This window comes from Stegostoma tigrinum, chromosome 21 (genome assembly GCF_030684315.1).
Source record: "Stegostoma tigrinum isolate sSteTig4 chromosome 21, sSteTig4.hap1, whole genome shotgun sequence".
In the NCBI taxonomy this organism is placed as follows: Eukaryota; Metazoa; Chordata; class Chondrichthyes; order Orectolobiformes; family Stegostomatidae; genus Stegostoma; species Stegostoma tigrinum.
Window position 1 is genome coordinate 49,170,746 of NC_081374.1, and position 72,089 is coordinate 49,242,834.

At 44.4% G+C, this 72,089-nt stretch overlaps 1 protein-coding gene across 1 annotated transcript; it reads right to left on the bottom strand.

Annotated features, from left to right (window-relative positions):
- Nucleotides 1-12,820: 12,820 nt before the first annotated feature.
- Nucleotides 12,821-32,454, bottom strand: LOC125462710 (probable G-protein coupled receptor 139). Its single transcript, XM_048552960.2, has 2 exons — nucleotides 32,203-32,454; nucleotides 12,821-13,722 (listed from the first exon to the last, which is right to left on the bottom strand). The coding sequence occupies exons 1-2, from the start codon at nucleotides 32,372-32,374 to the stop codon at nucleotides 12,821-12,823; spliced, it is 1,074 nt and encodes a 357-aa protein (XP_048408917.2). The 5' UTR covers nucleotides 32,375-32,454.
- Nucleotides 32,455-72,089: the final 39,635 nt, after the last annotated feature.

Consider the following 72,089-nt stretch of genomic DNA (forward strand, 5'->3'; position numbering starts at 1 on the left):
TTAACATACTTACAATGGGATAGGGGCGATTGAAAATTTAATGGTTTCCCTGATTCCACTGTGGTTATGGGAATGACTTAGATCCAAGTCAGAAGTTCAATTCTCTTATCTATTTTTATGGAAAAAACAGACCAGAACCAGCCTCCTCAAAGTATAGAATGGAGATTGCATAAACCTTAACTTTTACATTTTTCAAAAGGCAAGGATAAGGCGTGGTGTTCCAGGTATGATTCTATTTGTCCACCACTAATCTTTCATCAAAACAGCCACTTCATTCTTCGAGCTGTTAAAGTACAACAAAATGAAGACTTAACATCACTTTATCCTGTTGAAATATTTAATAAGAGAATGTATCACTTATCCACTGATCACCGCCTAAAGAACATCATCTTGTCAGCATCCCAAACACACACTCTTGGCAAAGGCCACCAACACAATCATTATTCTCACAGACTGTCTGTCTCCAGTCTCGGTAAAAGACTCACTGAAAGAAACAATCTGCCCCATTTGATTTCTCAGAGGAAGCATCTCTGTCTGAGCCCTCATGCTCGAAACACAGAACTCAAGTTTTAAGCTCCAGCAGCCAACAAAAGCAATCAACTTACAGGAAACAAAACCAAACCGCCTCACCGTACTCACTCATGATTCTCACCAGGGAGAGCTCAAAGCTCTTTACCCACTGCCCATACGAAGGAGACATATCGACACCACCGTGACAACACCCCTGTACAAGAGACACAGCTCATCCCTTAAAGGCACAGTATCATCACACTATTCCAAGCTGTCAAGATGCTAGTGTTGGCTGATGAGGAACCATTAAGAAGAATAAGTCACGATTTGTGGATTATAGAAAAAGAAAGCAAGATATGATCTTTTTCAAATGTGGAACGTTCTTAAAAATATGCACAATATTGATTCTAAGAATTTTGCTTTCCATTAGTAGGAAAATCTTGGTCTTCGGTTTGACATGTTGAGGGGCCTGCAAATATGGTGCTGAGGAGATGATGGCTTTTTCACTCTGTATGTTGTTAGTATTTGGGATTTGTGGATAATGAGCAATTCCAGTTAATTTCGTTGCAGTATTTTTGGAAGGGTCCTATTTTGTTCATAACACTGATATGAAATAAAATCTGCATAGCAGGTAGGGGCACAGCGAATTAATTTTTTTGAGACACAGTCATTTTTGTAACAGAGAAGCCATGGGTTCGGTTATTGGAAGAGGAGAATCCCAAAACAACTCAATGAGGTAACAATGAAATAAATAGTATTCATTGCAGATGATATAAGTTTTACGATAACTCAAGGTGATGACACTAGTGAGAACTTGCCTCTGTTCTTCAGTTTAGTATGACCACAAGATGTTTTCGAACAGTTGAATGATATTCATGCATTTGTTGGGTAACTAAACTTCAAGTCCGTATTTCCGTTCAGTTTTAGTGCATGTAAGGGGGATGAGTTCAAAATGCCAGCAATCTGGACACGTGAGATTCCAACTTTGACCTACATGATTGAGATTAAGTCGCATGCTGTTCAAAAGTGTCACAAGTGTTGTCCCAGCTAATAATGTTTGTTGTGGAACAGTACAGTGTTTTCCACATGTGGCCCAAACAGGGTGAGCTTGAACAATGATATAGATGCAGGCCTAATGTACATAACTGGAGATTGAAATGGTGCACCATGCACCAGGTACAGCGAAACAACATCAGCCACAATGATATTGTATCTGAAATGTAAGGAGAAACCACAAAACACTTAAATACAGCAGATGCTGTAAATGCATTTGATACTGAACTACGTAAGCTGCCGTTAAAAACAAGTCACTAAAGTTCTCCTCAAACATTTCTATTGAAAGACCTACCAAACAGGATTTGAGAGCTTGTCAAATGGGATTGCAGAGGAAATTGTGCAGCAGCCAGAACCATGAAGCAGAAGGCACTGACTCCAATGATGGTTTCTCCAACATTGTACGATATCTCTTTGGCGGGGATTGATCGGAAAGACCTGATTTCTCGAATTATTTTCCAGCTTCAGATACTAAACTGAAGGAGACAGACTGAGTTTTGTGCACAGTATCTGGAATGAGAATGGGACATCCCTGACAGACATCCTGTCAATTGGAACAATGATGTAATGAAGGACAAGTCAATGGTGAATATCTACTGACATGGGATAATTTTAGTGAGTGTAATCTTGATTTCATTTGTTTAATTTCATTTATTACTGTCATGTGGGCTGAGGCAGAGTGGAAAGTGTTGTCTGACTTGAGGTAAAGATAGATCGTGGGATACAAATGCATCAGGGTAACAGAACAGAATGCGGGAGGCAGTGTTTTGGCAGCAGAGAAGGTGCAGAGAGAGAACAACATAAACATTTAAGAGGTACATTCAAATGTCTGATAACAGCATGCAAGAAACTGTTTTTTAATCTGTTCCGACATGTATTCAAATTTTGTATCTTCTGCCTGATGGAAGTGGGTGGAAGAGACGATAACCAGGTTGGGAAGGATCTTTATGTTGGTTGCTTTCCCAATGCAGCGGGAAGGAAAGATAAAGTAAATGGACGGGAGGTTGGTTTCCATGATGGATTGGTCTGTGTTCACAACTCCCTGTAGTTTCTTTGGAACAGCAGATACCATATCAAAGTGATGCAACCAGAAAGGATGCTTTCTTTCGTGTATCTATACACATCTGCCAGAGTCTTAGACAGGCCAAATTTCTGAAGCATCCAGAGGAGGTAGAGGCATTGTTGTGCTCTCTTGACCATCGTGTCGATGTGGGTGAATCAGGACAGATTGTTGGTGATTGTCAGTCTCAGGAACTTGACAGTCTCAACCATCTCCACCTCAGCACCATTAATTCAGACAGGGACATGCTTCCTAAAGTTAACGACCAGCTCCTTCATTTTGCTGATGCTGATGGAGAGCTGTGTTTACACTGTGCTGCTATGCATTATATCTTCTTCCTGTGCTCCGTCTCATTGTTGTTTGAGATCCGACTTCAATTGGTGGTGTCATCAGCCAACTTGCAAATAGAGTTGGTGCAGTGTTTGGCCGCACAGTCCATCTGTATGAGGGAATAGGAGAGGTCTGAGTATGAAACCTTGTGGGGCACTTTTGCTGAGGATTATCTTGGCGGGTGTGTTGTCACTCACCCTTGCTGACTGTGGTCTGTTGGTCAAGAAGTGGAGAATGCATTCACGGGGGGTTGAGGAGGTGGGAGCAGTGGCCTAGGTCCCAGAGGTTGGAAACGAGTTTGTTTGGAATTGTGTTGTTGAAGGCGGAGCTTTTGCCAATCAGTAGGAGACTGACATAGCTATCCTTTTTGTCCAGATGTCCCAGAGAGGAGTGTAGAGCCTGGAAGATGGCATCTGTCATGGACCTGTTGCACTGCTAGATGAATTGCAAAGGATCAAGGTAATCCAGGAGGTTGGAGTTTACTTGAGCCATGACCAACCTGTCCGAGCACTTCATAATTATGGAGATCAGAGCCACCGAGCGGCAGTCGTTGAAGCACGGTGCATGATTTTCCTTTGACTTGGAAGGCCCTAACTGCAACAGTCGTAGGCTCGCCAACTTTAAGGGCTTTTAAATGTCATTGGGCCCAGCTCGTCCCCTTCTCCCACTGCACCCTAAAACCAGCCCAGCTTGTCCCCGCCTCCCTAACGTGTTCTTCCTCTCACCTATCCCTTCCTCCCACCTCAAGCCGCACCTCCATTTCCTACCTACTAACCTCATCCTGCCTCCGTCTTCCCTGGACTAACCTATCCTCTCCCTACCTCCCCACCTATACTCTCCACTCCATATATCTTCTTTTCTCTCCATCTTCGGTCTGCCTCCCCCTCTCTCCCTATTAATTTTAGAACCCTCTTCCCATTCCCCTCTCCGTTGAAGGGTCTAGGCCTGAAACGTCAGTTTTTGTGCTCCTGAGATGCTGCTTGGCCTGCTGTGTTCATCCAGCTTCACACTTTGTTATCTTGGATTCTCCAGCATCTGCAGTCCCCATTATCTCTGAAAAGTGGTATAACCTGTCTCTCACCCTCAATCTGTTGGGCAGGAGTGGTTTAAATGAAATGCCCTCCCGAGTCCCACTCTCTAACCAGCAAGTAACAAAGTCTATCAAAGGAAGAAAGAACTTCAACAAGGAATGAGCAGAATTAAAAGGGAGAATGAAAAGTTAGCCCGAAACGTCAGCTTTTGTGCTCCTGAGATGCTACTTGGCCTGCTGTGTTCATCCAGCTGCATACTTTATTTGCTTGGATTCTCCAGCATCTGCACTTCCCAGTATCACTGATATCAATGAAAAGTGAGGAAACAGGATTGAAGAGAATCCTTAGGCTTTTTGCACATGGTTATAAACAAGAAGGTGGCCAGAGAAACGGCTGGCTCATTCAACGACAAAGAGGCAAATCCAAGTGTGGAGCCGGAAGAGGTAGGTGAGTTCCTAGCCCCTGACTACTTTGTATCAGTATTCACCAAAGGGAAAGAATTAATGGAGGATGGCCTCAGGGAAAAGAGTGTCGAGTCTCCAAACAAAGTTGTTCTTAAAAACGAAGAGGTGCTGTCCATCTTAAAAAATATTGAAGTAGATAAGCCCCTGGGTCCTGACGGAATCTATCACAGAATATTGAGAGAGGCAACAGAACAAATTGCTGGAGCATTGACACACAGCTTTGTATCCTGTTTGGACACAGCTGTGGTCCAAGGGGCCTGGAGAATAGATAATGTTGTCCCATTGCTTAAGAAGGATAGCAGGGATAATCCTGGAAATTATAGACCTGTCAGTCACACATTGGTGGAAAAGAAATTATTGAAACCGATTCTCAGGGACAAGACCAATTTCATGCAGAAGCAAATGGAGTTATTAGCTATAGGCAGTATGGTATTATTGCGGGGGAGGTTGTGCCTCACTGACTTGATCAAGTTTTTTGAGGAGGTGATGAAGATCATTGACAAGGGAAAAGTGATTGGGTGTTGTTAGAACATAGAACAGTACAGCACAGAACAGGCCCTTCAGCCCACAATGTTGTGCCGACCATTGATCCTCATGTATGCACCCTCAAATTTCTGTGACCATATACATGTCCAGCAGTCTCTTAAATGACCCCAATGACCTTGCTTCCACAACTGCTGCTGGCAACGCATTCCATGCTCTCACAACTCTCTGCGTAAAGAACCTGCCTCTGACATCCCCTCGATACTTTCCACCAACCAGCTTAAAACTATGACCCCTCGTGCTAGCCATTTCAGCCCTGGGAAATAGTCTCTGGCTATCAACTCTATCTATGCCTCTCATTATCGTTGAAACGGATTTTAGTAAAGCCTTTGACAAGATCCCTCATGGCAGACATATACATTCAGTGAAGCCTCATGGTACCAAAGGAGAGTTGGCAAGCAGGATGCAAAACTGGCTTAGTCATAGGAGACAGAGGGTAGAGGTGGAAAGATGCTTTTTGGAATGGAGATTTGTGACTCGTGGTGTTTCACAGCGATTAGTGCTGGGACCTGTACTGTTCATTGTCTACATCAATGATTTGGAGGCAAATGCGGGCTGGTCGAATTTGCAAGTTTGCAGATGCGACAAAGATTTGTGGAGCTAAGGATCATGAGGAAGATTGTCAAAGGACACAGCAGGATATAGATCAGTTGGAGACACAGGCAGAAAAAAGACAGATGGAGTTTATCCCCGACAAATATGATGTGATGCATTTTGGAATGTTCAGTAGTTGTGGAAATAATACAATGAATGACAGAACTCTTTGGAATATTGATTTGCAGTGGGATCTGGGGGTACAAGTCCACAGATCATTGAAGGTGGCACCGCAAATAGAGAAGGTAGTAAAAGAGGCCTATGGCATGCTTACCTACATTGGAAGGGACATTGAGTATAAGGACTGGGAAATTATGCTGCAGTTTTGTAGAATTTCAGTTAAGCCGCACTTGGAATATTGCAGGCAATTCTCATCATCACACGACCAGAAGAGTGTGGATTCTTTGGAGAGTGTACAGGAAAGGTTTCCCAGAATGTTGCCTGGCATGGGGGATTTTACCTTTGAAGAAATATTGGACACGACTTGATTTGTTTTCAATGGAACTCAGGAGGTTGAGGGGTGACTGGTAGCAGTTTACAAGTTTGTGAATGGCATAGAGTGGAAAGTATGAGGGATTTTCCCAGGGTGGAGAGATCATTTACCGGGGGAACAGGTTCAAGGTGCAAGGGAGGATTTTTAAAAGAAATGTGCGAGCCAAGTTTTTCACACGAACGGTGGTACGTGCCTCGAACATGTTGTCAGACAAGTTGAAGTAAGCAAATACATCAGTAGCATTCAAGAAGCACCTGGATAAATACATGAGCAGGAAAGGAATAGAGGGATACGGATCCTGTAGGTGAAGGCAATTTTAATATGGAAGAGCAAAATGTGGTATGGCAGGCTTGGAGGGCCGAAGGGCCTGTCTCTGTGCTGTAATGTTCCTTGTTCCTTGGTGTTGGTCCAGTGGCCCTCAAAGGCATTGCTCCCTGGGCCATCAAAATGGTCGGTAGGGATAGAGTCCATTTAACTCTTTCTCCAATCATTCCCTTGCTCAGAGTACCATGAAGCATTGTATTGATCCTCTCTCCCAGGCCCGAGCTCTGTGGCTGGTAGGGGATATAATAGTTTGTATTATCCCCAAGAGTTTTCACGCCTCCCTCCAGCACTTCCCTGTGAAGTGGGTCCCTTGGTCTGAGTCCAGCTGTAGGGGAAGCCCCTGCCCCCACCCGCCCCAACCTGGGGATTATTTCAGCTGCCAGTGCTTTTGCCACCGAGGTTGGAGTAGAGCCCTTTGTGGGGAAAGCTTCTACCCGTCGGGTAAACTGGTCAAACATGAGCAGACAGAATGTCTTATTCTGACTTTGTGGGTGTTGTCCTATAAAGTCCATTTGGGTGTGTTCCCATGGTCACCGTGGACAGGGCTGATGTGTCATTTTAATTTTAATGCATTTCTGCCATAATGTCGTATGCCTTTTCGCATTCCTTTCCTCAACCAGCAATTAGAGATTAGCTTGATCACTTCATCCCTCCCTGGTCCATGGTAAACATTGCATAGAGTCTGTTGGCAGAATGTGGGAGGTACCACCTTCCCTTCCTTCCTCCTCATATCATCTGCTCCGAATGCTGTCCTGTTCTTTGCCTGTTCTGATCTTTTTTCTAAACTGGCTGCTGCTTGTAACCGAACACTGTCCCATTCATCATCTTTGGTTTCTTGCTTCTTCACAGCTGCTACCGTTATCACTTCCTGTTTTAACTTTGCTTTTGCTGTGCTGCCTGTATAGTTGTCCCCTCTCTGCTCTGCTGTGTGCATCCTTGTGCGTGCCTTAATTTTAATGAATGCAGTCTTTTTTGGTTTATTCACGACAGCCGCTAGGCCCTTGACTTTGGGTTTTATGCTGAATTACACTACCACTCAAGGTAACATAACCTTGTCTTCCTCATGCCATCAGGTAGTCGTGGACGACACCAAAGGTATACCTTCTGTTTGAGTAGATGTTCACCCTTTGTGCTTTCCCACCAGCAGCTTGGCAATACATGCATTTCCCATCTGGCCCCTCTAACGGCTTCTCCTTAACACGTCACTGTCTCTCTTCTTCCTGCTCCATGGGTGGCTCCTTCCTGATTCATCGAGCTTGCTGTGTTCTCGCTGTTGTCTTTAACCACTACCAGGTGCAAGTCTCCTGGCAACAGTGGAGCTTCCCATTTTGCACACCGAGTGTCTATAACACGTCTCAGTTTGCCAGCTTCGAATAGCTGGGCTAAACTGTTTGTGGAATGTAATATCACCCTCCCCAGCTGTTTCATGGGGGAGGATCTCGTTAGTGCCCAGGTAGCATATTGGATAGCTCGATCACAATTGATTCTTGACCCATTATGAACGGACCCATTTTGCCCAAGTAGAATCCCACAGGCATGAGCATGTCTCCATGTCCCTGTAACACTCCTGCAGACTGATTGCCTTTGCTTTCACTGCAAAAGAGGTGAGAGTGCTTTTTCAAATCAGGGTGTCCTCGTGCTGGAGCAGAAGCCAGTGTCGGTTTGATTTGAACAAAGGCAATCCCTTGTTCAGGTCCCCACACAATTCTTTCTGAGCTCGATCGCTCCCCCTTTCATAAGGCCTTTCAGGGTTCTGGCTGGTTGACTGTAATTTTCTAGAAACACCCTGCAATAGTTTGTTAAATCAAAGATCCGTCTTATCCTTTTAACACGAACGTTTTTCTTCATTTCCAATCATCCCACCTCACTGAGGTGACCAGAATATTTCTTACAGTTTCATTACATTAAAGTATTTGTATAATTTGTCTATTCCAGATTCAGGTTTGTTAATTTGAGTGTGTATTTTTATATCCTGCAGTTTTTTTATCCATAAATCACCTCTTCCAGTCGCAGTAAAATAACTTCACACATTTCCCCAAAATTTCTCCAGCATTCTTCATGTGTATCCATCTTGAGGATACTTCTTCAAATTGCTTCGTTAATTTGCCAGTTTTGTGAACGATTTTATCACAGAGTGAAACTACTTCCACATGTAAGCATCCCACTTAGCTGTAGTTTTGTGATTTGAAACAATCAAGGCCTAATGATCATCAGGCTCTACCTTCAGATTATGTTTCCCAGCCCTTTTCACTAATACTACTTTTGTTGCTTTAAGGTCAGTTTCTGAATGGATGATGTGTCAAGGTCTTATCATTTAAACTGTGTTTTTGTGCTGCTCCAAGCCTATTGGTCAGATGTCGTATTGGGCTACATCTGAGGTCCGCTCTCCAGTACATTGACAACTTGACAAATCATCGCGGATGTTTGATGTTTCTTTGCATATTTATCCAAATTCAAACTTGCTTTATTCCCTCAAAGTTGCAAACAATTTTTATGTTTTGGAATTCGCAATGACCAAGTAGTTTCAATGCTTCCACAATACTTCCCGAACACAGAGTTGTGTTATTGAGGAATGGCTTGATGGGTTGAGTTTGCCTGTGCTGCGCAGTTTAATGTTTGCAAAGAGGTTCAGCATTCAGTATCTCCAACTTCTTAAAAAAAACTCCATCCATTCCAAGTGAAGCAGAATGGGTTAATTAATAATTATCCACCACAGTTTCAGAAAAGGCTGTACTCATTTGGATATGTCCCAGTTTTGCTTATCTTGAAGGACTGTCTGACTTCTGATGTTCATTGTATTCAATTGTTATCTGTTACACCTCTCACATTTTCCCACTGTTCTAATTATATATAAAAATACAAAAGACAGCTGATTCATCAGAACTGCTGTAATTTGAGAATATTAACATCGATTGTAAAGTTAGTTGTATGTCAAGATTTATAAATATCCGTACTGTTTGCACTCTTTGGTAGAATGAGTTGTGAGCACTTTTGTTTCTTTCAGGGTACACCACACATTCCTTTAGTGGTAAAGAAAAGCTTCCTGACACTAATTAATTTCCACATCTATATTTAAATCTTTTCCCATAAATGCTCCTAGTGAACTTTGAATTTTGTTTTATATGTGTATTGAAATCTAACTCTCATTATCTGACAACCATTGAACTGAAACCTATTTCTTAATGTGGTGAATAGTTTCAAAGAAATAACTGAGTGTTGCAGAAGACCCTGGCCTGCTGTTTTCACAGCTGCATGATGAGCTCGGCTGACTGTCTTCTGGGATGATTCACACTCCTTGTCCAAAATAACTCGGTTCTGTCCTTGCAGGATTCTGAACAAATTGTCTCTAACAAATCTTCTTGCAGCTGTCATTTGTGCGAGGGTCCCTTTTGCCTCAGGATAACGCTTTCTCAAAGGTACCATTGTGTCTCACTTAAATGCTGGAGCAGGCTTATATGTCTGTACAACCACCTGTCAGCTATTTTGTGCAGGTCTCGAGGGACAGTTTAGCTGCCAGCCATCTTGAGTCTCTCAAAGATTGCCAATATTGACAAAAATCACAAGCTTTCAGAGAGCTGCTCCTTCATCAGGTGAAGTCATTGACAAAGGAGCAGTGCGAAAACAGCTGGTGATTTCACAACAGCCTGTTGAACTATCACCTGGTGCCAGGTGTCTTCTGTTTTTGTCTCCCCCAATCCAACACTGGTACCTCTATATCAGGGTTACCATCGATCACACCAAGCATCCCACAAGCCTCCCCATTCCAAAGGATCATAAACTGTCATTTCTGTCACGTACAGTGTGATGACAAAGCCAGATAAATATTCCCCCAGCCTTCCTTATCAGCATTCCACAATGAAATTCACCAAAGATCCTCAGATATCACTTTCTAAACCAATGGCCATTGCCATTTTGGAGGACAAGGGCAGCAGATCCAGGGGATCACCACCACCTGCCAAATTCCAGCCCAGCCACTCACCATTCTGTCGAGCAAACATATCACTCTTCCTTCACTCTCACTGGTTCTGAATCCTAGAAGTCCCTCCCTAAGGACACTGTGGATCAAAATACAGTATATGGATGGCAGCAGTTCAAAAAGGCAGCTCCTCATGATATTTTCAAGGGCAACATGGGACAGGCAATATTTGGTGGCTCAGCCAGAGATCCACCCATACCCATACCCCGTACCCATTGAATGAATTAACAAAGGGATGAGGGGTATTGTGCCAAGAGAAAACAGGGTAATGGGGGATATGAGACTGCCTGATGGGACAACAATGTTTGTTGGCAAGCAGAGAAGTAATGAGCATTGTGACATTCCAAAGAGATCAGGTATCATCTGGAGGTCATGCATAAAAATGATGGATTTGGAGTATGGCCAATGGGATGTGAGGGATAGCAGGCTGTGAGGATGAACAATGGGGGACTTAGCAACCACCCAATAAAATGGTAGTGAGGAAGGTGGTGGGAGGAGAGTAACGATAGACATGGTGACTGGCTCATGAGATGAGAGAGATGGTGGAGTGGGATGGTGGAGAATGATGATAGACATGGAGACTGGACAAGCTTACGTGAGTTAAGCATATGGTGTGGAGAGCGACGATGGAGCTAGTGACTGGTCAATGGAATGGGATTGTTGTTGGTGTTTGGATGAAAATAAATTTCAGTAAGAATAGAACAAGGTGCGGACTGAAGGGTGAAATCAAAAATGATGCGAATGTTCATGGTCCGTCCCATTCAGTGAACCCGAATCTCCAATTTATTTCTACAGCCTTCCCTCCAGATGGTTTGTTTACCCACTGCTCGTCTCCATTGCGTAGGATTAACACTTACCATTAAATTTCTATTTTCATCTCAATATAGTTTGATGAAATTTAGAACATATGAATTGCAGTGCACCATTTGATCTATCAATGCTGCACTGCCACCCTGTGTGGTCATGACAGATCATCTAACTCTGGCCCCTATTCCCAATTTCTCGCCCATATCCTTTGACCCCTTCAGCATGAAGAACTATCCCTGTCTCCTTCTTGAAATCAGTCACTGTTCCATCATCAAACAATTTGTGTGAATGCACCATTCTCGAAGAGAAAACATTTGTCCTCTGCTTAATGCTGAATGGACGACTCTGTGTCCTTAAACTTTCAACACCTCGTTCTGAGCTTATGTCCGAACTTTACTTCTTGTGATTTTCCTGGTGAGTCTTATTGGAATTTGTTGCTTTTCATTTGATCCCACATCATTGATCAAAACTTCAGCAAAAACATACCGAAACAATCCAGGCTCACTTTATCCATCAGTGCTGTGGTCCCAGGAATGAATCGACAAAATTTTTGTTGCAGTTTCCCGATAGCCAGCATGCTGTTCATCAGATAAAGTGATCAAGGCTGCACACAAATATGCATCTTCTGTGCTAACACTCGCAGTCCTGCTGCCTTTTGCTGTGGGAGCAGTCAAAACCTCTTACACTTGCACATCCTCACCACTTCTCCATCACCATAAAATAGATCACTTCTGTTCCAATTAAGAGTGTAATGAGAACTCAAAATGTTAACTGCTTCCCTCGACACACATGCTCCCAGGCCTGTTGAGTTTCTCACAGATTTTCTGCTTCTATTTCCGAACTCCAGCATTTTCAACATTTTGCTTTTATTTTGAAAGTCAATGATTTTTTTTTCTTATTATCAAGACAATCATGCTGTATTGAGACAGTAGGAACTGCAGACACTGGAGAATCTGAGATAACAAGGTGTCGAGCTGGATGAACATAGCAGGTGAAGCAGCATCAGAGGAGCAGGAAAGCTGTGGTCACGGGCCTGGGCCCTTTTTCAGAAATGGGGGAGGGGAAGGACGTTCTGAAATTAATAGGGAGAGAGGGGAAGGTGGAGAGAAGATGGATAGAGGAGAAGATAGTTGAAGAGGAGACAGACCAGTCTGAGAGGCGGGGATGGAGCCAGTAAAGGTGACTGTAGGTGGGGAGTTAGGGAGGAATTGGGTCAGTCGAGAGAGGACGGATAGAGCACGGGGGCGGGACAAGATTTGTAAGTAGGAGACAGGGTTGGGGCTTGGGGTGGGAGGAGGGGATAGGTGGGTGGAAGTACAGGCTGGAGAGGCAGGGTCGAGCTGGGCTGGTTTTGGGATACTGTAGGGGGAGGGAAGATTTTGAAGCTTGTGAAGCCCACATTGATACCATTGGGCTGCAGGGTTATCAAGTGACATATGAGCTGCTGTTCCTGCAATCTTTGGATGGTATCGTTGTGGCACTGTAGGAGGCCCAGGATGGACATGCCGTCTGAGGAATGGGAGGGAGAATACTATTCGTTGAGAAACAAAATCTATCTGCTGTCTGCTACCACAGCAGCAGACCATTTACTGATTGGAAATGCGAAACAAATTAACAGAATCCTGAAAAGACACATCAATAAATGTATTTAATTAACAGATAAATCTGAGTCAATGGATATGACAGCACATTCTTCAACTGCTCTCTGAATCTCGTCTGGGCCACAGCATAAATTGCAGTGTTTGTGCAGCAACTGAGGAGCTGCAGCATGAAGCCCAATTCCTGCACAAAATTATGAAGATACAGAGACTGATGCCCCAAAGCATACATCCGCCACCACACAGAATAAAACATAATCAATGACCAGAAGAGGATGAAATTGGCTGAGAGAAGGAACAGCATGATCATGGATTTCCTTCGGCGCTCCATCTCTTGGTCTCTGGGAGTCTCTGTGCTGCTGCGAGCCCAGAGTCTCCTGCGGGCTCTGCTGGTCACTAAAATGTGCCTGACAGTGAAAATATTGAGCAGAAATATCAGGACAAATGGAACACATGGATTTAGGATGTTATGGAGGAACTCGATTACACCATAGATTGCAAACCACTGACCAGCTGATGTGACCAAACAAAACCAAGGGGCATTATCTCGACGATAATAACCCCAAAACATGAAATACCAAAATATATTCTTAAAACAACTGATGGCAGTCACTGCTCCCAGAAACACAGCCACCGTTCTCTCCTTGCAGTATCTACTTTTCAGATGTGGGTAGCAAATGGCCACAAATCGATCAAAGGTGAAAGTGACAGTGAACCAGACAGAACAGTCAGTGGCTGCATAAATAAGGACAGCGTGGATATTACACACAGGGAGGGACATCAGGGAATAAACTGAATAAACGATCGGAATGTGTCTCAATATCAGGTCAAGTATAATGACTGATAGATCCGCGATGGCCATAGCCAGCAGGTAACGAGTGATACATTTAGACAGTCCACAGTTTCTGTAAAGCAGTATGAAAATAGTCATTACGGTACCTGTAAGGAAAGTAAAGGAAAATCATTATTCATCAGCCAACAGGAAAAGTTATCAATGTAATTAAAAACTTGCGGTGATTTTTAAATTCAATGATTTGTATCTGAATTAACAAAAGAAATGGTCTGAACTATTTCAAAGCATGAAATGCAAAACACACAGAGCAATTACTCCAGAAATAGTGGATACACAGATATGAGAGCAATGTATGAACGTAGCATACACTAGATCATTCTTCTTAGGGGCAGCGCTGTAACCTCACAGCACCAGAAGCCTGGGTTTGATTCTCTGCCACAGGCCATGCTAAATTGCTTGTAGCATTCAGGTGTGAGTGGATTATAGGGGGATTGGTCTGGGTGGAATGCTCCAAGGATTATTGTGGACCTCTTGGGCAAAAGGGCCTGTTTCCACACTGTCGGTATTCTAATATCACCAGAGACTGGGCACCTGTCACTTATTTACAGTTCCAAATGTGGAGCATGAAAGCATTGTGAGAGTAAAACATCATTCCCCATCACTAAAAGATAAATGGAAGTTGGAGATTTGTCTTTTGCATTGCGATAAAATTAATCACTGGTAAAACAGATTCATCGCGCGCGCGCGCGCGCGTGTGTGTGTGTGTGTGTGTGTGTGTGTGTGTGTGTGTGTGTGTGTGTGTGTGTGTGTGTGTGTGTGTGTGTGTGTGTGTGTGAGTGTGTGTCTGTGAGATTAGAAATGTTGTTTCTGCAGATAAGGATGAATGGTGGGGTCTTGCAAAAGAAGAACATTATAGTCACAAGATTTTGAGGCAGAAGTTTATCATTAACCAGAGATTAGGTTCTGCAAAGGCGGTAGTTAGCACGACCAGAAATATTGTTTCTGCGGACAAGGACGTGGTAGAGTTAAGGGTGCTGTCGCAGTGGCTTTTTTCTGCAAACCTGATGATTTGCACATACGGCATGTCTAGTGCTCTTTAGGATAGCCAAATAAGGATTGCCGTAAACAAGGGAATGGGGCCTTCGGCCGGCAGAAAAGGGAACAATAAACAAGGGCGGTCTGATAGGATGGGGAATGATAGGATAAGAGGAGACCAATGGGAGCTGGGAGGCGTGATTCCGCAACTTACAAACTGTATAAGAATGTTTAACATGCTTTGTAGTATTTGCCTGTCCAGCAGACACCCTTTCTTGCAAGATTGTACAGAATAAAATCGTTTTGTTTCCAAGGCTTTGTTTCAGGCTAAATTTGTGAGCAGGTACTGTTTCTCACGTGTGTGTGTGTGTGTGTGTGTGTGTGTGTGTGTGTGTGTGTGTGTGTGTGTGTGTGTGTGTGTGTGTGTGTGTGTGTGTGTGTGTGTGTGTCTGTGAGATTAGAAATGTTGTTTCTGCAGATAAGGATGAATGGTGGGGTCTTGCAAAAGAAGAACATTATAGTCACAAGATTTTGAGGCAGAAGTTTATCATTAACCAGAGATTAGGTTCTGCAAAGGCGGTAGTTAGCACGACCAGAAATATTGTTTCTGCGGACAAGGACGTGGTAGAGTTAAGGGTGCTGTCGCAGTGGCTTTTTTCTGCAAACCTGATGATTTGCACATACGGCATGTCTAGTGCTCTTTAGGATAGCCAAATAAGGATTGCCATAAACAAGGGAATGGGGCCTTCGGCCGGCAGAAAAGGGAACAATAAACAAGGGCGGTCTGATAGGATGGGGAATGATAGGATAAGAGGAGACCAATGGGATCTGGGAGGCGTGATTCCGCAACTTACAAACTGTATAAGAATGTTTAACATGCTTTGTAGTATTTGCCTGTCCAGCAGACACCCTTTCTTGCAAGATTGTACAGAATAAAATCGTTTTGTTTCCAAGGCTTTGTTTCAGGCTGAATTTGTGAGCAGGTACTGTTTCTCACGTGTGTGTGTGTGTGTGTGTGTGTGTGTGTGTGTGTGTGTGTGTGTGTGTGTGTGTGTGTGTGTGTGTGTGTGTGTGTGTGTGTGTGTGTGTATGTGTGTGTGTGTGTGTGTCTGTGAGATTAGAAATGTTGTTTCTGCAGATAAGGATGAATGGTGGGGTCTTGCAAAAGAAGAACATTATAGTCACAAGATTTTGAGGCAGAAGTTTATCATTAACCAGAGATTAGGTTCTGCAAAGGCGGTAGTTAGCACGACCAGAAATATTGTTTCTGCGGACAAGGACGTGGTAGAGTTAAGGGTGCTGTCGCAGTGGCTTTTTTCTGCAAACCTGATGATTTGCACATACGGCATGTCTAGTGCTCTTTAGGATAGCCAAATAAGGATTGCCGTAAACAAGGGAATGGGGCCTTCGGCCGGCAGAAAAGGGAACAATAAACAAGGGCGGTCTGATAGGATGGGGAATGATAGGATAAGAGGAGACCAATGGGAGCTGGGAGGCGTGATTCCGCAACTTACAATCTGTATAAGAATGTTTAACATGCTTTGTAGTATTTGCCTGTCCAGCAGACACCCTTTCTTGCAAGATTGTACAGAATAAAATCGTTTTGTTTCCAAGGCTTTGTTTCAGGCTGAATTTGTGAGCAGGTACTGTTTCTCACGTGTGTGTGTGTGTGTGTGTGTGTGTGTGTGTGTGTGTGTGTGTGTGTGTGTGTGTGTGTGTGTGTGTGTGTGTGTGTATGTGTGTGTGTGTGTGTGTCTGTGAGATTAGAAATGATGTTTCTGCAGATAAGGATGAATGGTGGGGTCTTGCAAAAGAAGAACATTATAGTCACAAGATTTTGAGGCAGAAGTTTATCATTAACCAGAGATTAGGTTCTGCAAAGGCGGTAGTTAGCACGACCAGAAATATTGTTTCTGCGGACAAGGACGTGGTAGAGTTAAGGGTGCTGTCGCAGTGGCTTTTTTCTGCAAACCTGATGATTTGCACATACGGCATGTCTAGTGCTCTTTAGGATAGCCAAATAAGGATTGCCGTAAACTAGGGAATGGGGCCTTCGGCCGGCAGAAAAGGGAACAATAAACAAGGGCGGTCAGATAGGATGGGGAATGATAGGATAAGAGGAGACCAATGGGAGCTGGGAGGCGTGATTCCGCAACTTACAAACTGTATAAGAATGTTTAACATGCTTTGTAGTATTTGCCTGTCCAGCAGACACCCTTTCTTGCAAGATTGTTCAGAATAAAATCGTTTTGTTTCCAAGGCTTTGTTTCAGGCTGAATTTGTGAGCAGGTACTGTTTCTCACGTGTGTGTGTGTGTGTGTGTGTGTGTGTGTGTGTGTGTGTGTGTGTGTGTGTGTGTGTGTGTGTGTGTGTGTGTGTGTGTGTGTGTCTGTGAGATTAGAAATGTTGTTTCTGCAGATAAGGATGAATGGTGGGGTCTTGCAAAAGAAGAACATTATAGTCACAAGATTTTGAGGCAGAAGTTTATCATTAACCAGAGATTAGGTTCTGCAAAGGCGGTAGTTAGCACGACCAGAAATATTGTTTCTGCGGACAAGGACGTGGTAGAGTTAAGGGTGCTGTCGCAGTGGCTTTTTTCTGCAAACCTGATGATTTGCACATACGGCATGTCTAGTGCTCTTTAGGATAGCCAAATAAGGATTGCCGTAAACAAGGGAATGGGGCCATCGGCCGGCAGAAAAGGGAACAATAAACAAGGGCGGTCTGATAGGATGGGGAATGATAGGATAAGAGGAGACCAATGGGAGCTGGGAGGCGTGATTCCGCAACTTACAAACTGTATAAGAATGTTTAACATGCTTTGTAGTATTTGCCTGTCCAGCAGACACCCTTTCTTGCAAGATTGTACAGAATAAAATCGTTTTGTTTCCAAGGCTTTGTTTCAGGCTGAATTTGTGAGCAGGTACTGTTTCTCACGTGTGTGTGTGTGTGTGTGTGTGTGTGTGTGTGTGTGTGTGTCTGTGAGATTAGAAATGTTGTTTCTGCAGATAAGGATGAATGGTGGGGTCTTGCAAAAGAAGAACATTATAGTCACAAGATTTTGAGGCAGAAGTTTATCATTAACCAGAGATTAGGTTCTGCAAAGGCGGTAGTTAGCACGACCAGAAATATTGTTTCTGCGGACAAGGACGTGGTAGAGTTAAGGGTGCTGTCGCTGTGGCTTTTTTCTGCAAACCTGATGATTTGCACATACGGCATGTCTAGTGCTCTTTAGGATAGCCAAATAAGGATTGCCGTAAACAAGGGAACGGGGCCTTCGGCCGGCAGAAAAGGGAACAATAAACAAGGGTGGTCTGATAGGATGGGGAATGATAGGATAAGAGGAGACCAATGGGAGCTGGGAGGCGTGTTTCCGCAACTTACAAACTGTATAAGAATGTTTAACATGCTTTGTAGTATTTGCCTGTCCAGCAGACACCCTTTCTTGCAAGATTGTACAGAATAAAATCGTTTTGTTTCCAAGGCTTTGTTTCAGGCTGAATTTGTGAGCAGGTACTGTTTCTCACGTGTGTGTGTGTGTGTGTGTGTGTGTGTGTGTGTGTGTGTGTGTGTGTGTGTGTGTGTGTGTGTGTGTCTGTGAGATTAGAAATGTTGTTGATGCAGATAAGGATGAATGGTGGGGTCTGGCAAAAGAAGAACATTATAGTCACAAGATTTTGAGGCAGAAGTTTATCATTAACCAGAGATTAGGTTCTGCAAAGGCGGTAGTTAGCACGACCAGAAATATTGTTTCTGCGGACAAGGACGTGGTAGAGTTAAGGGTGCTGTCGCAGTGGCTTTTTTCTGCAAACCTGATGATTTGCACATACGGCATGTCTAGTGCTCTTTAGGATAGCCAAATAAGGATTGCCGTAAACAAGGGAATGGGGCCTTCGGCCGGCAGAAAAGGGAACAATAAACAAGGGTGGTCTGATAGGATGGGGAATGATAGGATAAGAGGAGACCAATGGGAGCTGGGAGGCGTGATTCCGCAACTTACAAACTGTATAAGAATGTTTAACATGCTTTGTAGTATTTGCCTGTCCAGCAGACACCCTTTCTTGCAAGATTGTACAGAATAAAATCGTTTTGTTTCCAAGGCTTTGTTTCAGGCTGAATTTGTGAGCAGGTACTGTTTCTCACGTGTGTGTGTGTGTGTGTGTGTGTGTGTGTGTGTGTGTGTGTGTGTGTGTGTGTGTGTGTGTGTGTGTGTGTGTGTCTGTGAGATTAGAAATGTTGTTTCTGCAGATAAGGATGAATGGTGGGGTCTTGCAAAAGAAGAACATTATAGTCACAAGATTTTGAGGCAGAAGTTTATCATTAACCAGAGATTAGGTTCTGCAAAGGCGGTAGTTAGCACGACCAGAAATATTGTTTCTGCGGACAAGGACGTGGTGGAGTTAAGGGTGCTGTCGCAGTGGCTTTTTTCTGCAAACCTGATGATTTGCACATACGGCATGTCTAGTGCTCTTTAGGATAGCCAAATAAGGATTGCCGTAAACAAGGGAATGGGGCCTTCGGCCGGCGAAAAGGGAACAATAAACAAGGGCGGTCTGATAGGATGGGGAATGATAGGATAAGAGGAGACCAATGGGAGCTGGGAGGCGTGATTCCGCAACTTACAAACTGTATAAGAATGTTTAACATGCTTTGTAGTATTTGCCTGTCCAGCAGACACCCTTTCTGGCAAGATTGTACAGAATAAAATCGTTTTGTTTCCAAGGCTTTGTTTCAGGCTGAATTTGTGAGCAGGTACTGTTTCTCACGTGTGTGTGTGTGTGTGTGTGTGTGTGTGTGTGTGTGTGTGTGTGTGTGTGTGTGTGTGTGTGTGTGTGTATGTGTGTGTGTGTGTGTGTCTGTGAGATTAGAAATGTTGTTTCTGCAGATAAGGATGAATGGTGGGGTCTTGCAAAAGAAGAACATTATAGTCACAAGATTTTGAGGCAGAAGTTTATCATTAACCAGAGATTAGGTTCTGCAAAGGCGGTAGTTAGCACGACCAGAAATATTGTTTCTGCGGACAAGGACGTGGTAGAGTTAAGGGTGCTGTCGCAGTGGCTTTTTTCTGCAAACCTGATGATTTGCACATACGGCATGTCTAGTGCTCTTTAGGATAGCCAAATAACGATTGCCGTAAACTAGGGAATGGGGCCTTCGGCCGGCAGAAAAGGGAACAATAAACAAGGGCGGTCTGATAGGATGGGGAATGATAGGATAAGAGGAGACCAATGGGAGCTGGGAGGCGTGATTCCGCAACTTACAAACTGTATAAGAATGTTTAACATGCTTTGTAGTATTTGCCTGTCCAGCAGACACCCTTTCTTGCAAGATTGTACAGAATAAAATCGTTTTGTTTCCAAGGCTTTGTTTCAGGCTGAATTTGTGAGCAGGTACTGTTTCTCACGTGTGTGTGTGTGTGTGTGTGTGTGTGTGTGTGTGTGTGTGTGTGTGTGTGTGTGTGTGTGTGTGTGTGTGTGTGTGTATGTGTGTGTGTGTGTGTGTCTGTGAGATTAGAAATGTTTTTTCTGCAGATAAGGATGAATGGTGGGGTCTTGCAAAAGAAGAACATTATAGTCACAAGATTTTGAGGCAGAAGTTTATCATTAACCAGAGATTAGGTTCTGCAAAGGCGGTAGTTAGCACAACCAGAAATATTGTTTCTGCGGACAAGGACGTGGTAGAGTTAAGGGTGCTGTCGCAGTGGCTTTTTTCTGCAAACCTGATGATTTGCACATACGGCATGTCTAGTGCTCTTTGATAGCCAAATAAGGATTGCCGTAAACAAGGGAATGGGGCCATCGGCCGGCAGAAAAGGGAACAATAAACAAGGGCGGTCTGATAGGATGGGGAATGATAGGATAAGAGGAGACCAATGGGAGCTGGGAGGCGTGATTCCGCAACTTACAAACTGTATAAGAATGTTTAACATGCTTTGTAGTATTTGCCTGTCCAGCAGACACCCTTTCTTGCAAGATTGTACAGAATAAAATCGTTTTGTTTCCAAGGCTTTGTTTCAGGCTGAATTTGGGAGCAGGTACTGTTTCTCACGTGTGTGTTTGTGTGTGTGTGTGTGTGTGTGTGTGTGTGTGTGTGTGTGTGTGTGTGTGTGTGTGTGTGTGTGTCTGTGAGATTAGAAATGTTGTTTCTGCAGATAAGGATGAATGGTGGGGTCTTGCAAAAGAAGAACATTATAGTCACAAGATTTTGAGGCAGAAGTTTATCATTAACCAGAGATTAGGTTCTGCAAAGGCGGTAGTTAGCACGACCAGAAATATTGTTTCTGCGGACAAGGACGTGGTAGAGTTAAGGGTGCTGTCGCAGTGGCTTTTTTCTGCAAACCTGATGATTTGCACATACGGCATGTCTAGTGCTCTTTAGGATAGCCAAATAAGGATTGCCGTAAACAAGGGAATGGGGCCTTCGGCCGGCAGAAAAGGGAACAATAAACAAGGGCGGTCTGATAGGATGGGGAATGATAGGATAAGAGGAGACCAATGGGAGCTGGGAGGCGTGTTTCCGCAACTTACAAACTGTATAAGAATGTTTAACATGCTTTGTAGTATTTGCCTGTCCAGCAGACACCCTTTCTTGCAAGATTGTACAGAATAAAATCGTTTTGTTTCCAAGGCTTTGTTTCAGGCTGAATTTGTGAGCAGGTACTGTTTCTCACGTGTGTGTGTGTGTGTGTGTGTGTGTGTGTGTGTGTGTGTGTGTGTGTGTGTGTGTGTGTGTGTGTGTGTGTGTGTGTGTGTGTGTGTGTGTGTGTGTGAGATTAGAAATGTTGTTTCTGCAGATAAGGATGAATGGTGGGGTCTTGCAAAAGAAGAACATTATAGTCACAAGATTTTGAGGCAGAAGTTTATCATTAACCAGAGATTAGGTTCTGCAAAGGCGGTAGTTAGCACGACCAGAAATATTGTTTCTGCGGACAAGGACGTGGTAGAGTTAAGGGTGCTGTCGCAGTGGCTTTTTTCTGCAAACCTGATGATTTGCACATACGGCATGTCTAGTGCTCTTTAGGATAGCCAAATAAGGATTGCCGTAAACAAGGGAATGGGGCCTTCGGCCGGCAGAAAAGGGAACAATAAACAAGGGCGGTCTGATAGGATGGGTAATGATAGGATAAGAGGAGACCAGTGGGAGCTGGGAGGCGTGATTCCGCAACTTACAAACTGTATAAGAATGTTTAACATGCTTAGTAGTATTTGCCTGTCCAGCAGACACCCTTTCTTGCAAGATTGTACAGAATAAAATCGTTTTGTTTCCAAGGCTTTGTTTCAGGCTGAATTTGTGAGCAGGTACTGTTTCTCACGTGTGTGTGTGTGTGTGTGTGTGTGTGTGTGTGTGTGTGTGTGTGTGTGTGTGTGTGTGTGTGTGTGTGAGTGTGTGTGTGTGTGTGTGTGTGTGTGTGTGTGTGTGTGTGTGTGTCTGTGAGATTAGAAATGTTGTTTCTGCAGATAAGGATGAATGGTGGGGTCTTGCAAAAGAAGAACATTATAGTCACAAGATTTTGAGGCAGAAGTTTATCATTAACCAGAGATTAGGTTCTGCAAAGGCGGTAGTTAGCACGACCAGAAATATTGTTTCTGCGGACAAGGACGTGGTAGAGTTAAGGGTGCTGTCGCAGTGGCTTTTTTCTGCAAACCTGATGATTTGCACATACGGCATGTCTAGTGCTCTTTAGGATAGCCAAATAAGGATTGCCGTAAACAAGGGAATGGGGCTTTCGGCCGGCAGAAAAGGGAACAATAAACAAGGGCGGTCTGATAGGATGGGGAATGATAGGATAAGAGGAGACCAATGGGAGCTAGGAGGCGTGATTCCGCAACTTACAAACTGTATAAGAATGTTTAACATGCTTTGTAGTATTTGCCTGTCCAGCAGACACCCTTTCTTGCAAGATTGTACAGAATAAAATCGTTTTGTTTCCAAGGCTTTGTTTCAGGCTGAATTTGTGAGCAGGTACTGTGTCTCACGTGTGTGTGTGTGTGTGTGTGTGTGTGTGTGTGTGTGTGTGTGTGTGTGTGTGTGTGTGTGTGTGTGTGTGTGTGTGTGTGTCTGTGAGATTAGAAATGTTGTTGATGCAGATAAGGATGAATGGTGGGGTCTGGCAAAAGAAGAACATTATAGTCACAAGATTTTGAGGCAGAAGTTTATCATTAACCAGAGATTAGGTTCTGCAAAGGCGGTAGTTAGCACGACCAGAAATATTGTTTCTGCGGACAAGGACGTGGTAGAGTTAAGGGTGCTGTCGCAGTGGCTTTTTTCTGCAAACCTGATGATTTGCACATACGGCATGTCTAGTGCTCTTTAGGATAGCCAAATAAGGATTGCCGTAAACAAGGGAATGGGGCCTTCGGCCGGCGAAAAGGGAACAATAAACAAGGGCGGTCTGATAGGATGGGGAATGATAGGATAAGAGGAGACCAATGGGAGCTGGGAGGCGTGATTCCGCAACTTACAAACTGTATAAGAATGTTTAACATGCTTTGTAGTATTTGCCTGTCCAGCAGACACCCTTTCTGGCAAGATTGTACAGAATAAAATCGTTTTGTTTCCAAGGCTTTGTTTCAGGCTGAATTTGTGAGCAGGTACTGTTTCTCACGTGTGTGTGTGTGTGTGTGTGTGTGTGTGTGTGTGTGTGTGTGTGTGTGTGTGTGTGTGTGTGTGTGTGTATGTGTGTGTGTGTGTGTGTCTGTGAGATTAGAAATGTTGTTTCTGCAGATAAGGATGAATGGTGGGGTCTTGCAAAAGAAGAACATTATAGTCACAAGATTTTGAGGCAGAAGTTTATCATTAACCAGAGATTAGGTTCTGCAAAGGCGGTAGTTAGCACGACCAGAAATATTGTTTCTGCGGACAAGGACGTGGTAGAGTTAAGGGTGCTGTCGCAGTGGCTTTTTTCTGCAAACCTGATGATTTGCACATACGGCATGTCTAGTGCTCTTTAGGATAGCCAAATAAGGATTGCCGTAAACTAGGGAATGGGGCCTTCGGCCGGCAGAAAAGGGAACAATAAACAAGGGCGGTCTGATAGGATGGGGAATGATAGGATAAGAGGAGACCAATGGGAGCTGGGAGGCGTGATTCCGCAACTTACAAACTGTATAAGAATGTTTAACATGCTTAGTAGTATTTGCCTGTCCAGCAGACACCCTTTCTTGCAAGATTGTACAGAATAAAATCGTTTTGTTTCCAAGGCTTTGTTTCAGGCTGAATTTGTGAGCAGGTACTGTTTCTCACGTGTGTGTGTGTGTGTGTGTGTGTGTGTGTGTGTGTGTGTGTGTGTGTGTGTGTGTATGTGTGTGTGTGTGTGTGTCTGTGAGATTAGAAATGTTGTTTCTGCAGATAAGGATGAATGGTGGGGTCTTGCAAAAGAAGAACATTATAGTCACAAGATTTTGAGGCAGAAGTTTATCATTAACCAGAGATTAGGTTCTGCAAAGGCGGTAGTTAGCACGACCAGAAATATTGTTTCTGCGGACAAGGACGTGGTAGAGTTAAGGGTGCTGTCGCAGTGGCTTTTTTCTGCAAACCTGATGATTTGCACATACGGCATGTCTAGTGCTCTTTGATAGCCAAATAAGGATTGCCGTAAACAAGGGAATGGGGCCATCGGCCGGCAGAAAAGGGAACAATAAACAAGGGCGGTCTGATAGGATGGGGAATGATAGGATAAGAGGAGACCAATGGGAGCTGGGAGGCGTGATTCCGCAACTTACAAACTGTATAAGAATGTTTAACATGCTTTGTAGTATTTGCCTGTCCAGCAGACACCCTTTCTTGCAAGATTGTACAGAATAAAATCGTTTTGTTTCCAAGGCTTTGTTTCAGGCTGAATTTGGGAGCAGGTACTGTTTCTCACGTGTGTGTGTGTGTGTGTGTGTGTGTGTGTGTGTGTGTGTGTGTGTGTGTGTGTGTGTGTGTGTGTCTGTGAGATTAGAAATGTTGTTTCTGCAGATAAGGATGAATGGTGGGGTCTTGCAAAAGAAGAACATTATAGTCACAAGATTTTGAGGCAGAAGTTTATCATTAACCAGAGATTAGGTTCTGCAAAGGCGGTAGTTAGCACGACCAGAAATATTGTTTCTGCGGACAAGGACGTGGTAGAGTTAAGGGTGCTGTCGCAGTGGCTTTTTTCTGCAAACCTGATGATTTGCACATACGGCATGTCTAGTGCTCTTTAGGATAGCCAAATAAGGATTGCCGTAAACAAGGGAATGGGGCCTTCGGCCGGCAGAAAAGGGAACAATAAACAAGGGCGGTCTGATAGGATGGGGAATGATAGGATAAGAGGAGACCAATGGGAGCTGGGAGGCGTGTTTCCGCAACTTACAAACTGTATAAGAATGTTTAACATGCTTTGTAGTATTTGCCTGTCCAGCAGACACCCTTTCTTGCAAGATTGTACAGAATAAAATCGTTTTGTTTCCAAGGCTTTGTTTCAGGCTGAATTTGTGAGCAGGTACTGTTTCTCACGTGTGTGTGTGTGTGTGTGTGTGTGTGTGTGTGTGTGTGTGTGTGTGTGTGTGTGTGTGTGTGTGTGTGTGTGTGTGTCTGTGAGATTAGAAATGTTGTTGATGCAGATAAGGATGAATGGTGGGGTCTGGCAAAAGAAGAACATTATAGTCACAAGATTTTGAGGCAGAAGTTTATCATTAACCAGAGATTAGGTTCTGCAAAGGCGGTAGTTAGCACGACCAGAAATATTGTTTCTGCGGACAAGGACGTGGTAGAGTTAAGGGTGCTGTCGCAGTGGCTTTTTTCTGCAAACCTGATGATTTGCACATACGGCATGTCTAGTGCTCTTTAGGATAGCCAAATAAGGATTGCCGTAAACAAGGGAATGGGGCCTTCGGCCGGCAGAAAAGGGAACAATAAACAAGGGCGGTCTGATAGGATGGGGAATGATAGGATAAGAGGAGACCAATGGGAGCTGGGAGGCGTGATTCCGCAACTTACAATCTGTATAAGAATGTTTAACATGCTTTGTAGTATTTGCCTGTCCAGCAGACACCCTTTCTTGCAAGATTGTACAGAATAAAATCGTTTTGTTTCCAAGGCTTTGTTTCAGGCTGAATTTGTGAGCAGGTACTGTTTCTCACGTGTGTGTGTGTGTGTGTGTGTGTGTGTGTGTGTGTGTGTGTGTGTGTGTGTGTCTGTGAGATTAGAAATGTTGTTTCTGCAGATAAGGATGAATGGTGGGGTCTTGCAAAAGAAGAACATTATAGTCACAAGATTTTGAGGCAGAAGTTTATCATTAACCAGAGATTAGGTTCTGCAAAGGCGGTAGTTAGCACGACCAGAAATATTGTTTCTGCGGACAAGGACGTGGTAGAGTTAAGGGTGCTGTCGCAGTGGCTTTTTTCTGCAAACCTGATGATTTGCACATACGGCATGTCTAGTGCTCTTCAGGATAGCCAAATAAGGATTGCCATAAACAAGGGAATGGGGCCTTCGGCCGGCAGAAAAGGGAACAATAAACAAGGGCGGTCTGATAGGATGGGGAATGATAGGATAAGAGGAGACCAATGGGAGCTGGGAGGCGTGATTCCGCAACTTACAAACTGTATAAGAATGCTTAACATGCTTTGTAGTATTTGCCTGTCCAGCAGACACCCTTTCTTGCAAGATTGTACAGAATAAAATCGTTTTGTTTCCAAGGCTTTGTTTCAGGCTGAATTTGTGAGCAGGTACTGTTTCTCACGTGTGTGTGTGTGTGTGTGTGTGTGTGTGTGTGTGTGTGTGTGTGTGTGTGTGTGTGTGTGTGTGTGTGTGTGTGTGTATGTGTGTGTGTGTGTGTGTCTGTGAGATTAGAAATGTTGTTTCTGCAGATAAGGATGAATGGTGGGGTCTTGCAAAAGAAGAACATTATAGTCACAAGATTTTGAGGCAGAAGTTTATCATTAACCAGAGATTAGGTTCTGCAAAGGCGGTAGTTAGCACGACCAGAAATATTGTTTCTGCGGACAAGGACGTGGTAGAGTTAAGGGTGCTGTCGCAGTGGCTTTTTTCTGCAAACCTGATGATTTGCACATACGGCATGTCTAGTGCTCTTTGATAGCCAAATAAGGATTGCCGTAAACAAGGGAATGGGGCCATCGGCCGGCAGAAAAGGGAACAATAAACAAGGGCGGTCTGATAGGATGGGGAATGATAGGATAAGAGGAGACCAATGGGAGCTGGGAGGCGTGATTCCGCAACTTACAAACTGTATAAGAATGTTTAACATGCTTTGTAGTATTTGCCTGTCCAGCAGACACCCTTTCTTGCAAGATTGTACAGAATAAAATCGTTTTGTTTCCAAGGCTTTGTTTCAGGCTGAATTTGGGAGCAGGTACTGTTTCTCACGTGTGTGTGTGTGTGTGTGTGTGTGTGTGTGTGTGTGTGTGTGTGTGTGTGTGTGTGTGTGTCTGTGAGATTAGAAATGTTGTTTCTGCAGATAAGGATGAATGGTGGGGTCTTGCAAAAGAAGAACATTATAGTCACAAGATTTTGAGGCAGAAGTTTATCATTAACCAGAGATTAGGTTCTGCAAAGGCGGTAGTTAGCACGACCAGAAATATTGTTTCTGCGGACAAGGACGTGGTAGAGTTAAGGGTGCTGTCGCAGTGGCTTTTTTCTGCAAACCTGATGATTTGCACATACGGCATGTCTAGTGCTCTTTAGGATAGCCAAATAAGGATTGCCGTAAACAAGGGAATGGGGCCTTCGGCCGGCAGAAAAGGGAACAATAAACAAGGGCGGTCTGATAGGATGGGGAATGATAGGATAAGAGGAGACCAATGGGAGCTGGGAGGCGTGTTTCCGCAACTTACAAACTGTATAAGAATGTTTAACATGCTTTGTAGTATTTGCCTGTCCAGCAGACACCCTTTCTTGCAAGATTGTACAGAATAAAATCGTTTTGTTTCCAAGGCTTTGTTTCAGGCTGAATTTGTGAGCAGGTACTGTTTCTCACGTGTGTGTGTGTGTGTGTGTGTGTGTGTGTGTGTGTGTGTGTGTGTGTGTGTGTGTGTGTGTGTGTGTGTGTGTGTGTGTGTGTCTGTGAGATTAGAAATGTTGTTGATGCAGATAAGGATGAATGGTGGGGTCTGGCAAAAGAAGAACATTATAGTCACAAGATTTTGAGGCAGAAGTTTATCATTAACCAGAGATTAGGTTCTGCAAAGGCGGTAGTTAGCACGACCAGAAATATTGTTTCTGCGGACAAGGACGTGGTAGAGTTAAGGGTGCTGTCGCAGTGGCTTTTTTCTGCAAACCTGATGATTTGCACATACGGCATGTCTAGTGCTCTTTAGGATAGCCAAATAAGGATTGCCGTAAACAAGGGAATGGGGCCTTCGGCCGGCAGAAAAGGGAACAATAAACAAGGGCGGTCTGATAGGATGGGGAATGATAGGATAAGAGGAGACCAATGGGAGCTGGGAGGCGTGATTCCGCAACTTACAAACTGTATAAGAATGTTTAACATGCTTTGTAGTATTTGCCTGTCCAGCAGACACCCTTTCTTGCAAGATTGTACAGAATAAAATCGTTTTGTTTCCAAGGCTTTGTTTCAGGCTGAATTTGTGAGCAGGTACTGTTTCTCACGTGTGTGTGTGTGTGTGTGTGTGTGTGTGTGTGTGTGTGTGTGTGTGTGTGTGTCTGTGAGATTAGAAATGTTGTTTCTGCAGATAAGGATGAATGGTGGGGTCTTGCAAAAGAAGAACATTATAGTCACAAGATTTTGAGGCAGAAGTTTATCATTAACCAGAGATTAGGTTCTGCAAAGGCGGTAGTTAGCACGACCAGAAATATTGTTTCTGCGGACAAGGACGTGGTAGAGTTAAGGGTGCTGTCGCAGTGGCTTTTTTCTGCAAACCTGATGATTTGCACATACGGCATGTCTAGTGCTCTTCAGGATAGCCAAATAAGGATTGCCATAAACAAGGGAATGGGGCCTTCGGCCGGCAGAAAAGGGAACAATAAACAAGGGCGGTCTGATAGGATGGGGAATGATAGGATAAGAGGAGACCAATGGGAGCTGGGAGGCGTGATTCCGCAACTTACAAACTGTATAAGAATGCTTAACATGCTTTGTAGTATTTGCCTGTCCAGCAGACACCCTTTCTTGCAAGATTGTACAGAATAAAATCGTTTTGTTTCCAAGGCTTTGTTTCAGGCTGAATTTGTGAGCAGGTACTGTTTCTCACGTGTGTGTGTGTGTGTGTGTGTGTGTGTGTGTGTGTGTGTGTGTGTGTGTGTGTGTGTGTGTGTGTGTGTGTGTGTGTGTGTGTGTGTGTGTGTCTGTGAGATTAGAAATGTTGTTTCTGCAGATAAGGATGAATGGTGGGGTCTTGCAAAAGAAGAACATTATAGTCACAAGATTTTGAGGCAGAAGTTTATCATTAACCAGAGATTAGGTTCTGCAAAGGCGGTAGTTAGCACGACCAGAAATATTGTTTCTGCGGACAAGGACGTGGTAGAGTTAAGGGTGCTGTCGCAGTGGCTTTTTTCTGCAAACCTGATGATTTGCACATACGGCATGTCTAGTGCTCTTTAGGATAGCCAAATAAGGATTGCCGTAAACAAGGGAATGGGGCCTTCGGCCGGCAGAAAAGGGAACAATAAACAAGGGCGGTCTGATAGGATGGGTAATGATAGGATAAGAGGAGACCAGTGGGAGCTGGGAGGCGTGATTCCGCAACTTACAAACTGTATACGAATGTTTAACATGCTTTGTAGTATTTGCCTGTCCAGCAGACACCCTTTCTTGCAAGATTGTACAGAATAAAATCGTTTTGTTTCCAAGGCTTTGTTTCAGGCTGAATTTGTGAGCAGGTACTGTTTCTCACGTGTGTGTGTGTGTGTGTGTGTGTGTGTGTGTGTGTGTGTGTGTGTGTGTGTGTGTGTGTGTGTGTGTGTGAGATTAGAAATGTTGTTTCTGCAGATAAGGATGAATGGTGGGGTCTTGCAAAAGAAGAACATTATAGTCACAAGATTTTGAGGCAGAAGTTTATCATTAACCAGAGATTAGGTTCTGCAAAGGCGGTAGTTAGCACGACCAGAAATATTGTTTCTGCGGACAAGGACGTGGTAGAGTTAAGGGTGCTGTCGCAGTGGCTTTTTTCTGCAAACCTGATGATTTGCACATACGGCATGTCTAGTGCTCTTTAGGATAGCCAAATAAGGATTGCCGTAAACAAGGGAATGGGGCCTTCGGCCGGCAGAAAAGGGAACAATAAACAAGGGCGGTCTGATAGGATGGGGAATGATAGGATAAGAGGAGACCAATGGGAGCTGGGAGGCGTGATTCCGCAACTTACAAACTGTATAAGAATGTTTAACATGCTTTGTAGTATTTGCCTGTCCAGCAGACACCCTTTCTTGCAAGATTGTACAGAATAAAATCGTTTTGTTTCCAAGGCTTTGTTTCAGGCTGAATTTGTGAGCAGGTACTGTTTCTCACGTGTGTGTGTGTGTGTGTGTGTGTGTGTGTGTGTGTGTGTGTGTGTGTGTGTGTGTGTGTGTGTGTGTGCGTGCGTGCCTGTGTGTGTGTGTGTGTGTGTGTGTGTGTGTTTTTGTGTGTGTGTGTGTGTGTGAGAGAGAGAGAGAGAGAGAGAATTTGATGTGGAATACGTGGAGTTACATTTAAAATTGTTCACAGTTGAATAATGACATTCTAATGCAAAACAGAGGGCTGAGAGTTGAGGCTGACAGGGAATCTGGGAAGGATTCCGTGATGACCGGATTGACTGAGGTGCCGAGTGATGGTGGACTTGGGTCTGACTGGAAGCCAGGATTGACAATGGAGAAGGCAGTGACAGAAAGGCTGGTCTCACAGTGATTGAGAGATTGTATTCTGACAGCGATGGGAGTGCTGGTGGAGAATGGAGTTTTATCACAACTGGGAGTGATACGGGTTGACGGAGTTACAAAAGAGCAGGATGTGCCAGGGGAGCGAGGAAAAACAGCAGAGCGGAGAGTAACGAGGAAGTATGGGGTAGTTGGGAAAAGTGGAGCGAACGAGCAATGTGAAGTGCCAGATAAGTTTGGAGTCACAGGCAGTGTCCACTCTGAACAAAACCGGGAGTAACAGCTGTGCACAAGGTGCCCAGAGGGCCAGAAGTCAAAGAGGATTGTGGAGTGACAGAGGAGTTAGGAGTGACCACAGTAATGGGAGGGACAGAGGTGCTGCACTGATTGTTTTGTCAGGTTTGTAGAGTGGTGGAGAGCGAAGAGATGAAAGAATGTGGAACAAACGTGGATCCAGTGCCATTCTGGCGACAGAAGTAACATAGGAGCTGGCACTAACACATCTCTGGCAGTGATGTCAGAAGTGTGGAAAAACAAGACAGCGGGAGAGCCAAGAGAGTTGTGGACGGCAGAGCAGGGAGGAAGATCAGCAGAGTGGAGAGTGAACCAGGGGGCAGGAGAAATTGGGAGGCAGAAATGGTGAGGTAACTGATGGTGAATCTGGGCGTGAGCGAAGACTGGGGAATCTCATTAAAAAGGAAGACAATGCTGTAAATCGATCTCAAAGGTGAAGAGCTGTTGCTGACTGCTTTACGAGATTTTACGAAGGCTACATTAATAAGGTGAAAGGTGCTAACACTCTGACAGAAGACTGCACTGCACAGCATGTCCCCATAACCCCAAGGGCCATCCCGAAACTGCAATTAAAACAAAATTGTTATTTATCCAAAAGATGCACTTGATCCAGTTGTAATTTGTCATTTGTACAACATGTGATTTGTCCAACATGCAATTGACCCAAATCAGTAATTGGCCAAAAATTGATGTTGATCCTGCAGTATAATTGACCCAACACTGTAACATACTCAAAACTGTAACCCATCTAAAATTGTAATTGACCCAACTGAACTGTCAAACTCAGTAATTTTGCTCGAATTAATCTCAGTGCATTGTATGATGTGTTTAAAGCAGATCCAGCAGATAAGGTGGAACCACTGAACAACTCAAGGAGACTCAGTGGGAACAACACGAGCAGAGATAGTGACAGAATGAGCGGCCAACACAACAGTACAGTTCAACAAGGTATTTACAATCTGCGTCAACAGTTGTGAAGCTGGAAAAGAACAATATGCGACACAACTATCCTTGGCCTCCTCAGTGAGGCCAAATGGAAATTGGATGAACCAAACCTGCTATTTCACCTTGGCAGCCTAGAGCTCAGTGCCCTGAATATTGATTTCACCAGTTTCAAAATGCCTCCCTCTTTGGCCTTAGCCCATGTGAAGCCCTCGCCCTCCCCCTCGCCACCCTGAGCTTACCTAACCTGACAATCTTCCTGCTCACATCTCAGCTATAACCTTCTTACGGATCAATCATGATAACCCCCAACCTGAATCCATCTATCACCATCCCTTACCCCAGCGACACCCCCTCCCTGTATTTCCTTCTGGACTCCCGCCAACTCCGAGCGGAATGAAGGGTTTCAGCCTGAAATGTAGAATTTCCTGCTCCTCGGATGATGTCTGACCTGCTGTACTTTTGCCGCTTCATATCTACTGACTCTGACTTCCCACATTTTCAGTCCTTACATTCTCTAAGTTACTTACAATCAGCAATTGGATGGGGAGACTTACCAGGGACTCCAACAATAGCCAGGATGGGATAGTAAAAGTGCTGGATGACATCAATCAGATTGTCCATCCAAAATGCTGACACAGGCACCAAAGAAAGAATGTGAAGAGACCAGGATAAATCCCTGTCCATTGTTACAACATTCCAGCCTATTGTTCTCACATTCTGATCCATTGTGAGAACATTCCAATCTCTTGTTCTCAGATGTGGATCTGTCCCTACCTCTGGAGCTGCTGATCCCTGTTAGTGTCGGATGTGAGTCTCCCACTGACACTATGGAATAACACGATGAAAACAGTCCCTTATTAAGAGAAAAAGGAAACCCTCCAGTGACACAAGTGGGGTCCATGGAGACTGACATTAATCACAGTCACTGAACAAAGTGGGTTACAGGCAGGATTACTGCTCAGGTCTTTGTTTACTTCAAACAAACATGACAGCTCTTACTCTGAGAGGCGTAGGCTTTCACAGTGTACACCCAGACCAGTTGGCCTGTCTGCTGGCCAACAAAGAACTGACGACATCGATCACATTTTCCACATGTGGGCCGATCAACCTGTGTGGCAGTAAATCAATATTTAAATACTCCTTCATGTCATGAGGTTTATGGCTAAACCTGTCAGCCAAACAGTGAGTCCCACACTCCCAACAACCTCTGGGTAAAAACAATACTCACACAACTCTGAGATATTTGAAAGTACAGATGCTGGAGAATCTCTAATAACACGTTGTAGAGCGTTCCTAGACCCTTCTTCATTTCTGAAGATTTGTCTCGCCCGAAACGCCAGCTTTCCTGCTCCTCTGATGCTGCTTGGCCTGCTGTGTTCACCCCACTCTACACTCAAACAACTCTCCTGTTATTCCTTTCTCCCTGTTACTTTAAATTAGTTCTGCCCGTGATTGATCTCTCAATAAAGGGTAAAAGTTTCTTCCTGTGTAACAGATCAGTGTTTCAGAGATAGCAGGAACTGCAGATGCTGGAGAATTTGAGATAAGAATGTGTAGAGCTGGATTAACACAGCAGGCCGAGCGGTATCAGAGGAGCAGGAAAGCTGACGTTTCGGGTCTAGGCCGTTCTTCAGAAATAGGAGAGGGCAAGGGGATTCTGAAATAAATTGGGAGATAACGGGAGGCGGATAGAAGATGGACAGAGGAGAAGACAGGTGGAGAGGAGACAGACCGGTCAAAGAGGCGGGGATGGAGCGAGTCAAGGTGAGTGTAGGTGGGGAGGTTGGGAGGAGATAGGTCAGGGCCGGGAGAAGGGACAGGTCAAGGGGGCGGGATGAGGTTAGTAGGAGGAGATGGGGGTGGGGCTTGAGTTGGGAGGAGGGGAGAGGTGGAGGATGGGCAGGTTAGGGAGGTGGGGACGAGCTGGGCTGGTTTTGGGATGCGGTATGGGGAGGGGAGATTTTGAAGCTTATGAAGTCCACATTGATGCCACTGGGCTGCAAGGTTCCCAAGCAGAATATGAGTTGCTGTTTCTGCAGCCTTTGGGTGGCTTCATTCTGGCTCTGCAGGAGGCCCAGGATGAATGCGTCGTCTGAGGAATGGGAGGTGGAGTTGTTTCGTTGAAACCGAGCTCAGGCATTCCGCAAACCGGTCCCCAAGCAGCCACTTGGTTTCCCCGATGTAGAGGAGGCCACAACGGGAACAGCGAATGTGGTCTAACACATTGGCTGATGTGTAGATGAACCCTGGCCCTAAGCCCTACCTCTTCCTCCCTTACATTGATGACTGAATTGGCACTGCTTCATCCTTCCATGAGGAGGACACACAGTTCATCCACTTCACCAACACCTTCCACCCCCAACCTGAAGTTCATCTGGGCTATCTCTAATACCTCTCTCTCCTTCTTGGACCTCTCTGTCTCCATCTCAGGCAACCACCGAGAAACCAATATCAACTCCAAGCCCACTGGCTCCTTTAGTGACCTTGAATACACCTCCTCTCACCAACCTTCCTGCAAAACTATTCCCAATTCCTTCGCCTCTGCTGCACACGCTCCTAGGATGAAGCATTCCACTCGCGTACATCTCAATGTCCTCACTTTTCAAGGAGCGCAACTTCCACTGATCAGAGGTCGAGAATGCCTTCGATCATGTCTCTCGCATTTCCTGCAACTCATCCCTCACACCCCGTCCCCACAGCAACAACCAAAACAGAAACCCCCTCATCCTCATGTACCACTCCACCAAAATCCGGATTTAACGCCTCATCCTCTGGCCCTTCCGCCATCTGCAATCTGACCGCACCATCAAAGACATTTTTCCCTCCCCACCCTTACCTGCTTTCCGGAGGGACCACTCTCTCCAGGACTCCCTTGTCCAATTCACACTCCGCACCAGCCCCACCACACAAAGCACTTTTCCCCGAAACCGCAGGAAGTGCTACACCTGCCCATACACCTCCCCGCTCACCCTCATCCCCAGCCCAAAGACGACTTTCCACATCAAGCCAATGTTCACTTGCACTGCTGATGCGGTATACTGCATCCACAGTTCCCGTTGTGGCCTCCTCTACATCGAGGAAGCCAAGCAGAGGTTTGGGGACCGCTTTGCAGAACACCTATGCTCGGTTCGCACCAAACAACTGCACCTCCCACTCGCGAACCATTTCAGTCCCCGTCCCATTTCTCAGACGACTTGTCCATCCTGGGCTTCCTGCAGTGCCACAGCAATGCCACCCAAAGGCTGCAGGAACAGCAGCTCACATTCTGCTTGGGAACCCTGCAGCCCAATGGTATCAATGTGGACTTCACAAGCTTCAAAATCTCCCCTCCCCCAACTGCATCTCAAAACCAGCCCAGCTCATCCTCGCCTCCCTAACCTGTCCTCTCTCCCACCTATCCCCTCCTCCTACTCCAAGCCCCACCCCCATCTTCTACCGACTAATGCCATCCCGCCCCCTTGTCCTGTCCGTCCTCCCTGGACTGACCTATCTCCTCCTATCTCCCCACCGACACTCACCTCGACTGGCTCCATCTACACCTCTTTGATCCTCTTTGTCTCATCTCCACCTATCTTCTCCTCTATCCATCTTTGATCCGCCTCTCCCTCTCTCCCTTTTTTCAGGTTCTCCTTGTCTTCCCCCATTTCTGAAGAAGGGTCTAGGCCCAAAATGTCAGCCTTCCTGCTCCTCTGATGTTACTTGGCCTGTTGTGTTCATCCAGCACTGCACCTTGTTGTCTGATATATCAAGGCCTTGATATTTGAATGCATCTCAATCATGCCCCTGCTCAGTCTTCAGTGCTCCAATGGAACCCCAGTGATAGTGAAAGAATTGTTCAGGTTTCTGGACAAAACGCCTATCCCGACCATCCTTTCTGCATGTCTTGACATTTTCTGAGTGCAATATTTTGCTTTCAACTTCAGACAAGTGGCCACAAATCAATCAAAGGTAAAAGTGAAAATGAGCCAGACTGAAACACAACACTGTGCGTGAACAAAGTCAAAGCAATTCACAATACCGTGTCAGCGAACAATTCAGAAATAAATCCAGAATAAGTTACGATGCTTCAACTTTATTGAAGTTGAAAATTAAATGCTTGATACAGACCACAGCCATTCGCACAGGGTGACAGGTGACGATTTTAAGAGATCTCAATGGCATATATTCAGAATAATAATTAAAATCAAATTATCTGTCTGTGAAATCAAAGGGCTGGAGGAATTAATGATTGAATCTATCACCAAACCATTTTTTTTGGTGGTGGTGCTCCCATATTTCTGCTGCGCTTGTTCTTCCAGTTGAAAGTGGTTGTGCATTTGAAAGATGCTATCAGAATTTTTGCAAATACATCTTGTGCATAGTACAGACTGCAGCTCCCGAGTGTCCATAGTGGAGGGAGTCAATGCTTGTAAATGTCGTGCCAATCAAGTGGGCTGCTTTTTCCATGAAGGTGTCACGCTTCTTGAGTGCTTTGGGACTGCATTCATCCAGCCACATGGGGAGTATTACATCACACTCCCGACTCTTGCATTGTAGATCGTGGACAGGCTTTGGGAGTCAGGCTGTATTTTATTTGCCATGATATTCGCTGACACTGGCTTCTTGTAGCCACAACATTTATGTGGTGAGTCCAGTTCAGTTTCTAATAAATGATAACCCCAGCATGTTGACAGTGGAAGATTCAGTGATGATAACAGCGTTGAATGTCAAGGACTGGTGGTTAGATTGTCTCTTCTTGGTGATGGTCATAGCCTGGCATTTTCTGTGGCATGAATGTTACTTGCCACCTGTCAGCCCAAGTTTCTATATTGTTCAGATATTGTAGCATTTGGCAATGGACTGCTTCAGTGTCTGAGGAGTCACAAATCATGCTAAACATTGTGCAATCATCAGAGAAAATTCTCAATTCTGATCTCATGATGGAGTGAAGATCATTGATGAAACAGTTCATGTATTTTGGGCCTCAGACACTACCCTGGGGAACTCCTGCAGAGATATTCTGGAACTGAGATGACTGACCTCCAACAAACTTGATCATTTTCAGCTGTGTCAGTGATGACTCTTACCACCAGACAGTTTGCCCCGCAGAATCCCAATGATTTCAGTCTTGCCAGTCCTCCTTGATGCCAAACTCGGTCGAAAGCAGCTTTTATGTCAAGGGCTGTCACTTTCACCTCACCTCTGGGATTCAGCTCTCTTGTCCCTGTTTGAACTAAGGCCCGCAGCTCTGTGGCCCTGGCGGAATCCAAACTGGGTATCACTGAGTAGGTGCTGCTTGATCGCACTATTGATGCCACCTCCCATCACTTTACTGATGATCAAAGTAGACTGATGAGGTGGAAATTGGCCAGGTTGAACTGGTCCTGCTTTCCATGTAAACAACATACTTGGGCAATTTTCCAAATTGCCGGGTTGATCCCAGTGTTGTAAAGTGGACTGGAACAGCTTGGCTAGGGGACCACTAAGTTCTGGAGCACAGGTCTTCAGCACTATTTCCGGAATGTGTTCAGGCCCTGTAGCCTTTTCTGTATCCAGTACCTCCAGCCATTTCTTGATATCATGTGGAGTGAAACAAATTGGCTGAAGACTGGTATCTGTAATGCTGGGGGCCATTGGAGCAGGCCGAGGTGGATCATCATCCTTGTCTTTCACACTGATGTACTGCACTCTCCCATTATTGAGGATGGGGGCATTTGTGCCGCCTCCTCCTCCAGTCAGTTGTTTAATTGCCCACCATCATTCACACCTGGATGTAGGAGCAATGCAGAGCTCTGTTGGTTCTGGGATCACTCGGCTCACCCTATCACTGGCAGATTATGCTGTTTGTCCTGTTTTATGGCTTCACCAGGTCGACACCTCAACTTCAGGTATGCCTGGTACTGGTCTTAGCATGCCCTACTGCATTCACCATCTGCAGGTGGTGGATCGGTAAGGATCGGTCAAGTATGTCCTTTCCTCTTAATGGTTTCCTCATCACCTGCCTCAGATCCTGTCTGGCAGCTTTGTCCTTTCGGACCCAACCAGCTCCATCAATAGTCCTGCTGCCAAGCTATCCCTTCTGGTATATTTTGTCTCTTCCCATCCTCAGTGATTCCTCTACGTATTGTTCAACAGAGGGGAGTACCAATTCATAAGCTCACGGAGGACAGTATGCAGTAATCAGCAGGAGGCTTCCTTTCCTACGTTGAACCTAAAGTCATGAGACTTCATGGGGTCCAAATTCAGTGTCGAGGTCTCGTTCCCGATTGCATACCACTGTGCGTCCACCTCTGCTGTGTCTGTCCTGCCTGTGGGAGAGGACATATCCGGGGATGGTGATGGTGGTGACTGTGACATTGTCTGTGAGGTACGATTTCTTGAGTATGAATACGTCAGTCTGTTGCTTGACTAGGCTGAGAGACAACTCTCTCAATTTTGGCACTCACATCCAGATGTCAATCAGGAGGAGTTTGCAGGGCTGGTTTTGCCTTGGTGCCTATTTCGATGCCAGGTGATTCATCTGGTTTCATTTCTTTGAGGCGTTTTTGTGATTGGAACAACTGAATGTCTTTCTAGGCCATTTCCGGCAGCAATTGAGAGTCAGCAACATTGCTGTGGGTCTAAGTTACATGTAGGCCAGACGACAAGAGGATGGCAGATTTCCTGCCCTGAAGGACATGAGTGAACCAGATGGGTTTTTCCAACAATCGATGATGAATTCATTGTTATCAGTAGATTCTTAATTCCAATAGTTTTTAATTGAATTCAAATTCCACCATCTCCTGTGTGCGATATGAAACCGAGCCCCCGTGATATTGATTGAGTCTCTGGATCAATAATCAAGCGATTATACCATTCAGCCATCACCTTCTCTTCCCTCTTAAATTTTGCCCAAATTTCAAAAAAAACCAATGTTTTCCTTAACATTCCACAGAGCAGACAGGAAGTTATAAGACACATTTCCTAAACTCAGTCACTGGTCAGATTTCAGAGTCCATTATTCAGGATAAGATATGGAATACTTGGAAGTGCATGGTAAAATAGGGCAGAGTCAGTATGACTTCATGCAGGGAAGGTCACGCCTGGTTAATCTGTGAGAATGTTTTGAGAGGTAATGAGCAAGTTCGACAAAGGAGAGATAGTGGGTGTGATGCATTTGGTTGAAGAAAAGACCCTCGAAAAGGTGGCACACATGAGACTGCAAAATTCGGTAAGAACCCATGGTGTTAGGGCCAATGCACTGGTAAGGATAACGGTTTGGTTGCCTGGCATAGGGCAGGGAGTAAGGGTAAAAAAAATTTTTTTAGGGATGGCAGCTGGAAACTAATGGGGTTCTACAAGAATTACTGTTGAAACCACAACTGGTCACATGAGCATTTCATGATCTGGAAAAAGGAGCTTTTAGTATCTTTGCAATGTTTGGAAATGAGACAAAGATAAATGGATGGGCTTGTAGTTTGGACAAGTGGGGGGCTGTCAAATTTCTTGGAAGAGGGAAGGAAAGTGAGCAAATGAATGTCAACTTGTTCTTTTTATTTTGTTTCAGTTAATTTCATGGCGATTGTGATTCTGTCCTGGGAAAAGTGTGGCCTCCCATCTGTACCACTCCGTCCCTTGTAGGCATGGCTGTAACACATCAATTGATCATTATCACTGAGATCATACTGAGATGAATCAGTTATCATTTCGTACAAATAACGTTTATTCACATAACCCCTGTGTGGAGTCCTCTTTTTACAGTGAGTCATGCACCCCAACACTATTCAGGCATTTTCACTGTAACTTTCACTTTCGATCAAATTGAGATATTCATTGTCAGAGACTGATAAGGTCAGATCACATACAACAGTTGTGTTGCTGGGAATGACCAGTACAAAACTCAGTTTGAAAAATGTTGCCTTTAATTTGTGCAGGAGCTGGGGGAGATAATTGACTGCCTGTCATGGTTGGGTCCACAATGGTTCCATCAATGTAAGAACAGCATGGCGGGAATCACCCCACAGCGCTTCGTCATGATCTCCCATTCAACCAGGCACAGCTGCTCTCTGTGTTTAACCAACGTGCTTATTTCTCAAAACCTTAACGTGTTTACCACACAATATGTTTCTCAAATTTCAAAGTTCGAATTAACTTTTGTTGCCCCCGCCCCTTTTCTTAATTGAACATCGTGCTGTGGGAGAGATTTGTACATGTATTTATTCCATTTTGTGTTAATAATGACTTAATCTAATTCAATTCATGTGTATCACCTTAATTAGACCACATTGGAGCACTGTCCAACTCACCAGATATCACAACATAGGAAGGATGTGATTTCACTGGAGAAAAGGTAAAGGAGATTTACCAGGATGTTACCTACGATCAAGCATTTCAGGTACAAGGAGAGATTAGATAGGCTGGGATTATCGTTCAGAGAGTAAGATTGAGGGGGAACCTGACTGTGTTGTACAAATTGACGAGAGACATAGAGATGTAGATGTTGAGAAATGTTTCCCCTGACTGGAGGAATCAGTCAGCAGCGCTCACAGTCTTAAAATAATGTTTAAAGGAGATTAGAGCATTTTGTTTTATCACCCAGAGAGTGTTGTATTTCGAAAATGGTTTGCCATTAATGGTGACACATGCACAAACAAACAAAACATTTCCAAAGTATCTGCATGAGCATTTGAAATACTATGGCACACAAGACTTTGCACCAAATACCGGAAAATAAGTTCGATATAGATAGATGTCTGATGATTGGCATGAACAGGAAGAGCAGAAGAGTCTGTATCCCTGCTGTAAAAGCTCAATAACTGTTTGTGAGTAGTGACAAAAATCACTGAGTAACTTTACTCGGAATTCAGGATTATGTTATTTGATGGGAAAAGTAGAAGTGTTTTATTTTCTCTTTATAGTCTCGTGGATTCGTCCAAAACACGATAAGGCCTCAGTTAGATTACAACTCTGCTTGAAGTCAAAGGCTGAAGTCAACAACATCAAGTCATCATAGGCTTAACAGAACAGAGAGCTGGTCTCGCATTGGATCGAGACAACTGGTGATGGTTTGACCTGAGCGTTACCACACCTCAGGTGAGGGGACAGGTTGAGGAGAGCCCTTCATGGTCAGTATGCGTTGACACTGAGGAGATATTGCCATGTGCTGATTCGATTGGTTATTAAGTATTAAAGTTTGGAAATGGTTGGATAACATTGCCTTTGCATGAACTTTGAAGGAAAAGTAGAATCAACACAGTTGGATAGAGATAAGAATGTGTAACCTTTTTTACAGTAAAGCTGCTATCTGCTCCAATCGTGTAAAACCAGAGTTTTGTAACAAACTGTGGAGTTGTGTGCTAACGTTGTCGAGTACACCTCCCAAACGTGGATGAGTACAAACTTAAGGAAACACAAGTCTCCTTTGGTCTTGAGGGAAAATGAGCGAGAAATGATCGCTTTATATTCTAGTAAAGTATCTACTGACAGAAATTTAAGTCATCACAGGACATGCCGGGGAATGGATGACACCAAAATTGGTGCTCTTGTCGGCAGTGAAGGAAGTTATTGAAGATTGCAAAGGGATCTTGATCGATGGGCCAATGGGCTGAGGGCAGTCAGATGGATTTTAATATGTGTTTATGTGAGGTATTGCTCTTTGGGATGTGTACAGTTCATGGAGACCCTGTGTAGCCCACAGAATCCATACAGTGTGGAAACAGGACATTTGGACCAACAAATCCACACCAACCCTCCCTCCAGCTTCCCTGACCCTATTGCTGTAGCTCTGCACTTTCCATGGCTAAAGCACCTAAACGACATATCCACGAACACTGTGAATAATTTAACATGGCCTATCCACCTAAATTGCATGTTTTTGGCCTGTGGAATAAGCCTGACCACCCAGTCGGAACCAACACAGACATGGGGAGAACATGCAAACTCCTCACAGACAGTCACATAAGGGTGATTTAAGGTGAGAGGACAAAGATTTAAAAGGGAACTGAGGGGTAACTTCTTCACACAGAGGTTGGAATGAACTGTCAGAGAAAGGGGTAAATGTAGGCACAGGGGCAACCTTTAAAAGACATTTGAATAGGTGTGTGGATTGGAAATGTTTAATGGGATATGGTAGAAATGCAGGCAAGTGAGACTAAGACAGCAAGAACTGCAGATGCTGGAGTCAGAGGTAACAAAATGTGCAGCTGGAGGGACATGGCAGGCCAGGCAGCATGAGAGAAACAGGAAAACTGATGTTTCGGCTCAGGATCCTTCTTCAGAAGGGAAGTGGGACTAGTTCAGTTCACACCATGCAATCTATGTGTTTGCAGTCCATTTGCTGCAGACAGAACCATAATGCCCTCAGGAAGGGAATTACAGGATTTTGATCCAGCGACAGTGAAGGAACAGTGATATATTTCCGAGTCAGGATGGTGGGTGGCTTGGAGGAGGTGTTGTTCCCAACTATCCGCTGCCCTTGTCCTTCGAGATGGAAGTGGTCATGGGTTGGAAGGTGCTGTATGAGGATCTTGTACATAGTATACACTGCTGTTACTGCGCATCACTGTTGGAAGGAGTGATTGATTGTGGATGTGGTGTCAATCAAGTGGCCTGCTTTGTCCTGGAGAAGGTCATGGGGAGCTACCTTTTTGAATGGCTGCAATCCAAAATGATAAGTATTCAATGGATTTTTTTTCATGTTTCAGATGTCAAAAATTATGAGGATCAGAGGTAAGGGCAACAGGAAGAATATTTTCCCCTTGATAGAGGGACCAAAGAAGATTGAGACAGATATTTAAGGTCAGAATCAGGAGGTTTCAAGGGCATGTGAGTTTTCAAACATATGGCATTTAAAATGCCATCTCCTATGCCAAATTCCTTTGCCTCTGCTGCATCTGGTCCCGTGATGAGGCATTCCACTCCCAGACATCCCCCAGATTTTTCAAGGGCCACAACATCCCCCTGCTTAGTGGTTGAAAACGTCCTCAACTGCATCTCCTGCATTTCCGGCAACTCATCCCTCATACCCTGTCCCAGCCACAAAACCACAGGATCCCCCTCATCATCACGTACTACCCCTACAATCTCCGAATCCAACATAACATCGTCCAGCACTTCTGCCATCTGCAATCTGACACCACTCCAAAGACATTTTATTCCCCCCTCACCCTGCTCTGCTTTGCGGAGGGACCAGCCTCTCCGTGACTCCCTCGTTCGCTCCGTACTCCCACCAGACTCACCCCTCCCTGCCTACCAGAATTTTTCCCTTCAACCGCAGGAAGTTCTACACCTGCTGTTGCACCTCCCCCCTTCACCCCAACCCAGGTCCCAATAAGACCTTCCATGTCAAGCAGATGTTCACCTGCACACATGCTAATATGGTATACTGTGTCCACTGTTCCCGTTGTGGCCTCTTCTCCTTCGGGGAAACCAATTAGAGGGTTGAGGACTCATTTATGGAACACCTATGCTCGGTTCGCATGAAACAACTGCACCTCCCAGTCGTGAACCATTTCAACTCCCCGTCCCATTCCGCAGATGACTTGTCCATCCTAGGCCTCCTGCAGTGCCACAACGATGCCACTTGAAGGTTGCAGGAACAACAACTCATATTCCACTTGGGAACCCTGCAGCCCAGTGGTATCAATGTTGACTTCACAAGCTTCAAAATCTCCCCTCACCCTACCACATCCCAAAACCAACTCAGCTTGTCCCCGGCTCCCTCGTCTGATCGTCCTCCTATCCATCCCCTCCTCCCACCTCAAGCCCCAACCCCATCTCCGACCTACTAACCTCACCCCGCCCCCGTAACCTGTTCTTCCTCCCTGGACTAACCTATCTCTTCCCTCCCTCCACATCTACACTCACCTTTAGTGTCTCCATCCCTGCCTCATTGACTGATCTGTTTCCTCTCCACCTATCTTCTCCTCCACCCATCTTCTCACTGCCTGCCCCTCTCTCCCTATTTATTTCACAATCCCCTTCCGCCCATTTCTGAAGAATGGTCTATGCCCAAAATGTCAAGCTTTCCTGCTCCTCTGATGTTGCTTGACCTGCTGTGTTCATCCAGCTCTGTACCTTATTTTCTCAGATTCTCCAGCATCTGCAGTTCCTCCTATCTCTGAAACATTTATAATCAGCTACTGGATGGGGTGATGTACCAGGGACTCCAACAATAGCCAGGATGGGAGCGTAAAAGTGCTGGCTAACATTAACCAGAATTTCTATCCAATATGCTGACAAAGGTAGACAAAGAATTAAAAGAGATCAGGATAAATCCCTGTCCATTGGTACAACATTCCAGTCTGTTGTTCTCACATTCTGATCCATTGTTAGAACATTCCAATCTCTTGTTCTCAGATTCCGATCTCTCCTCTCCATCTCTTTGGAGCTGCTGATCCCTGTTAGTGTCGGAGGTGAGGCTCCTGCTGACAATATAGGATAACACGCTGAGAACAGTTCCTCAGTAAGAGATGAGAGAAACCGTCCAGTGACACAATTAGGTTCATGCAGAATGACATTGATCACAGTCACTGTACAAAGGGAGTTTGGGTGATGATATGATTAGTGCTCAGGCCTCCATTTACATCAGAAAATCGAACTGCTCTTGCTGAGAGATGAATAGATCTTCACAGCATACACCCAGAGCATTTGGCTCTTCTGCTGGTCGACAATGATCTGACTACTCTCAACACATTTTCCACATTCTGGCCCATCGCCCGGGGGTCAGAAAATAAATATTTACATAAATCTTCATGTAACAATGTTTATGACTAAACCTCTGGATGAAGCAGTGAGTCCCACACTCCCATTGAAGACAATACTCAAAATCCTCTCCTCTTAAACTTTCCTACCTGTGACCTTCAATCTGTGCTGCCCATTTTTGATCCGTACACAAAGGGGAGAAGTTTATTCCTGTGTAACATAGCACTGTCCCTGATGTTTATATACATTACTATAGACATGTGGAGACTGTTTAAGGAACAGTTGTTGGGAGTGATGAGTAAATATGTCCCTCTGAGACAGGCAAGAAGGGGTAAGATAAAGGAACCTTGGATGACGAGAGCGGTGGAGCTTCTTGTGAAAAGGAAGAAGGTAGCTTACATAAGGTGGAGGAAGCTAGGGTCACGTTCAGGTAGAGAGGATTACATGCAGGCAAGGAAGGAGCTCAAAAATGGTCTGAGGAGAGCCAGGAGGGGGCACGAGAAAGGCTTGGCAGAAGGAATCCGGGAAAACACAAAGGCATTTTACACTTACGTGAGGAATAAGAGAATGATCAAAGAAAGAGTAGGGCCGATCAGGGATAGCATAGGGAACTTGTGTGTGGAGCCTGAGGAGGTAGGGGAAGCCCTAAATGAGTTTTTTGCTTCTGTCTTTACGAAAGAAACGAACTTTGTAGTGAATGAAACCTTTGAAGAGCAGGTGTGCATGCTGGAATGGATAGAGATAGAGGAAGCTGATGTGCTGAAAATTTTGTCAAACATTAAGATTGACAAGTCGCCAGGCCCGGACCAGATTTGTCCTCGGCTGCTTTGGGAAGTGAGAAATGCAATTGCTTCGCCACTTGCGAAGATCTTTGCATCCTCGCTCTCCACTGGAGTCGTACCTGAGGACTGGAGAGAGGCAAATGTAATTCCTCTCTTCAAGAAAGGAAATAGGGAAATTCCCGGCAATTACAGACCGGTAAGTCTCACGCCTGTCGTCTGCAAGGTGTTAGAAAGGATTCTGAGGGATAAGATTTATGACCATCTGGAAGAGCATGGCTTGATCAAATACAGTCAACACGGCTTTGTGAGGGGTAGGTCATGCCTTACAAACATTATCGAGTTTTTTGAGGATGTGACTAGAAAGGTTGATGAGGGTCGAGCTGTGGATGTGGTGTATATGGACTTCAGTAAGGCATTTGATAAGGTTCCCCATGGTAGGCTCATTCAGAAGGTCAGGAGGAATGGGATACAGGGGAACTTAGCTGCTTGGATGCAGAATTGGCTGGCCAACAGAAGACAGCGAGTGGTAGTAGAAGGAAAATATTCTGCCTGGAAGTCAGTGGTGAGTGGGGTTCCACAGGGCTCTGTCCTTGGGCCTCTACTGTTTATAATTTTTATTAATGACTTGGATGAGGGGATTGAAGGATGGGTCAGCAAGTTTGCAGACGACACAAAGGTCGGAGGTGTCGTTGACAGTGTAGAGGGCTATTGTAGGCTGCAGCGGGACATTGACAGGATGCAGAGATGGGCTGAGAGGTGGCAGATGGAGTTCAGCCTGGATAAATGCGAGGTGATGCATTTTGGAAGGTCGAATTTGAAAGCTGAGTACAGGATTAAGGATAGGATTCTTGGCAGTGTGGAGGAACAGAGGGATCTTGGTGTGCAGATACATAGATCCCTTAAAATGGCCACCCAAGTGGACAGGGTTGTTAAGAAAGCATATGGTGTTTTGGCTTTCATTAACAGGGGGATTGAGTTTAAGAGTCGTGAGATCTTGTTGCAGCTCTATAAAGCTTTGGTTAGACCGCACTTGGAATACTGCGTCCAGTTCTGGGCACCCTATTATAGGAAAGATGTGGATGCTTTGGAGAGGGTTCAGAGGAGGTTTACCAGGATGCTGCCTGGACTGGAGGGCTTATCTTATGAAGAGAGGTTGACTGAGCTCGGTCTCTTTTCATTGGAGAAAAGGAGGAGGAGAGGGGACCTCATTGAGGTATACAAGATAATGAGAGGCATAGATAGAGTTGATAGCCAGAGACTATTTCCCAGGGCAGAAATGGCTAGCACGAGGGGTCATAGTTTTAAGCTGGTTGGTGGAAAGTATAGAGGGGATGTCAGAGGCAGGCTCTTTACGCAGAGAGTTGTGAGAGCATGGAATGCGTTGCCAGCAGCAATTGTGGAAGCAAGGTCATTGGGGTCATTTAAGAGACTGCTGGACAGGTATATGGTCACAGAAATTTGAGGGTGCAAACATGAGGATCAATGGTCGGCACAACATTGTGGGCTGAAGGGCCTGTTCTGTGCTGTACTGTTCTATGTTCTGTGTTCTATGTTCTATCTCAGTCATGTCCCTGCTCAGTCTCCACTGCTCCACAGGGTGGCACGTTAGCTCAGTGGTTTGCACTGCAGCCTCACAGCACCAGGGACCCGGGTTCAATTCCAGCCTCGAGTATCTGTCTGCAAGGAGTTTGCACATTCTCCCTGTGACTGCATGGGTTTCCTCCGGGTGATTAGGTTTCCTCCCACATTTCAAAGATGTGCAGGCCATGCTAAATTGCCTATCGTGTTCATGGGTGAGAGGGTTGCAGGGGATGGGTCTGGGTGGGATGCTCCAAGGGGCAGTGTGGACCTGTTGGGCCGAAAGACCTGTTTCTATACTGTAGGGAATCCAATCTAATCTTTAAAAAAACCCAGTGATTGTTGAAGAACTGTTCGGGTTTATGGACACTCCCATTCCCCCATCCTGAGCCTCTTCTGCTGGAGGCCCTGACTTTACTCAGTGCAATTTGCAGCTTTCAGCTTCTGACAACACATGCCCTGAAATCAATCAAAGGTAAAAGTGACAATGAACCAGGCCAAAATATGATACTGTGCGACAATAAAGCAGTTAACAGTATTGTGCTGTCATACAATTCTGGAATAAATTAGGATGCGTCACTTCAATGTGAAATACACAACACAGGCCACAGCATTTACCATTGGGTAACAGGTGATAGATTTTAAGAAACTACACTGCCCTCTATTTAGGATGACAGTCAGCATCAGGGTAACGAACTGTGAATTCAAAGGAGTGGAGGATTTAATTGTTGACTCTAACGCCAAATCAACATCTTAGATATAAATGTAGATCCACTGCATTGCAAGAGCAATTTTGGTAATAATTGGGATCAGCTGAAAAAGGAGGATTTTAAGTCCAGGGTCAGAATTTAACATTTCCATGATGTGTGTGTGAGAGACAGTGAGTCACTGAACCAAAATCTTACACACTCTCTTGAAATGATTGTAAAATATTAATGTGTGCCAGTACGAAAGGGCCAAGAATTGCTCGCTTCTCAGCTCCTCAGCATTTATCTTTCTCTCTCTCTCTCTCTCTCACATACACCCACACACCCACACCCACACACCCACACACCCACACACACACAAGCACACAGACACACACACACACCAAGGTGCGATTCTGTTTAAATGAACTCGCAAACATTAGCAAATTACAGAAATGAGATGACATGTTGTCTGATTATATTGGCTTGTTGGTATCATAAACGGACGTACCAAGGTACCCTAAAGGCATGGGATGTTCATTTTAAACCATGTTGCACCTCAGAGACAATTCTTAAATCTCAGACAATCACAATTGGATGAGGTCAATCTCCAGGATGTTGCTGAAGCCAGAATTGTGACTCTGTCAAGTTGGGTGTTCCATCAATTGCCCATTTCAAGAAAGCGATGCAGCATATAGTTGACACACAGATTAATTTAGCAGTCTGCTACGTTAGCAGAGACCTGTGTTAATCTTTCATTTTATCTGTCATGAGCTTCTGAACACTGATTGGGTGGATGGTTCCTTGTGGCAATACTGCTGCAACCAAGCTCAAAGCAAATATTGAGGAATGAACACTTTGTCCGAAATAAAAAGAACTGTGGATGCTGTAATTCAGGAACAAAACAGAAGTTGCAAAAAATTTCAGCAGGTCAGGCAGCAACTGTGAAGAATATTCAGAGTTAAACTTTTGGTCCAGTGATCCTTCCTCAGAACTGTTCCATCGGAAACTAAGTTTAAAACTGAAGACAAATGCCTTTAACAGAGAGGACAATGGACAATCGTTGGATACCGGTATTCGACTGGCCAGATAGAACCCTTTGACAGGAGAAGTGACTTTGCCGCAGACTGGACTCTGGTCTTTAACAGACTTGATACATGCCTTTGTCAGACCGAAAAAGGGGCACTGGCCGATCGAACAGGGGCCTTTATCATTGGATAGCGGACTGTAACAGATCAGACTGGGGCCTTTGACAGACGGGAATTGAGCCTCTGAAAACTTGACAGGAACTTTTGTCGAAACATGAAAGTAACTTTGGCAGGTTCAGTCATGGCCTTTGACAGAGAGCATTGGGACACTTCACAGATGTGTTGGTCCATTGACTGAGCAGGTAGGGTCCTTCATCAGTTCAATCAGTGATTTTTGTAAATACAATCAGTGAGCTTGACAGACCCGTTCAGTGGCTTTGACGCATGACCGAGCAGACAGGAACTTTTTACAGATGTCTTTGGGCCTTTGCCATACCATATATGGTGGTCTTTTTCAGATCAGACAGGGACATTGTAAGGGTAGAGAGGGGTATTTGACAGGCCAAGTTGCTGCCTTTGCCAGATCGAATAGGGGCCTTTGACAGTCAAGATGTGGGTCTTTGACAGCCCAAACAGGACTTTTATCACACGTAGATGTCATTGTCACTGAATAGGGGCATTTTGACAGTCAGGATATGGCGAAGCGGTCACGTTCTTATCCCTGGACAGCAACACCTGACGTCAAGTCCCACCTGCTCCAGAGGTGTGCAGTAAAGTCACCAAGGAAGTTGATGTGAAAAAATATTCAGAAGTTTTAGACAAACTGGAAGGAGCCTTTCCTCAGAGATGCTCAGGAATTTTGACATTCTGGATGGGATCTTTGACAAACACTTTCAGAGGCTTGGACAGCGAAGAGCAAGGAGCCTGGAGAGCTCAGTCAGTAACACATCAGATTTTTAATCTGAGGGAAGTGTTCAGGCCCATGGTAGATTCTGGTTTAGCCTCTGTTTATTCTATCTGCTTTCAACAGCAATGAAACAGAAATAATTTCAATGAAGGCAGCTTCAGGAGTCATTTGTACGACTGGCAAACAAGATTCTGGAATTTCCTTTAGACACTATCTCTTTTCAATTTAGATGCCTTGAAACTCTGAGAGTGAATTGTCTCCAGGACCGGATCTTGCCTGAAGCCCTGTCGTGATAAAATTCCTGAAAAAAAAACAACAAATTTAGAGAGCGATTCAAAATGTTCCATCAGGAAATGTTCACTGGAAACTCATCCTTGCCTTGATTAAACTACGACTTCTTAAATCTTGTTCAGTCTGGTTTCACAGACAAACCCACGATATTTAGTGGAAATACTTATACAGTACTCCCTTCAGGCTTCTACACACAATGTAACAACAGAAACCTCTCCAGTATTTCACAGTTCTTTACCCAACATCATGCTCCTCAGTTGTATTTTTAAAGAATGAGGTATTTTGCTTATGAGCCTTTGATACCTGTAGTTAAAAGCAAGTTATCACCCAAGCCTGCCACTTTCGTCAAAGAGTCACTGAAAATGTGACATAACATGAGTTGCGTTTCGATGCTGTGAAATGGTCCGGCAGAATAACTTGAGCAGATTACAGGTCATTCAGTTCTTTCTTGGAGAGTGAAGGCTGTCGCGGATCAGATCCATGTGTGGGTCGGTTTCTGAGGCAATTGCTTTAAAATGAATCACAATCTTCCATGGCACTTTCTTAATGATCACACTGGTAATGGAAGAATGTGCTGTACAGTTATAACCATTTCTTTCTCCAGAGAATCGAACATTATTAGCTCTGATTCACTTTCTTACATCCACCCTGCTGATAATTCTGATTCTCGCCTGAGGAAACTGCACTCTTGGTCAGCTCAGTGGTCACTGACGTCCCAGCTTCAGGCCGCTGATCGCACGCATTCCCGCTTCGGAGGCTGGGATTCAGAGGTCAGGGCAAGTTGTTGGAAGCTGTAAGAAGGGAGGAAAAGAGGGAGAAATGACGAAAAAGAACAGGCAGAGTGGACAAGCTCTGGTTGGAGCATCCCATTCCACTGCCATTACACAACATAATGGGCTACAAAGTGCAGTCAAACAGAATTGCGGGCAACGGTACATCCCTCCCCAATTGAGATCAGTGATTTCTGCGTAAGCTTTGAACAGAAGGACAGTGAAAAGATGTTACCTATCCAACCAATATCAGACACACATGTACACACTGGCACCACCCAGATCTGCTTTCTAAAGAGTGAACCCATAGAAAGTGAACGGGCACTCTGACCCTGTATGGACCAGCTGATGGGAATATCCACCTCCTTCAACAACACTACCATTATCCCAGTGTCAAAGAAAAATCATGCAGCATGCTTCAACGACTGCCGCTTGGGAGCTCTGACGACCATACTTATAAAGTTCTTGGACAGGTTGGTCATGACACACATCAACAGCAACCTTGATCCTTTGGAATTCACCTACTGATGCAACAGGCACATGGCAGATGCCATCTTCCAGGGTCTCTGGGACATCTGGACAAAAAGGATCGCTCTGTCAGTCTCCTACCTTCATTCCAGCTCAGCGATCAAACTCACACCCAGAACCTCAAACTGAGCGACAAATCTTCTCAAAACTCGCTAGTCACCTACTTAATGACTATAGCTCCGCCTTCAACAAATCAATTCCAAACAAACTCATATCCAAATACTGGGACCTACGTCACTGCTCCCACCTCCGCAACCCCCCGTGAATGCATTCTCCAATTCCTGACCAATAGACCACAGTCAGCAACGGTGAGTGACAACACATCCTCCAAGATAATCCTCAGCAAAAGTACCCCAACAAGGTTAAATAGTCAGAACTCTCCTATTCCCTCATACAGATAGACTGTGCGGCCAAACCCTGCACCAACTCCATTTACCAGTTGCCCAATGACAACACAATTGGAAGTCGGGACTCAAACAAAAATGTGACGGAGTACAGGAAAAAGATGTTGCGCTCAGCAGCACAGTGTAAACACAACAGTCTCACTATCAGCATCAGCAAAATGAAGGAGCTGGTCACTGACTTTAGGAAGCATGTCCCTGTCTGAATCAATGGTGCTGAGGTGGAGATGGTTGAGACCGTCAAGTTCAGGAGAGAGACAATCACCAACAATCTGTCCTGGTTCACCCACGTCGACACGATGGCCAAGAAAGCACAACAATGCCTCTACCTCATCAGGATGCTTCAGAAATTTGGCCTGTCTAAGACTCTGACAGATGTATATAGATGCATGAAAGAAAGCATCCTATCTGGTTACATCACAGTTTGATACTGTAACTGGTATTTCCAAGACTGCAAGAAACTACAGGGAGTTGTGAACACAGACCAATCCATCATGGAAACCAACCTCCCGTCCATTTACTTTATCATTCCTTCCAACTGTATTGGGAAAGCAAGCAACATAAAGATCCTTCCCAACCTGGTTATAGTCTCTTCCACCCACTTCTATCAGGCAGAGGATACAAAATTTGAATACATGTTTGAACAGATTAAAAAAAAACAGTTTCTTCCATGTTGTTATCAGACTTTTGAATGTACCTCCTAAATGTTCATCTTGGTGTCTCTCTGCACCTTCTCTGCTGCTATAACACGATATCCTCCATTCTGTTCCGTTATTCTGATGCGCTTGTATCCCACGGAATTAAACAAATGAAATCAAGATTACTCTCACTAAAATTATCCCACATTATTCACCATTGACTTGTCCATCGTTACATCATAGTTCCAACTGACAGGATGTCTGTCAGGGATGTCCCATTCTCATTCTAGATACTGTGCACAAAACTCAGTCTATCTCCTTCAGTTTAGTATCTGAACTTGGAAAATAATTCAAGAAATCAGGTCTTTCCAATCAATCCCCACGAAAGAGATATTGTACGATGTTGGAGAAACCATCATTGGAGTCAGTACCTTCTGCTTCATGGTTCTGGCAGCTGCACAATTTCCTCTGCAATCCCATTTGACAAGCTTTCAAATCCTGTTCGGTAGGCCTTTCAAATTAAATGGTTGAGGAGCACCTTAGTAACCTGTTTTTAATGGCAGCTTATGTCGAACAGTATGAAAAGCATTTCCGGCATCCGCTGTATTTGAGTGTTTTGTAGTTTCTTCTTACATTACAGATACAATATCATTGTGACTGATGTTGTTTCGTTGTACCTGGTGCATGGTGCACCATTTCAATCTCCAATTACGTACATTAGGCCTGCATCGATATCATTGTTCGAGCTCACCCTGTTTGGGCCACATGTGGAAAACACTGTGCTGTTTCACAACAAACATTATAAGATGAGACAAAACTTGTGACACTTTTGAACAGCACGTGACTCAATCTCAATCATGTAGGTCAAAGGTGGAATCTCACGTGTCCAGATTGCTGGCATTTTGAACTCATCCCCCTCACCATGCACTGAAACTGAAGGGAAATACTGACTTGAAGTTTAGTTGACCAACAAATGCATGAATATCATTCAATTGTCCTAAAACAAGTTGTGGTCACTGAACTGAAGAACAGAGGCAAGTTCTCACCTTTAATCATTGCAAAACTTGTATCATCTGCAAGGAAAACTATTTATTTCATTGCTGTCTCATTGAGTTGATTTGGGATTCTCCTCTTCCAATAATTGAACCCATGGCTTCTCTGTTACAAAAATGACTGAGTCCGAAAGGAATTGATTAACCATGCCCCAAGCTGCTATGCAGGTTTTATTTCATGTCAATGTTATGAACACAATAGGACCCTTCCAAAAATACTGTAACAAATTTAACTGGAATTGCTCATTATCCACGAATCCCAAATACTAACAGCATCCTCAGTGAAAAAGCCACCATTTCAGTAGCACCATATTTGCAGACCCCTCAACATGTCAGACCGAAGGCCAAGATTTTCTTACTAATGGATAGCAAAACTCATAGAATCAATATTGTGCATACTTTTAAGAACGTTACACCATTGAAAAACATCATATCTTGCTTTCTTTTTCTATAATCCACAAATCGCTGACTTATTCTTCTTAATTGTTCCTCATCAGCCAACAGTCTCACCTTGACAGCTTGGAATAGCGTGATGATACTGTGCCTTTAAGAGATGTGCTGTGTCTCTTATATAGGGGTGTTTAACAGTGGTGTCCAAATGTGACCTTCATATGGGCAGTGGGCAAAGAGCTTTGAGTTCTCCCTGGGTTAGAATCGTGAGTGAGTACGGTGAGGCGGTTTGGTTTTGCTGTCAGTAAGTTGATGGCTTTTGTTGGCTGCTGGAGCTTAAAGCTTGAGTTCTGTGTGGCGAGCATGAAGGCTCAGACAGAGATGTTTCCTCTGAGAAATCAAATGGGGCAGATTGTTTCTTTTGCTGCGTCTTTTGACGAGACTGGAGATGTGAGAATAATGATTGTGTCGGTGGCCTTTGCCAAGGGTGGTGTTTTCGGGATACTGACAAGATGCTGCTCTTTAGATGGTGCTCAGTGGTTTAGTGATGCACTGTCTTATTAAATATTTAAATATTTTAACAGGATAAAGTGATGTTAAATCTTCTTTCTGTTATACTTTAACTGTGCTAGCAGAATAAAGCGGATTGTTTTGATGAAAGCTTGGTAGTGGACAAATAGAATCATACCTGGAACACCGTGCTTTTTCCTTGCCTTTTAAAAAATGTAAAAGTTAGGTTCTAAGCTATCTCCATCACATACTTTGTAGAGGCTGGTTCTGGTCTTCTCTTTCCATAAAAAATAGATGAGAGAATTGAACTTCTGACTTGGAACTAAGCCCTTCCCATGACCGCAGTGGAATCAGGGAAACCATTAAATTTTCAATCGCCCCTATTCCATTGGAAGTATGTTAACAATCGTAAGGATATGTGTTGCGTCAACAACTGCCTGTCAGGCATTCACGTGAAACCTCAACCTCAATCAGCCACTCATCTACACAGCTGGTCAGTTGCCTTCAATCACTCTGACTTCTCCTTCCTCCAAATCCCTCAGCTTTCCTTTGGAACCATCACATCTTTACACCCTCATCATTCTTCCACAGGCATGTACTTCACCTGTCAAGGAGCCACACAGAAATACATGCAACACATCATAACTCCCTGAGACAACAAAACTGACAGGGTCTCGGGGGGCAGTGAGGGGAGCAGGGTGTGTAATGTGTGCAATGTGACTTGACCACAGGAAGTGAAGGCAGTCTGTACTTTCTCCAGCTGTGACCCCCACAACCCCCACCATCAGCAATCCCTCTCACTACTCCTCACCAAACAATTGACAGTTTTATGAAAGAAATTCTCAGGTTTGATACAAATGGAGTTGATTCAACACATCAGCACAGGATACTTTATACAAAAATCTAATTTTGCTGTGAGAGCCATGCTTACAGGCCAATGACTGAAGTCTTGGGATAACATTTGGTGAAAGGTAGTTATTGGTTCAGTTTAGTACTCCATTATCGGTTAGGGATCCAATTAGCATTCACGGTAAAATACCTAGGCTTAGGGGTATCATTAGGCATGGGAACAGTTCAAGTTTAACAATAGTTTTGACAGAGATTTGGAATGGTCAATTTAATAAAGATAATGATTAACTTGAGGGTCAGGAGCGAGTTTTTATGTTTTGGACTTCGGATAAAATGACAATTAGAAATGCGTTTTAATTGATGTTTAGATTTAGTGTTGGTCACAGTTTAATCTTCAAATTCAGCATTAGATTAATTGACAGGTTTACACCTAATATGGAGGTTAGCATGACAATCAATTTAGATTTCCAGTCACCATGAGAACAGTCATTTAATTTCCAGCTGCGTTTGGCTGAGGGATAGATTTACATTTTTGCAGGACCGTATAGTTATTACTCAGGTTAGGCTTAGGGTTCAGCATGTAAGTTGGATTCATGTTTTGTCTGATTCAGTGTCTGTCTGATTTGAAATATTACATTTGATTGAAAGGAACATCATCATTAGTTTTCGCGCTGCATTAAGTGTCATGCAACTATTTATCAAAGAGGGAGATGTCAACCCTGGTGACTGAACGAAATGATGTGCGTTTGAAATTTGATGGAAATTTTAGAAGAGGTATGATAAAAATGGATGAGGACAACTGTGTTGATATGTCACCCCCAATGTTTTGAAGGCTATGCACAGTACTTTGTCATGTATATAACTGGGCATCTGCAAGGTATTTGACAGGAATGCACTAAAAGCACTGGGACATGTCTCTCAGTTGCTCTGAGTTGGTCTGTTTCTTTATTAGTTGAAGCATTTATTTCATCCGAAACTGCATTGCACTCATGAGCTGCTCTGAAATCTAGCAGGAGTAAATGGACAGAAATAAATTGATGTTTTTTGAAAGTGCAAGTTATGACAATGTTGCACCTTTAAGAAGTTATTTCGTCCTGTTTTCTTTGACAAGAGAGTTTGAATGAGATGTGCAAAGCTAGCTAGTGAAGACCACTTCAGCGAACAATTTGTGAGGCCTTAGGATTTCTTTTAAACAGCCTGAATGTGTGTGGCCAGCTCTCTCAGATCAGAATTTCTGGGTTTTTGTTTCTCAGTTGCATCAGAACCTACTACAGTCTGAACAGAGTTGGAACCTTCAATGAGTATCTCCAGGTTGCACTGTCTCTGGATTTTATCTTGACTGTTTTTTCCCTTCTGTGTTGGAGGCCTATGTGTGAGAATCTGTGTCTGAATTTTCCTGATTTGCCAAGCGGTGTTTGCAGGTGATGTTCTTTTATTGAAACAGTTCATTAATAATTGTTACTGTCTCTATTATTGGATTAAGTTCCCAATAGAATTAAGTTATCCGAAATTTCTCTTTCTTTGGTTGTGTTTTAACGAATGTTTAAATAAATTGAGAAGTCAACTTAATATCGAGTAGTTTGACCAGTCACATTGCATCTGGAACAGGTCATTCACATTTGCCTTTAAAAATAAGAAAAAAATAGGGTCTAGGCTACCTTCGTGAAGGATTTTGAGGGTGTCTGGTCTGGATTATAACAATTGGCAAGATGAAGCGATGAAATGATAAAAGGGTGATAGAGTAAATGGTGCATTCATTGCTGGACAAAACCTTCCCCCATGTAACTAGAGAGGTGCAAAAGGGGTATCTGCCTGTGCTGTCAGGGCTGAGGGAGCTCGATCAAAAATGTGTGATGCAGAATGAGTCCATCACACTCCTGACATGTGCCATGTAGAATGTGACAGGAGTTCTGCAAAATGGTTGAGGGAAAATCATTTCAGGAATGTTTTTGAAAATCAATCATAGAGAGCATGAAGGAGGGGTAAAACAAAGTATGGTTTGACTGGTACATTCACTTCACTTTGGAAGCAATTAATTTGATTTTAAGACAAGTTGCTGCTGAAATGCTTACTGAGGCATTTTTATGATGAAGTGCTGGAATTTGCTGAACAAGCTCCAACTCAAAAGATATATGTAGTGTTATGGATCAGACCAGGCCAGGCTCACTCAATACATTCCAAGGAGAAAGCCAAGATCCTACCTTTCATCTTATTTCATTGCTGTGTTCCAGATGTGATTCACACGGTCAAACTATTGGGCTTTAAGCAAAACACATTTTATTCATACATCACAGTTAAAAACAAACAAAAAGGGAAAAATCTGCTCAACTTTAGCTGTACTGAAATAATGACCAAAATAAAATATTAAGTAACAACTAGTTATCAACTCTTCCAAAGAGCAGCATCCCAAACACACACCCATAGCACAGGAAAAATCTGCATTTCAGATTTCCCTCACTTGCAATCTCCTCTTTTCCAGGAGATGGAAAATGAACAGGTTGAATCCAGCAGTAGAGAGAGAGAGAACGCCAGGTTTTGAAGCAGAAGAGAGACAGAGAGGGCTGTATCTGACAGCTTCAAAGCCAACACCCTCATTTCGATGAGCGGAATGAAAAATAAACTCCAACCCTGAGTCTTTGTGAAGCGGACACCTATGCATGGCTCTTATTTATTTATTTATGTGTCCGATTTGGTTGTCGCTGACAAATCCAGCATTTATTGCCCATCCCTGTTTGCCTTGAGAAAGTGATGGTGAACTGCTTTATTGAACGGCTGCAGTCAACCTGCTGTTGTTTGATTCACACTGCCATTAGGGAGGGAATTCAAGGATATTGACCCAGCAACAATGAAGGAGCAATAATATATTTCTTCATCAAGATGATATGTGGCCTATAGGTGGTGGTGTTCCTATATATCTCCTGCCTTTGCCCTTCTAGATGGAGATGGTCATCTGTTTGGAAGGTGCTGCTGAGGATCTTTGGTGAATTTCTGCAATGTATCTTACAGATGGTACACACTGCTTCTGCTGTGGTGGAGGAAGTACATGCTCATGTATGTCGTGCAAATCAAGTGGGCTGCTGTGTCCTAGATGGTGCCAGGCTTCCTGAGTATTGTTCGGGATGCACTCATCGAAGCATGTAATTTCTCCACCAGTGACACTCCTGACCCGTGCCAGATCGTGGGCAGGTTTTGATAAGCCAGGAAAAGTGCTGCACGCCACAGTTTTCCTCACCTCTGACCTACCCTTGTTGCCAATGTGTCAGATAGTGAGCCCAGTTGAGTTTTGAGTCAATGATAACACCCTGGATGTTGACAGTGGAAAATTCAGTGATAGCAACACCATTGACTGTCAAGAAGCAGGGGTTGGCTGGCACGGTACCTCAGTGGTCAGCACTGCTGCCTCACAGAGTCAGGGAATCAGGTTCAATTCCAGCCTTGGGCATCTGTCTGTGTGGAGTTTGCATATCTTTGCGTGAGCTTCCTCCGGGTTCCCTGGTTTGGAGGTAACAAGGAAGAAGACAGCTCGAGATGTTGGTGCGTTCACCGAGCTGGGAGGTTTGGTAGTAGATGTTTTGTCCCCGAATGAGGTGACATTCTCAGTGCTGTGGAACATCCTTTGAAGTGATGGTGTCTTGTGTGACTTTGAATTTCTATTGTCTGGGTTTTGCTGCTTCCAGGAGGTGCCAGTTCCGGTTGTACGTTGTAACAGTCAGTATAACGGGACAACACGTCTGTCATCAGACAATGCAAACAGGGCCAAATGCTTAGAAATGGGATTTGAACAATTAGGTTGTTGTTTTTGATCACCTCAGGTCTGCTCGATGGCTAAATGAACAGGAGAAGTGTCTGTGTGTGTGTGTGTGTGTGTGTGTGTGTGTGTGTGTGTGTGTGTGTGTGTGTGTGTGTGTGTGTGTGCATCTGAAGGCCTTGAATTCAGTGGTGAAACCTTATGGCTGTGACATGCCAAAGTGGGAAAGGAGGTGTTGGTCTTTGGGCTTTTGTTGTGCTTTCCTGAAACACAGGTGATTTGGCGACAAAAATAACATTGGAGCTATGGGGTTTATGTTAATGAATATTGGACTTCAGTTTGACAGAAAGAATTGGACTTTGAACTCATAATCTGACAGAACTGACAATGTAACATTGCCGATGGACGCCTCTACATCTGAGCCAAGAGGCCTGGTTTAAATCAAACTGACTCTATAGGTGTGTCAAAACATCTCAAAACAGCATTTTTCCCAAAAAAATTCCATGTAAAATGTGGCAGTCAGTACATACCTCTCTGAGCTGACAATGTTTCACTGGAAAGCGCTTACTGGATTTGCTTTGAATTGTGAAAGTTCGCATATTGCCTCTTTGCCAGCTTTCTACTGAAAATCTGCTGTAAATGCCAACCATATTGCCTTCAACAATCACTCTTGTGCCAGAATCAGTCCATTCCTGGATCTCTCAGCTGGCTGGGAACCAAATCAGGAATCATGCCTCTCAGAAAACATAACAGGTACCATCTCCAAGGAAAGAATTGCATCCTGTAATGGGGCTAGGAGAGATATGTTGCGGAAGCAAAACATGCCCGGCTCTGCAACTGCCTTTCCAAGTGTTCTGGAAACCATGGGTTCTCCCTCTCCATCTAGCGCTGAAGATACCTCAGGATCTGCAATGAACACAGCGGGTGTTGCCACCTTGATGCCCTTCCCATTTATCGAGGAGAATGAATTTCTCCTGAGATGCTACGTGCATAAGAGGTGAGCGACCATGCATGACATTCCACCCGTATTAGAGGGAGAGTTAGCAAAACCTGACCTGGTGCTAAAATGCCCCCGACAGAGCTACAAAAACGAGGAACCGGCCTATGTCCTCAACTCAGAGGGGGAGGGATTTAATAATTGTAATGAGGACAGCCGGGTGGATATTTTAGAAGTGGACTTCCCCGAATCGGTCTTATAACCTGGTCCAATCAGAGAGCCCTGGTTGATAAATAAGAATAGGAGCGATGGGACCCTCTTGCGGTGCAGAGTCAGTGTCCTGATCCCTGGACCGGGAGGCCTGAATTCTAGCCCCACCCAATCCAGATGTGTGAAAAAATTTCTCGATTGAGATTGATTGGAAAAATTGGTTAAAAAGAAAAATAAAATTGCCAGGCCTTCTGCTCACTCTGAGAACTGGCTCTGAGGGAGCTGGATCAGTGTCAAGGACATTCCATGTGCCAACCAAAGGTGACTTGGTGACACAACTGTGGCCTCTGTGGGATGGGAGTGATGGAGTTGAGGTGGGGACAGTGACTATCCAATGAAATTAGAGCACTTCTGAGGCACAAGGAAGCGGGGAGGGATCCAGTCAGCATAGAGATGAACATGGAGACTGACCAGTGGAACAGGAATAATTGTGTGGTGGTCGCATTTAGTGATGATAGGCACTCATACTGGCCACTGTGGTGGGAGTGATTGTAAGAGGGTGTGCTGAGTTGTGATTGACAAGGAAGCAGCCAATGGGATCGTAGTGATAGTGCAGAGAGCAGGGACAATGATGATTGATACTAATTCTGGCCAAAGGGATGTGTGTGGATTGTTGGGGTGGGAGACAGAGTGATGACCCCAATGATTTATTTGACAAAATTGGTTTTCCTGATAATCAACAATGGTCTAATGGTCATCAATCGACTCTTAATGGACATGGAGACTGGTCAATGACATGAGAGAGATTGGGACAGGCCAATGGAATAGTTATTAAAGTTGTTCTTAGGTGGGTCAACAGTGATGATGGATATGGAGACCGGTGAGTAATGATGGACATGGAGAATGTTAAGTAGGAAGAAGTCACAGTGGGATGTGGCTGAGAATGATGGTAGACATTTGGACTCGTCAATGGCATGGCATAGACAATGGGATTTGGGGTAAAGGGTGATGGCTGCCTTGGAGACTGTCCAATGGGATGAGAGTAACAGTGGGGGTTGCAGAGATGCAAGAACAATGATGCAATAGAAGGGAAGTGATGGTGTGGTCAGTGAGCAGAGCATTAATAGACAAGGCAACTGGCCAATGCCTTTGTTGTAATGGTGTGGATTGGAGCACAGACTGATGTTACACCTCAAGACTTGCCAATTTGATGGCATTAATAGTGGGGCGGGAGTGAGAGATTTCAGTGCTAAAATTATTAAAGTCAGTAATGAGTCTGGAAGGCTCCATCATCCCCAAATGGAAAATGAGGTCTTTTTTTTCCAGCTTCTGCTGAGCTTTGCCGGAATACTGCAGCAAACCTGAGATGTTGACCCAAGAACAGGGCAGTGTGTTAAAATGGCAGACAAGTGGAAGTTCAGGTTCTTTCTGCAAACAGAATGTGTTTGTTCTGAGAAGCAGTCAACCAGTCTACGCTTTGCTTCCCCAATGTAGAGGAGAGCGCAATGTGAGCAGCAAATGCAGTAACTAGATTGTGGGAAGGGCAGGTGAACCGCTGCTTCACTTGGAATGTATGTTGGGGCCCTTGGACAGTGGGGAGGGAAGAGTTAAATGGGCAGGTGTTATATCTTTGGTGGTTGCAGAGGAAAGTGCCATGGGGCTGTGGGGTGCTGTTGGGAGTGAACGAAATGTGGACCAGGTGTCCCAGAGGGAATGGTCAATGCAGAAGGTGGACAACAGAGGGGAGGGGAATATGTGCCTTGTGGTGGCATCTCACCAGAGGTGGCAGAAATGGTTCTGATTATCTTTCTGCATGTGAATACTGGTGGGGTGGTCGGTAAGGACAAGGGGAACCCTATCGTGATCGTGGAAGGAAAGCGATGTGGTGAGGGCAGACGTAGGGGAGATGGGTTGGACCCAGTAGTGGGCCCTGTTGACAACTTGGCACAGCTCATCGTTACTTTGAACAACTTCTCCTTTAACTCGTCTCACTTTCTTCAGGTCAAAGGAGTTGCCATGTATCCGGGACTCCGGTTATTCCAGTATCTTCCTGGGGAATGCGGAATATTCCTTGTTTTAATCTGATCCTTTATCCAGTATATCGATGACATCATCGGTGCTGCTTGCCCCTCTCTTACAAAACTGGAAAGGTTTATCAATTTCACTGTGAATTTCCCTGTAATCTCACCTTCACCTGGCCTGTCTCCAACTCGGAATGAAAATTGGCTGTCTGACAAGAAGCAAAGAGTAGTGATAAACGTGTCTGTTTCGGAATGGCAGGCTGTGACCAGTGGTGTTCCACAAAGTTCGGCGCTGGGACCGCAGCTGTTTACAATATACATTAATGATATAGATGTTGGCTTTAAAAGTAATATTAGCAAATTTGTTGATGACACAAATCTGGGTGGCAGGGTGAAATGTGAGGAAGCTGTTATGAGAATTCTGGGTGACTTCAACAGGCTAGGTGAGTGGATGGATGCATGGCAGATGCAGTTTAATGTGGATAAATGTGTGGTTATCCACTTTGCTGGCAAGAACAGGAAGGCAGATTACTATCTAAATGGAGTCAAGTAAGGTAAAGGGGAAGTTCAATGAGATCTGGGTTATCTTGTACATCAGTCAATGAAAGCAAACATACAGGTACTGCAGGCAGTGAAGAAAGCTAATGGCATGCTGGCCTTCATAACAAGAGGAATTGAGTGTAGGAGCAAAGAGGTCCTTCTGCAGCTGTACAAGGACCGCACCTGGAGTATTGTGTGCAGTTTTGTCTCCAAATTTGAGTAAGGACATTCTGGCTATTGAGGGAGTGCGGAGTAGGTTCACGAGGTCAATTCCCGGAATGGTGGGACTATCATATGTTGAAAGATTGTAGCGACTGGGTTTGTATAGACTTTAGTTTAGGAGGATGAGAGGGTATCTGATTGAGACCTTTAAGATTATGAAGGGATTGGACAATCTGGAGGCAGGAAGTATGTTTCCGTTGATAGGGCAAACCAGAACCAGAGGACACAGTTTAAAAGTAAGAGGTAGGCCATTTAGAACAGAGTTGAGGAGAAACTTCTTCACCCAGAGAGTGGTGGATACATGGAATGCTCTGCGCAAGGCAGTGGAGGCCAACTCTCTGGATAGTTTCAAGAAAGAGATGGATAGAGCTCTTAAAGATAGTGTGATCAAGGGTTATGGGGATAAGGCAGGAACAGGATACTGATTGTGGATGATCAGCCATGATCATAATGAATGGTGGTGCTGGCTCGAAGGGCCGAACGGCCTACTCCTGCACCTACCGTCTATTGTCTATAGTCTATTGTTTATTGTCTATTGACTCCTCCCATCTTTTCCTTCAAAGATCTGTTTCCATTTCTGGGAATAAACTCGGCACCAACAGCCAGTTCAAACCCACTGACTCCCACAGTTTCCTGGACTATACTCCCTCACATCCTACTTCTTCAAGAGGACCCTGACTCATTCTCCTCATTCTCTGTCATATTTGTGTTAACAATGCCTTCTACTTCTAGTTCCTGGCACTCACTCCCAAAGGGCATTGTCACTCAAAATACAGCACATGGATTGCAGAGTTTCAAAAAGGGATCTTCCCTGACATTCTGCAGGAAAAATAGAGACAGGCAATAAGTGCAAGCCCAGCTAGAGTGTCCATGTCCCATGCATGAATTAAATAGAAAGGATAAGAGTTATCATGTTGAGGGGCAACGGGGTAATGGTAAACATGTCGACTGCCCAACAGGACAGCAATGTTTATGGACAAGCACAAAATTGATGGGCAGGATAACTGGCCAAAGGGGTAGGAATGATCATCTAGAGTGCAAGCAAAATAATAATGGGCGTGCAGTATGGCCAATGGGATGTGAAGGATGGTAAGGTGCAGGGGACAGTGATGAGGGACATGGCGACCAACCATTGGAAGATCATGATGGTGCGGTGGGGCGGGGGGGGACGGGGGTTTGCGGGGGAGAATGATGATGTATGCAGGGACTGGCTCAGGAGATGGAACAGATGGTGGAGCATGAACCGGGACTGGTCATATACATGCAGAATGAAAAAAAAATGATGTGAGTTAAGAGTCCAGTGCGAGAGTGATGATGGAGATGGTGATTGGCCAATGGACTGAGAGTGTTCATGGGCTTTGGCTGAGAATAAATTTCATTAAGAACAGAACCATGTGCAGGGTGAAGGGTGAAATCAAAATTGAGGACAATGTTCATGGTCTGTCCCATTCATTGAACCCTAATCTCCAATTTATTTCTACAGCCTTCCCACCAAATGGTTTGTTTGTCCCTCTGATCAGATCCATTGTGTACGGTCAACAGCGACCATTAAAAGCGACATTTTCATCTCGATGTACTTCGTAGCAATTTAGAAAACAGGAATTGGACGAGGCCATTCAGTTGATCAGTACCGCACTGCTGCCCAACGTAGTCATGACTGACCATCTAACTCAACCGCCTGTCCCACGTTCTCTCCCATTTCGTTTGATCCATCTCACCCTTCGAACTATATCTGTCTCCTTCTTGAAAACAGTCACTGTTTCATCATCAACCACTTTCTGTCAATTGCACAGACTCACCATTCTCTGGGTGAAAACATTTCTCCTCAGCTAGGTATTGAATAGCTGACTCTGTATCCTTAGATGTGAGCACCTGGTTATGCACTTCCTGGTCATCCAGCATATAATTCCTGTGTATATCCTGGCTAGTTCTATTGGGATTTGGTGGCTTCTTGTTTGATCCCACATCATTCATTGAAACCCCAGTGAAAGCCAATTCAGTCTCTGTTTCCTGTTAATACTGCTGTTCCAGGAATCAGTCGACTGAATATTTGTTGCACTGCCTTAATTGCCAGTGCACTCTTTATCAGATAAAGTGATCAAAACGTCACACAAATATGCATCTTCTGTGTCATCTTTCGCACTTCCTCTGCCTTTTTCTGTGGGAGCCTTCAAAATTTGTTTTACTTGCTCATCTTCACCGCTTCTCCATCACAATAAAATCGATCACTTCAGTTCCAAAGGAGAGTCTAATTGGGACTAAAAATGTTGACAGCTTCCCTCAACACAGATGCTGCCAGACCTGTTGAATTTCTCAATGATTTTCTGCTTCTGCTTCTGATAGCCAGCTTTTATTTTGCTTTTATTTTCAATGTTATGTTTAAGTTTTGTTTGTTATTATCATTAAAGTTGCCCTGTATTGTCCTCTTGGAAATACGTTCCATCTGCTGTCTGCTCCGAGATAATCCTAGAATCCCTACAGTGTGGAAACAGGCCCTTTGGCCCGACAAGTCCATGGCAACTCACAGAGCATCCCCACCAGACCTATTCCCGCAGACCCACCTAACCTGTACATCTCCGAACACTGCGGACAATTTAACATGCCCAATCCATCTAGCCTGGGCATCTTTGACGATGGGATGAAACTGGAGCACGTGGAAGAAACCCACGCAGACATGGGGAGAACGTGTAAAGTCCACACAGACAGTTGCCCGAGAGTGGAATTGAACCTGAGTCCCTGGTGCTGTGAGGCAGCAGTGCTAATCAGTGAGTCACCTTGCCGCCCCGTGGCATCAATCCATTTACTGATTGAAAATGTGAAACAAATTCAGAGAATCCTGACAAGAACATTGATGAATGTGTTTAATTAAGTGATAATCTGAATAAATGGATATGCCAGCACATTCTTCATCTGCTGTCTGAATCTCGTCTGGTTCACGTCATAAATCGCAGCGTTTGTGCAGCAACTGAGGAGCCGCAGCATGAAGCCCAATTCCTACACAACATTATGAAGATACAGAGACACATAGCCCAGAGAATACATCCGCCACCACACAGAATGAAGCATATACAATGACCATAAGAAGATGAAATTGGCTGAGAGAAGAAACAGCAAGATCATGGATTTTCTTTGACTCTCCAGCTCTTGGTCTCTGGGAGTCTCTATGCTGCTGTGAGGCCGGAGTCTCCTGCGGGCTCTGCTGGTCACTAAAATGTGCCTGACCGTGAAAATATCAAGCAGCAATATCAGGACAAATGGAACACGTGGATTTCGAATGTTATGGAGCAATTCAATTACACCATAGATTGCAAACCACTGACCAGGTGATGTTACGAAACAAAACCACGGGTCATGAGACCTGCGATAATCACCCCAAAACATAAAATACCAGAATATATTCTTAAAACAACTGATGACTGTCACTGCTCCCAGAAACACAGATGTCATTCTCTCACTGGAATATCTACTTTTCAGCTGTGGGTAACAAATGGCCACAAATCGATCAAAGGTGAAAGTGACAGACAGAACAGTCAGTTGCTGCATAAATCAGGACAGCGTGGATATTACACACAGGGAGGGACATCAGGGAATAAATTGGCTAAATGATTGGGCTATGTCTCAATATCAGGTCAAGAATAATGACTAATAGATCTGTGAAGGCCATTGCCAACTGGTACGAAGTGATACATTTAGACAGCCCACAGTTTCTGTAAACAGTATGAAAATTGTCATGAAGTTACCTGCAAGGAAGGCAAAGAAAAATAATTATTCATCAGCCTACAGGGAGAGTCATCAACTTGATCGAAAACCTGATGAAATTTTCAAATTCTGTGATTTCGTATTTGAATTCACAAAATAAATAGTGAACTATTTCAAAACATGAAATGCAAAGCACAGAGAACAATCACTCCTCAAAACAATGTATATACACATTTGAGAACAATGTCTGAAAGTACCAAATACTCGATCACCAGAGATTGGGCGCCAGGCACTTATTTACAGTTCCTGATGTGGAGCTTGAAAACATTGTGAGACTGAAGCATCCTACCGCATCACTGAAAGACAAATAGTTGTTGGAAATTCCTGTCTTTTGCATTACAGTAATTAAATTAGTCACTGGGAAAACAGATTCATCGAATATGTGTGTGTGCCTGTGTTTGTGAGAGAAAATTCGATACAGCATACACAGAGTGACAAATAGAATTGTTCAATGTTGAATAATGACATTCTAATAAAGAACAGAGGGTGTGAGTTGGGACTGACAGAGAATCTGGGTAGAATTCCATGACGACAGAAATGACAGAGGAGTCGAGAGGTGTGGGACTTGGAAGTGGCTGGAATCCAGGATTGGCAATAGAGTAGGTAGTGACAGAAAGGCTGGTCTCACAATGATTTTGAGATTGTACCCTGAGGATGAGAGGAGTGGCTGTGGAGAATGGAGTATCAAAAGAACTGTGAGTGATAGAGGTGTACGGAGTTATAACAGAGCTGGAAGTACCAGGGGAGTGAGGAATGACAGTGGATCTCGGAGTGATTGGGAAGTATGATGTAACAGGGGACTGTGAAGTGGATGGGGTATATGAAATGACACGGAGTATGGAGTGACAGAGGATTATGGAATGAAACAGAGTATAGAGAGAAACGGGAGTGTCGAGAAACGGGCAATGTGGAGTGACAATAAGTTTGGAGTCACATACAGTATCCATGAAGAACAAAAACTGGAGTAATAGCTGTGCATAAGGTGACCACAGGGCCAGAAGTTGAAGAGGATGATGGAGTGACAGGGGAGTTTGGAGTGACAAAAGTCCTGGGGAGTGACAGAGGTGCTGCACTGATGCATTTGTCATGGTTTGCTTTTTGCTGGTTAGTTGAGAGATGGAGGCATGGATCTCTGGCAGTGAAGTTGGAAGTGTAGAAAAACAAAACACCAGGAGAGTCAAGAGATTTGGGATGGCAGAGCAGGGAGGAGGAACAACTGAGGGGAGACTGCTGCAGGAGGCAGAAATGGTGAGGTAACTCAAAGTGATGTTGGATCTGGGAGTGATGGGCAGTCTGGGGAATCTCATTAAAATATAAGACAATGCTGTAAAATGTTGAAGAGCTGCACGTTTCTTCAGAAGGATCGAGGCCCAAAATGTCAGCTATCCTCCTCCTGTGATGCTGCTTGGCCAGTTGTGTTCATCCAGCTCTACATCTTGTTATCTCAGATTCTCCAGCACCTGCAGTTCCTACTATTTCTGAAACAATGCTGTAAAGTGCTGGTGTTACAAAGACTGCGTTAATAAGGTCTGAACACTCTGACAGAAGTCTGCACTGCACAACATGTCCTCATAACCCCAAGGGCCATCTCAAAACCGTCATTTAACCAAAAATGTCATTTAGCAAGAAGATGTAATTGATCCAATTGTCATTTGTCATTTACACAACATGTAATTTGTCCAATATGCAATTGACCAAATGTAGAATTGACCAAAACGTGATGTTGATCCAACAGTGTAATTGACCCAACACTGTAATTTACTCAAAGCTGCAACCAATCCAAAGATGTAATTGATCAAATTGAGCTGTCAATCTCGTTAATTTTGCTCTGATTAGACTCCGTGGATTGTATGATGGATTTAATGCAGAGCCAAGATATAACGGGAGCCATTGAACAACTCACTGAGCCTCAGTAGGAACAATACGAGCAGAGATAGTGACAGAGTGAGTGGCCAAGTCAATAGCACTGTTCAACGAGATACTTACAATCAGTGTCAACAGGTATGAATCTGGAAAAGCACAGCGCTCCACTGTCAGAGTGAGGCCAAATGTAAACTGGAAGAACAAAACCTGATATTTCACCATGGGAGCCGACAGCCCATTTACCTGAATATTGACTTCACCAGCTTCAAAGTCCCTCCACTTTAACGTTTATCCCATGTCCGGCCTCTCCCTCCTCCTCGCCTCCCGAAGGTCGCCTATCCTGTACACTTTCCTGTTCACATCTCCGCTCCAACGTTCCCACTGATTAATCTCAATAACGTTCTCCCTATATCCACCTATCACCATCCCACCTACCATTTCCTGAGCACCACCCCCTCCCTGTATTTACTTCTGAGCTCCTCAATCCCCCATCGAGTCTTGACAAATGGGTTTGACTCGACATGTTGGCTTTCCAGCTCCTCAGATGCTCTCTGCCCTGTTGAGCTTTTGCAGCTTCATATCTACTGATTCTGGTTTGCGGTGTGTTCAGTCTGTACAGCCTCTAAGTTACTTACAATCAGCAATTGGATGGGGAGACTTACCAGGGACTCCAACAATAGCCAGGATGGGATAGTAAAAGTGCTGGATAACATAAATCAAATTCTCCATCCAATATGCTGACACAGGCATCAAAGAAAGAATGTAAAGAGGCCAGGATAAATCCCTGTCCACTGTTGCAACATTCCAATCCCTTGTTCTCAGATTCCGATCTCCCCTCTCTCTCTTTACTCCCATTGGGTAATAGGTGATAGAATTTGAGAGATCACGAGACCATCTATTCAGTGTGACAATCACCATCAGCTGAAATAATTGCAAAATTGAGGGACTGGAAGAATTAATTACAAAGCACACAGGTCAGTTTTTAAATTAATCATCAAATCATGAATCATGAAATCTGATGATATAAACATCATAGATATAAAAGCAGATCCATTGATTTGCAGGAACTGATCAGCCAGGAATTGGGATCTGCTGAAGAAGGATTATTTTCAGTACACAGAGTTTATCATTTCTGTGGTGTGGGTGAGAGACAGTGAGCCATAGAATCAAATGGTTAATATTCACTTTCAAAATGTTTGCAAAATATTCATGCGTGACATTACGAAAGGGCCACAAATTGCTCTTGTGACATTTCCTCAGAATTTACCCTTCTCTCTCTTCTCTCTTTCTCTCTCTCTCCCTGCCCCCGCCCCGACCCTTTCTCTCTCTCTCTCTCTCGCTCTCTGAGATGGTGTTCTGTCCAAATGAACGTCCAAGCATTAACAAAACATAGAGCTGAGATTAGGAATTGTCTAATTATATCAGCTAGTTCATGAAATAAACAGAAGGACCATGGTGCCTCAAATGCATGGATCAGTCTCAGTCATGTGGCACCTCAATGTTAACTCTTAAATCTCAGACAATCACTGCTGGAGAAACTCAAGCTCCAGGTTTTGGCTGAAGCCACAATGGTGAATTTGTTAAACTGTGAGTTCCCCCAACAGCACATTTCAAAAAAGAGGTACAGAATATAGCTGACATACAGACTAAATCTGCAGGATGCTACCTCAGCAGAGCCTTGTGAGTCATCAGCTCCTGAACACTGATTGGCTGGATGGTTCCTCATGGCGGGATAACTGCAACCAAGCTCAGACCAGGCATTGAAGGAATTAACACTTTGTACTCTTTTTTACAATGAGAGAAGGCGATAATTCCAAATAATTCGGGGTAGTTTACCTTAAAATGGGTTACTATCAAATTCTGATGACAGTATAAGTAATCATGTAACCAATTTGTATCTCCTCTCTCTCTGTGTCCCCCTTCCACACTGCCTCCCCCTGACAATTTCTCTTCACCATGTCTCCCTTCAGTCTGTCATCTCACTGAACACAGTGCATGTCTAAATTTCAACACAAACCAGGTGGCTAGGATGTCCCAGAGGTTTCAGTGCTTTGGACAACAAGGGTAGAGGAGAGAATATAGGCCTTCCTGACCCCAGGCTCGATTGGGAAGCTTTTGGATTTTTATTGCTCGATCACAAGCCTGCAGGAGTAGGTCACATATGCAGCATGTGATCTTCTACACACAATGTTCACTTCACTCAGATTGACAAGGTTGACCAGAAAGATCCTGGTGTGTAAGCACAGGTCTGAAAAGGGAGATCCATGTATTCCGACGCTGACCTGACCAGAATGATGAAGACCAATTTAATTCAGTTAAGTATGAGATGATATTCCCCCGCAGAATAAAAGTGACAAGGGAATACATGATCAATGGTAGAAAGCTGTGAAGTGCCGAGGGTTAGGGAACTTTTGTGCATGTCCATCCCTCTCTGTAGGAACCTTGACAGGGAGACATGGTGGGTAAGAATGTAATCAGAGATAATGGGAACTGCAGATGCTGGAGAATCTAAGAGAACAAAGTGTAAAGCTGGACGAACACAGCAGGCCAAGCAGCGTCTCAGGAGTACAAAAGCTGACGTTTCGGGCCTTGAGCCTTCATCAGAGATGGGGATGGGGAGAGGGTTCTGAAATAAATAGGGAGGGTGTGGCAGGCGGACCGAAGACGGACAGAGGAGAAGATAGGTGGAGAGGAGTGTATAGGTGCGGAAGTGGGAAGGGGATATGTCAGTCCGGGGAGGACGGACAGGTCAAGGAGGCAGGATGAGGTTGGTAGGTGGGAAATGGAGGTGCGGCTTGAGGTGGGAGGAGGGGATAGGTGAGAGGAAGAACAGGTTAGGGAGGCAGGGACCGAAACCTCTCTGTCTCCATCTCAGTCAACCAGCTAGAAACTGATGTCCATTTTGTGGTTCAGAATGTAATCAGGATGTGATGTTTCCGAGCCCAGGAATTGCATTCAACCTCGTGAGATTCTGTTAGAACTGTGTCAATCATTGTTTTGGCCACAAGTGTCGAGGATTGTGTGAAATTCCAAATCCCAGGTGACAGAATGGATGCCACAGCAGTGGGGAGGATGTAAAGGAGATTTACCAGGAAGTTGCCTTGGCTGGAGAGTTTTTGTAATGAAAAGAAATGAGAGAAATTGTGATTGTTTTCTTTGGAGCGGTGGATATTGTGAGTGTGGCATGATTGAGATGTTTAAATTCGGAGGGTCTAACATTCGTAAACAGGAAGAAGCATCTTCGTTTATTGGATGGGCTAAAGTGAGGGAAAGGAAATTTAGAGAAGGTGTTATCAAATGTTTTCACCCACAGGCTGGTGGGAATCTGGAACTCACTGCCTGTAAGGTTTGCAGAGACACAAACCCTCACTTTGAAAAGTTTAGATCTGCACTTGAGATGGAATAGTTAGATGGTTGCGTTTGCCTGGAACAGATTTGATGGGCAGAATTGTGTTTTTTGTGACTCTCTGACTCTCCCTGCCATGATTTGGGAAAAGAAAAGAAACAACCCATCTTGGCCTCACCCAGTGGTCGCCGATGGTACAGAAATGGTGACACTGTGGCTCAGTGGTTAACACTGATGCCTCACAGTGTCACAGACCCAGGTTTGATTTCTCTTTTGGGGTGACTGTCTGTGTGGAGTTCACACATTCTCTCTGCGTATGTGTGTGCTTCCATCGGGGGCTCCGTTTTCGTCCCAAAGTCCAACGTTGAGCAGAGGAGGTGGATTGGCCATGCTAAATTGCCCAAATGGTCCAGGGATGTTTATTTTAATTAGGTCAGACATAGGAAATGCAGGGGTGTGAGAATAGGTCTCGGTGGGATGCACTTCAGTGAAGCTGTTTGGGTTTGTTGGGCTGAATGACCTGTTTCCACACTGTAGGGACTCTGTGACTGTGACTCTATTGGGAGAGAAGTCTTCAACCAATTTGATTCACTGCACATGACAACAAGAAATGGTTGAAGTCACTGGATGCTGCAAAGGACCTTAAAACATTTTGGCAATTGCACAGAAGACTGTGGCTTCAAACCTACCACTCCTCTCGCCAAGCTCACCCAGGACAGTTACAA

Excerpts from the sequence above, each read along its gene's own strand:
- LOC125462710 (XM_048552960.2), bottom strand. The coding sequence starts at position 32,374 with ATGGATCAGAATGTGAGAACAATAGGCTGGAATGTTGTAACAATGGAC. Across the intron at positions 13,723-32,202 it reads GGCTATTGTTGGAGTCCCTG|GTACCGTAATGACTATTTTC; the intron begins GTAAGTCTCCCC and ends CTTTCCTTACAG.